Source organism: Ruditapes philippinarum, unplaced genomic scaffold, assembly GCF_026571515.1.
Source record: "Ruditapes philippinarum isolate M1 unplaced genomic scaffold, ASM2657151v2 ctg4793_1_1_1_1, whole genome shotgun sequence".
NCBI classification, from domain to species: domain Eukaryota; kingdom Metazoa; phylum Mollusca; class Bivalvia; order Venerida; family Veneridae; genus Ruditapes; species Ruditapes philippinarum.
The window spans coordinates 1-66450 of NW_026862321.1; the positions used below are offsets into that span (position 1 = coordinate 1).

General features: G+C 32.1%; 1 protein-coding gene across 1 annotated transcript; it reads right to left on the reverse strand.

Moving 5' to 3' along the window:
- Positions 1-12461: 12461 nt before the first annotated feature.
- On the reverse strand, positions 12462-37604 carry LOC132718644 (uncharacterized). The gene is made up of 6 exons (XM_060702361.1): positions 37408-37604; positions 24385-24959; positions 23511-23669; positions 22863-23039; positions 21343-21412; positions 12462-12619 (listed from the first exon to the last, which is right to left on the reverse strand). The coding sequence occupies exons 2-6, from the start codon at positions 24952-24954 to the stop codon at positions 12477-12479; spliced, it is 1119 nt and encodes a 372-aa protein (XP_060558344.1). The 5' UTR covers positions 24955-24959; positions 37408-37604; the 3' UTR covers positions 12462-12476.
- Between the last annotated feature and the right edge of the window lie 28846 nt (positions 37605-66450).

Here is a 66450-nt window from a genome sequence, read left to right on the forward strand (position 1 = left end):
TGGGTGAAAAAAAAATCATGTAAAATTTTAAATGAAAATTGAATTTTCCTGTTTATTATATATTTTTTTCCTCATTTTGCCTATGAGTAGGGAAAAGTTTTTCCCCTTTTTTTTTTTTTTTATTAAACTTAATTTTTGAATAAAGTTGTCCCCCATGACACCCGTTTAAAAGTACGGAAAATCCATGAAAAAAAAATTTTTTAAGTGGGAAAAAATGGAAAAAAAAAAATACGGGGGTTTTTTTTTTCATCAATATTTTTTCCAAAATTTTCATTCATAATTTTATAATAATAATAAAAATAATAAATTTCCCCCATTTTTTATAGCCCCCCTTTTCATTAAAAAAGTTTTAAAGGGGCTTAAAATAATTTATATATGTCAAAACAATATTAGAAAATTAAAAATATTTTGCCAAATTAAAATAATTAAAAAATAAAATTTTTGGAAAATTTTTTTTTACATATTTTAATTTCAATATAAAATTAAAGATCCTTAAAACCCCTTTACCCAAAATTTTTGTCATACATTAAAATTGTCTTCAATAATAAAAAAGTGTAAAAAATAATGTCCCCTTTTTAAAATAAAACTATAAATAAATTTAAAAGCTACTTTTTAAAAGCATATTGTTTATTTTCATTGTTTTTTGTATATTTACAACAAAAAAAATATTTAACGATTGATAAAAAAAAGAATACCCGCCGGGCAACCAGACTAAAAGAAAAATTGAACCCCAAAGAAAACCGGAAAGCATGAGTAAAATGCCAAAACCAAAAGGGCCAGGGACCCCAGGGAGTCAGGGGTTAACCCCCCCACAGGGATGGCCCGACCCCCAGGATGACATCACTTTCTATCACCCAAGGGGGAAAGGGCCCCGGCCCCCCCACCCTAAAACTAAATTAAAATTTTTGAAAACTGACCCTCTGCATTTACGATCCCTAATTTTTATAAAACAATGTAAAAAATTTTTATGAATAAAAACAATTTAGTTTTTTTTGTTTTTTTTTTTTTTAAAAAAAAAAATATTTTTGCCCTTAAAAAAAAGCCCAGAAAAGGGGTTTATAATAATAATAAAATCTTGCCCAAAAACATCGTTTTAAAAAATAGAAATACCCAAATTTATTTTTAAAAAAAGTTTTTTAAAAAAAAAAATTTTAATAAAATAATATTCAAATAACAGATACTTCCCTATTCAAAGTTTATAAAATTCATTTATAACAGGCACTTTATTATTTTTCCCTAACTAAAAATTTAAGTAGTGTGTTTTAAAAATGTTTTTTTTAAAAATTTCTACTGGGTTTCAGTTTTTTAGATGACTTGGGAGTTGAATTTCCCTAGCTTAGGGGCTTTATGCCCGAAAAAATCCTTTCCCCCAAATTTCAAATTTAGTTTTTTGGGTTTCCAAATAATGCAAGGGGATTTTGAAGAAACGCAGATTTCGGGGGAAATGGAATAAAAATTTAATCATTTTTCCCGCCCTATTTTATAAGATTGTTTTTTTCCCGTGACTTTAAATATTTTAAAAAGATCTTTTAATTACTCTATATTTCGATTTTACAGCCAATGAAGATTTTTTCTCCTGGGGGTAATAGATCTTTCCCAGAAAACGTTTAATCACCCCGGGCCCAAGTATTTTGGGAAAAAGGGGTTGAAGTTTTTTCATGGTTTTTTGAGTTTTACCAATAGAAGAGCATTGAATAATCCAGTCTTGATGTCACAGGAAGGGTTTAAAGAGTGTTTTTTTAAACTTTTTCGTTGATAATTTTTTGAATACGTCCTATTTACCCTTTTTTGGGGATACGAAAATCGCACACGGGGCCCAAAAAATGATGTTCCCAAATTTTAAAACCCCTTTAATCAAGGAAAGCACCCAAATTTCCCTTTCACTTGTGACTGTTTGATTTCACCTTTTCCCCATTGACAGTTAAAATTTTTTTAAATGATTTGTATTGCCCACCCGACAAAAAACTATAAAGTTTGTTTTTTTCTGAATTCCCGTTTGGAAATTTTCGTTTTATTTCCCGAAGTTTTTTCTTTTAAAACAGTTTTGGGGGACAGAATCAAGTTTCAAAGTTTAGTTTTTTGGGGTTGTCCAACGGTTTGAAAAAAAATTAATTTGAGAACGTCAGATAGAATTTACATTTCAGAAACCCTTTTTTTCGACAAATTTCGCCCCACAGGTTTTTTTGAAAAATAGGGAAAATTTTGGGTCCCCAAAAAACAACCCCGAGGGACACTGGGATGTTTATATGCCAGGGGCAGATATTCTCCCTCAATAAAAAAACAGTCTGAAAAGCGAACCCCTGAAAATAAAAAATTTCACCCAAGCCCAACACTTTTCCCGTAAAAAAACCCAAAACCATTCGGTCGATTAAGAAGAAGGGTTTTGGGCAAAACGTGGGCAAAAGGCCCGCAGATAAATCGAGCATTACTAATATTGTACCTTTTGCCTTTTTTCAAGAAATTGGGGAATGTATTTTGGCCCTTTGGAAAAAGTGCAGTTTCTTTTGGAAAGGGAAATTTTTCCCGTATGCCCCGATTATTTGGTTTTATGTAGGGTTGTTAAATGTGAGAAAAAATATCAAAAATGACATCCCGCCCCCAGATTTTAGAATTTTGATCATAATGTTTATTACAATTGGGCTAAAAATTTTTTAAATTTTTTGGATCCAAATTGTTTTTTTTAAAAAAGTGGGCTGATTAAACGAAGTTTTTATTGCGTGGGGTACGTGGCGGTTTTTAAAATTTATAAGTTTAACTGTGGGGTTAGATATGGTGAAAATTTAAGGTTTTCATTCTTTTTTGGGAAACCCCAATCCGGGATCGGATCTAGTTCCCCATGATTTATAATGAAATTTTAAATTGAGGTTAAGGAAATTGCTCTTTTGTAATAAAAATTCAAAATTTATGAATTTTTCTTTAGGGTTTTTTTATTTGAGTTGGGAAATTTGATTCATTTTTTTATTTAAAAAAATTTATTTTTTAAAAAGTTTTGTCAGAAACTGATTTTTTAATTTTGTTTTTAAAAAAAATCACTAAAAATTTTAGCCCAGTTTTTAGCAGAAGTGTGTGTGGGAGCTTAACTTCAGGTTTTTTTTCCGAGGAAATGATTTGTTTTCTTTGAAAATTTTTTTTGATCATTACCCCAACCCATTTTTTTGGTTTTCCCTTTTTAATAAAAATTTTGCGAGATCTTTCAAAATTTCATCATTTACAACTAAACACTGGGCTTTTTAATTCATTTATCCCACGTTAATTTTGGGTTCCCGCCCCTTTTTTTTCAAGTTTTTCGTTTAAAAGGTTTTTCCCTCATGTTTTTTCTTTATTTTAACCCCCGGGGATTGGGGCTGAGAACAATTTTTTTTTTTTCTCAATGGGGTTTGTCAAAAAAGATAAAGGAAAAATTTTGATATTTCTTTTTATTTCCTTTTTGCCATGCTGTCTGGTTTAGGACCAAAAAATTTAGATAATTTTAATATCTCTTTTTCAATCTTCCCAAAGTTTAATCACGAGATTTTTTGTATGTGCACTGTTTTAAAACCAATAGGGGGGGTTTCCCAAACATTAACCCTTTTATTAGGGTAGCAAAATGGTCACGTGTTACTTTTTTCCGTTTGAAGTTTTAAAACCCGGGTCAGTTTTTTTTAATATAAATACCACATTTTTCCCTTTTTTTTGGGTTTTTGACTACATTTAAAAAAGTTTTTCCCCTACATGGTCGGTTCAAATTTACTAAAATTTTTAAACCAAAGTGTTTAGGATGGGTAAGAAAAATTTTTGCGCATCACGATTAAAAGTTTATCAATGTGAAAGTTTTTTATCTCCTAGAAACACTGTGGTTTTTGTCATTTCAGCATATTTTTGACAGAAAATCAGGAAAACTATTTTTCAAGAATTTTTTAAGTAAATTTTGGCCTTCGTTTTGGATGGGGGGAGGGCTATTTTAAAAAAAAAACCCCCCAAAGGGGGGTTTTAAAAATCACCAACACTAAAGATTTCAGTAAAGAAAATTTGAATTGTTTTTAAAGTCTCCCCTCTCTTTTCTTTACGGTTTAATTTTTATTTTTTTTGAGGTCCTTTTGAAAATGGGAAAACCACCACCTTTTCTCTTTAATCCCCAGGAAAAATGAGAGATTTTATTAAACCCTTAGGGCCCAAATTCACTAAGACACACTTTGTCTACTTTACTCCAAGCCAGGTTTTCCCGTTTTTAAAAACATGTCCCAAGGGCATTTGGAAAAAAATAAAGCATAGATGGGCCCAACGTTTTGTTTTAAACCCATCTGCAGTTTAAACAAAAAATATTTAAAATATAGTTTTTAACCACTGATGTAGTGTTAGAAAAGGTTTAAATTGAATCAAATTTTCCTTTAAAAACTTTCTCCCCGGTTTTAAGTTCAACCCCCTTAAATTTCTGTTTTTATTCAACGTTAAAGGGTTTTAATTTGATTAAGTTTTTTTTCAGATTATTTTAAAGGGAATTTCCTTTTATTTGATCCCCCTTCTCTTCTTTTTAAAAAAATTTTTTCCACCCCTTTTGGGAAATTTTTAAAATTGAAAAAGGGTTTTAACCTTTTAAAATTTTAATTGGGGAAACATTAAATTAAACCATGTTGTCTAATAATAAAATTTTAAAGCTTTGAAAATAAACATTTTCCCTTTTTCATTCGAAACCAAAAGAATTGGTGGGGGGGGGGTGTGGGATAAGCAAAGAAGAAAAATTTTCTGATTGATTGATTGAGTGTTTGGGTTGATTGATTTTTTTTAGACCGGGCGGTCAATGATAAACCACGAAAAATGCCAAACAAATTTATTTCCCGTAGGGTCTTTTTCCTGAAACAGGGCTCTAATACACTATAGATTTCAAAAGGGGGTTTGGGAACCAGTCCCCAGGGTTTAATTGAAGAAAATTCTTTTTCTTTTACATTTCCCAGTGTAAGGGACTGATAAATGCGAAATTACCTGGGTTTTACCAGTTTTAACCCCTTAGGGTTTGGTTTTAAACAACACTGGAAAGGGTTTTGAAAAAATTTTTCCCAAAATTTTTTTTCCTTTTGGGAAAAACAAAAACCCGGGAAATTTTAGGCAGTGGGGGCAGGGGTTCAGTTTTGGTTTTTAAAACCCAAAAATGAAAACTTTTTTCGCGCCAAAATTTTTTTTTAAGTTTTAAAAAATTGATGAAAAAAACCAAGAACAATATATTTTTTGAAAAACCCTTTTTAAAATTTTTTTACCACAAAAAAATTTAAAAAAAATTGTTATTCAAAGGAAGGGAAATAAGGGGGGGGGGGGGGGTTTTTTTTTTTCCGGGAAACAGGGAATAATTTTCCGGGTTTTTTTCCCCCTTTAAAATTTTAATTTTGCCCCCAATTTTAATTTGCGCCCTATTATTTCATTTTAATTAAAAACCTAATAAAGGGGAAATATTGTATGGACTATTGTATTTTATCCTGATCAAAATAAGTGGATTTATTTCATCCAAAAACTTTCGATTTTAAGACACAAATGCAAAATATTGGAGCCCGTGGTATGACAAAAATAACCTGATAGGAATTTTTATCAGGCAAAACCCACTTTATAACATGTGATTACCTCTTTTGTCAGTGATTTTATCTTGAACTTTAATGATATATAACTGCATAACTTGCTATATAATAAAGGAGAACTACTTTTGAGAACATACAGGGTTTGTTCTACCATATTTGGCAAACCTTTGGTCATTTCTTTTAAAAAAAAAGACTTCAAAAATAAATAAAGAAAAAAAACTTTGACAAAAGTTATCCTCTCTCACTGACCACTCTTATACCAGGCAATCACTTAACAGGATGTGATAATATACAAATATGGACTTTTTAGCTGTTGAATATTATGTGATATGTACTGGAAAAATTAATATTGACCGAGGCGATAGCCGAGGTCAATATTAATTTTTCAGTACATATCACATCATATTCAACAGCTAAAAAGTATATATCTGTTTTATTATATGATCTATAAATAGCTTTTATATTGCTTATCACATCTGCCATTGCATACGACGGAAATCATTGTTTTTCAGCTTGTCTACTGTTCCATAATTTGGCCCTTTCCATTGCATGCTAATCCCTGTTTTTCTCTAAAATGAAAAGGGTAACTAAAATAGACGAAATTTGACTCTTATGTACACCCATCATAATAATAACAACAAACTTTTTGGCGTGACATCACGTCAAAGTCTCGCGTCTTTTAGGGATTTCAGAAATCTATTTTTAGAAGAACAACCGGTGAATATACTCTGAAAATCTATTTTTAGAAAAAAAACAGTGAATATACTCTGATATTGACCTGTTATTTTTTTACAAAAAGTTGCTTGTTATCCAATCAGGGAAAGGCATTTCAAAGCTATTTATAGATTATATAATAACGACTTATATCCTTTCAATACATTATTTATATACTCTATATAAATTATTAACTACATGTTGGATCGAATATTCAAATAAATCTTATATGTAATGTATTCATATTTGACAGGTCAATAAACTCAGACTATAAAAGTATTTCGACCACGTGATTTGATATGTAAAACACAGAGTGTAATCTTTGATAAAGTATATATAATATAAATATTTGACATTCAAAAAAAGTCTGTTTCGGTACAATTTTGATTGAAAATGACTGACAACCATGTTAAAATCAAATTATATTAACATACTGGACCCTATGTCAACAGGTTGGCATTTTGTACATTCGATTTCTTAAAACATAAGCTTAATAATGCATTGTTAAATTTTATATCTATGAATTTACTAAATTGTGGTAGACTTATACTTGATATATTGGGAGAAAAAAGAACTAAGTCATCAACTCCCAGCATTGAATTGCTATTTACATGGTTAGTTAATTGCTAGGTTAGACTGATTTACCATATATACATACTATTAAAGAATGATAAATGATGTGTTTTAAAGTAGGCAAATATTCAATTACCAATTTTTATGGCCAAACACGATCACATATTTTCGGCCCTTTCCATAAGGACCTCGGACACAATTGAATATTATGTCAGAGGGACATTAAACTGGCTTATTGAATATTTGTCTACTTTAAAACACATCATCTATCGAGTCACCGTACCTGTGCTCGACCAGTCCATTGCTCGACCAATACTTCTTAATTGAAAAAAACCCTCGGAGTTTGTGTGTGCTATTTATAGCTGACATTTAACATCTACACCACGTACAAGTTAGAACTTGACAATTTTGCAGACGATAATAAACAGTACAAAAATACATGTCTATAATAAAAGTTGCAGTAAAAAACTATTAAAAGGACTGAAATAATGATAATTTAGGGCAAATTGGGAGAATGCTTTGTTAAATGTCCTTTGCTCTTATGTTTTTTTATTGAGTTTCATGGGAAAGACCCCCACAAATAATCAAAACCCGGCTTCCCATACAAGGCAATGGCTATGAACATGTAAACAGATATGGCAGCTGTCCGGTTACAAATAGGGAACACACCACTAAAAGGGCAGACCAACTGTATATTACATCAAGTGTCACACTTTACTATGTTTGCAGTGATAGAATATGAGAATAAGTAATCTCAAACTCCCCAGTAAAAAAGCAAAAAGGAAAAAAAAACCTCTTTAAATCACTCAATTTGTCAATGTCTAACATTTCCTTCCTATCATAGTTATCTCATATTTACATCCATACTCACTAAAACATAAATGTTCCAAAATAGATTTGAAATAAAATTGTTAAACACAAAAAGTCATATCTGTTTTTTCAAAAATAAAAGTTCTGATAAAAATAAAACAACCTGGTCGAGCACTGGTTACGTTGCTTGAAAAATATAGTGGTTTTAGGCCCTATGTACAACTCCTTGGTAAATGGTATCCTAATCTGTATCATTAAAACGCTTTTGTTTATAATGAGTTTTGAAGGCTAAGCTTTGTAACAAAAATAAGTTTCCGAGCAATCTTTTTGTTTTGAAAGAGTTTTTATGTGATTTTGTGAAATACTGGTTGAGCACTGGTCCGGTGACTCTAACATATTTCATGTTTATCCTTCATTATCTGATATTTGACAGTTTTCATGCATAATATTAAATGTAAAAATATGAAATGTTAAATAACTTTTTTCACGGCTAATTATTAAACTCAAGCCACCTGCATGTTTGAACTCAAGCTCACTAGACTTTGGTTTTTCAGCGTATAACTCAGCTTTCAAATATAAATGAGTGGAAAATATCTAATCAAAACCGTTAATAACAGTGAACTATAATTATACATGTATAACATCATATAATATATATAAGTCACCAATAATTTGAAATAAAATAAAACAATAAATTGTCGTCTGCTATCACTTCCGTGACAAGATAACATATTGTAAAGACATTTTTTAAAACATTCGAAATATAGAATAAATACATTTCCAATAAATCAAAATCTTACCATTCTATCACTACTTCTAAAGAATTTGCATCAAAAGCAAAAACAAACAAAAACGAAAAGTGTTTTACAAAAATGTTCCATCTCTGGTGAATATACCCGGACAACTGAAACAAACATTATATATCTATAAATAGAAATTTATTACTTTTTGACAAGCATAGCCAACCAGGGGAGGAGCCAGGATTAAAGGTAAGACAGTGCATATTATCACGGGGGAGGAACGGTTACACGAAGGGTGGAGTAATTACAATAACAGTTGTCACGGAGTTTATGGAACTTTTCATATGTGATCTTCTTCGTTGCCATACCTTATTACCTAATTATAATGGAAAGTTGCAAATGTAATGCCCAGGCTTATAGATTACACGATTTTCTAAATGTCACGGCCGGAGTTCTTGCGATAACTCTGAAAATGTCCTAGAGTTCTTATGATAACTTTTGTTACTGCCAGTATGTTTCAAGATTGTGCAATGTTACGGCACGTTTTAGTTATTTTATTTGTCAATAAGTGTGTAAATCATAATGAAGCGTAAAGTACGTAGAACGCTTATCATTTGCACAAGCATTTGGTTATATAATGTTGGTTTTGGTTGAACTTCAGTTCAAGAGATAGGTTTTCTTATCTCCGTTTCTTTTTTTTCAATTTATAGAATTTTTTGCTAACACATGTTTTGTAGACTATAAAAAAGGCTAAATATAGAAGATTAACTTACAAGATAAAAATATGCTTTGAATTCAATACTGGCAGTTTAAGAGAACATTAAGTTACAATATGTTATTGATCTGTCGAAACAAATTGCATGTAAATGGTTTGCAGCAAAATATGAAGTAGTACCTGCCTATATACCTACCCACCTGCATGCCTACCTACCTGACTTCCTACCTGTATGACTACCTACCTGCATGCCTACCTACCTGACTGCATATCTGCCTGCCTACCTGACTGCACACCTGCCTACCCACATACCTACCTGCCTGCCTACCTACCTGACTGCCAATCTGCTTGCCTGCCTGCCTACCTATCTAACTACTTGTTTACCTGACTGACTGCCTACCTACCTGCCTGTCCACCTACCTACCTGCCTGCCTGCCTACCTAACCGCCTGTCTGCCTGTCTGCCTTCCTACCTACCTACCTACCTACGTGCCTTCCTACCTACTTACCTACCTGACTGCCTATACCTACTTTCCACCTAAGCCCCCGTACCGGTAACAAATATGCTCCTTCAGCATAATCTTTATATATTATATACTTAATTCAAACAAACCGAGAAGGAAGTGACGTTATGTCAGTGAGCGACGCCCGTCATGTCATTGTATGTTGTCGTCTGCATCATTCGTTTATTCGTTATTCACTTAATCTTTATATACTTAATTAAAACAAACCAAAAAGGAAGTGACGTTATGTCAGTGAGCGACGCCCGTCATGACGTTGTATGTCGTCTTCCGCGTTATTCGTTAGTGTTAACTCCATTAGGTCGATATGCTTTTTTAACATATTTTTCACAGATTTTCGATTGTTTTGTTTTAATTGCCCGGTCCCGTACAGTGACTGTTTTCGTGCACTGCAGATATTACATGAGAGTAATTGATAAAAAGCAAGAGTTATATATCACTTTAAGGTGAAAACTGCCTCAAATAAGAAAACAAAAGAAAAAGGCCGTGTGACCGGCGTGACTGTCTTAAAAACGACTCATTATACAGTTACCTTAGTAACGTAAAACCGGCGCGCGACAAAAAATTGGGTAAGTTCATTTATGTGATGCATCACAGTATCCTTTAAGCACTACACATAAACGTCAAAATTCAGGGAAACTGTGTTTACGTATTCCTGACGTCACTAGAAAATATGACGTCATTTGCCCTATTGTTACTTTTCCGTGTGGTCGTCAGAGAGTTGACGTTAAATTGGCATTAGGGTCTAGTATTTTTGTAATCTTTTTTTTAAACCAATAAAACTATTAAATGGCGCCGTAACTCTTTATAAGTAGTGTTCATAATTTAGTTTGTTACACAACTGGTACTCTACTTTCCTATGATTATATTTTTCAACACATCAAAATACAGCTGAAGGGATGGATGTTCAAAACACTTCATGATCTTCAAAATGCAGTGGTCTGAATCATTTGTACAATTCCAAGTGATCTTTACAGGGTTTAACGCGCGCCATTGCAGCTGTGATTGTACCATAATTATAGAGGATACTGAATGAGTGTAAGTTCAATACTGAATTTATTGCACGAGTTAAATAAAATTATATTATGCGAGCCTCTGGCGAAAATAAAGACCGTTTAAAGTGAAATAAGTCATTTTTCATTGACGCGCCTATATTATATAAAGCGAACATTTAGCGCGTCTTTATGTTTGTATAACGCTAATGACGTCACGTCAATATATATACACGGCCGTGCAATACCATATTTACGGAGTCGCAAAATCGGCACGGGTGTGTGATAAAATCTTTTAATACACTTGTTACTATATATAGTAACAAAATTGCCTATGATTTCAACTGATTATGAGTGTCACGTGACCTATTATAAGTTTGCGGCCCGGGGCCGAGAACTAGTTATCAGCCCGCAGAACATGTGCACGTGCACAAACTGAAACAATGACGTCACTTTTAACGTCATCAAACAGTTAACTGTAAAAGTGAAAGTAGGCTGTCAGCACGAATCGCTTTATTTTTATTATGAGACCTTAAGCGTATTAAGTACAAACACATTTTTGTTAGAATATCTACCTACTATTGAAATTTGAAGAAATAATACGACAAATTCATTCCGAAAAAAAAAGAAAATAAAACTTGCTTCTTGGTTCTACTGCTTTGAACACACAAACAGAAAACATCTCTGTACTGTACAGAACAGTAGAAGAGTAGACAAGAATTTCAACGAAAGAACTTCAAAGTCTATTTGTTTTTAGTATGTTTTTGTTATTTTTTTGTTGTTGTTTTTAAATGCTACTATTAGATCTACCAAGTGTATTAAAGACTTTAATACACGTCAGCGTAGGGCCGGAAGGTGATAATCGGCCCTGAATGAATAATGGCCCTCGGGCTAAAGCCCTCGGGTCCATTATTCATTTTGCGGGCCGATTATCACCTTCCGGCCCTCTCCTGCCGTGTATTAACCTCTTATTATTGCTTGTAAAGTGGCATTTCCTTTTTATGTCATAATTTGTTTTACTGTCAGAAGAGGAAAGATTGATGCAAAGTATCTACATGTGCACAAATATATTGGACAACCCTCGTATATTTTAGACAGTTTATATTTTATAACCCAATAATTTTTATATAATAATAATTATTATTATTATTATTATTATTATTATTTATTATTATTATTATCATTATTATTATTATTATTATTATTATTATTATTATTATTATTATTATTATTATTATTATTATTATTATTATTATTATTACATTTCTATCAGTTTTTAATCAATTGCCATCTAATAGTCGATATTTTAAAAAATATAACTAATTCACCTCTACTTGACAACAAAAAGTTACTTTTACACATTATGGATCTCCGTAAGAAAAAAATATTTTATATTGATGTATACATCTTTTAAACCCCAACTATTTCTCGTTTAACAATTTTTTAGCATGACATATTTTCATTTATTGGAAGCTCATTTTATTCTAGCAGAGATGCTGCTGAATTTTCCTGTAATTTATTGATACAAGACATTAGTAAACTTGTATATCAAGTTACATTCTATTAAAATAATTTCATGTCTTCAGTTATAATGTTTCGGCAGGACCTTTGAAGAAATCGTATGTACATTAAAAAACAAAAACCACCGCCTAGCGGGAATCACACTCGAAATTTTCTTACTCATCGGAGGACAAAGTAAGGAATACTCCAACAAAACATTAACAACAACATATTGTTACGGACTGGAACGGGAACGGAAAACAGAGAACATGCATGGTCTTTATAGACAAATTTAGGTATTTATCGGAAATCACATTTTTTAATGAAGGTTTCTCAAAAAGTGGGTGGTCTTAAATCGGCGCTTGTTTCTTACAAAGGTTTGAATGTATGACAATTATGGAAAGCTACATGCCTAGCGTATTTAAGTAAAATCTTACTTGTTTTCATCCAGTGATAACGTGTCCAATCAAAAAACCTCTGAAAAATGTTTCCCTTCTTCTGCCTTGTTTCATCTGAAGGATAATTGAAACATTAACAATTTAATCAAATCTGTTATAATAATTATGATACATACTTTCCATGATGATAACAGTAACCATAAAAGTGTGATGTATGGTAACAGTTATCATTTAAGTGTCCTGTATGATAACAGTTACCATTAATTTGTCCTGTATGACAACAGTTACCAATAAGGTATTCCGTTTTGTCTCGTTACCGCCCAATGGGCGGGGTCCCCTCGTTACAGATATTCCTATTTTAACCGCAACATATGACATATATTATTAATATATTATTCATCTGTTGACCTGTACTTATTTCGAAAATTGACAATTTAGCAATTCAACACATTGATTAGTTGGCGCACTGCATTACCAGTTTATATAACGTGCGAAACTACTAATGTCTGATGTAAAATAAATAAATAATAAATACATTTGTAAATAACTAAATAAAGACAATTTATGGAACTTGTGTACACGTAAAATGAAACGTCACTCTCACATTAGACAAACAGTACTTGTCAAATATTGTTCATGTACATAAGACCTGATATATAAACGACTCAATCATCATCTATAATTGTATAATTTCATATTTGGATATTGAAGGAAATATATACACCAGTATTGTCCTGCACTTTATTTACTTTCGTAAAGATCATTGGATAAACACAGGTATCTAACGAATATATTGCTTCACACGTCGGCGCAGTGTGGTGTGTTGGTAGATCTGAAGGTCTCTGGTTTTTTTCCATGATATGAAGTTTCTTTTCCCCCTTTTTTTAAGGCAGGTGTGTGTGTGGGGGGGTGATGGCTTTACTTGCAAAAATTAATTTGAAAGCGTTTTAGTACAAGTGGTTAAAAGATTCCTTTTAAGTTTTTTTTATTCACAATTATATTTGTTTCATTTCATCATATCATTTTTACTCAAAATTAAAGCGCGTTACAGTTATTTGGTCAATTATGCCGATTGCCATCTAAATATCTTGCTAAACAGATATTTGTTAATAGATTGATTAGATATGTGAGTATGGATAGACAGAAACATGGATTTATTCCAGACATATATAGATTACTGCAGAAGTATGATCTGTTGTACGTCATTTATACTTTTATTGATACCGGTGTGTTTCCATCTAAATTAAAATGGAAGAAGATTTTACAGATGAAGGTAATCAATGAATCAACAAAAGAGTTATTCTTAGAAACGTTAACGCCACAAGTGCCAGCATTAACATTTCTACTTCACCCTTACAAGATTTCCCCTCTGTGGGTTATTATTCGACAAAATCCGGGTCTAAAATGGGTTGCTGAAATACTTGCCAAGGCAGTTGGACACGGGATGTGTTATTCATATGTGCGTCGTTGTAGCATTTGCAATCTGCTTACAAATGACATTACAGAACACCTTATGTGTTTTTGTCACAGGAAAGAGACTGAAAGACGTGCCTTCTGGAACGCTATTATATCAAATTTAGGTTTTGACCAATACAGCACATTTATTTGCCATAACTACAGATATCAATGTGAAATGTTTTTGCATATCGCATGTAAAATTATTGATAATGTACTTGTCAACTTTCATATTGCTATCGCGCTTGCAAAACTTTTATCTTCACGTTAAAAAAAAATAAAAAGAAGCAGGCAATATAATCGCTTTATAGTATATGTAGTATTTTGCTCAGACATAAACTGTATAGTTATTTTTTATTTACCTGCATCGTTTTTTTTTCTATGTTTTTTACTTGTTTAAATAATTAAGATCATTGATTTGTTGAGGAATAATGCTTATGACATCCGTCTATTGATAGTCATTTATAAAGCATGTACACAAAGACGGTACCTTCACTTTCTCTTAAATTTTCGTTTTTCGATTAAGATTCAGTTATTGGTACGGAACTAAGTAACTTTGTTTATTTTTGTCACTGAGGATGAATATAGCAATGTTCATTTTTAAAACGAATGATATAAATCATAGTCTTAACTTTCGCTTTCGTTTAAGACAACAATTTACACCCATAAGTCATACGTTTACAATTGTAAAAGAATTTCATATTATTGTATCCTTTATATTACAATGTTATGCATTTGTATATAATTCTCTTCTGTTGTATGTACATATATATACTTTGTAAATATGTTACGCTCCCAATTTTGGGGGAAAATAAAATATAATATAGATAAATCGTCGCCCCGTTATTGCGCGGAGTGAGATGCAAAAAAAAAAAAAAAAAAAAAAAAAAAAAAAAAAAAAAGCGCGCAGCGAAAACAAGCTCATAAGCAGGGCGCGAAACGAGGGAGTGCGCTTATTAGCTAATTAGTTTAATAAATGACACGCGTCGCCCCACGCCCCTGCTAATTAGCGCGTTTTTGCGCCGCGCCCTGGCCATTATAACTTATTTATTTTCGGCTTATCGCTTGGCAGGGTCACGGGGCGAAATCACGAATGGCACAAATCAGCCACCATAAATATGACAGGTGGCACTAAATTGTAACCCTTATTATCGTAAATCAATAGCATGAAATGTCACATGTGCACACATAGATGAATATGATCATGATGATGATGTCGCTGCTGCTCCAGCTGATTATGATTATGATGGATGATAATGGTGATGATGATGATGATGACGATGTATATGATGACGTTGATGATGACCAGGTAAAGGGAAAGCATGACAGGGCCTTCACTGACCAGAATTTGGTGTAGCCAAATACACTTCAGTTCTTTTTTTGTTATTTAGCATCCTGTACAACCAGAGAAAATTTTGTAAGCAACTTGTAAACATTGTTGCCAATAAACAATATATAGCAGATGACAGATTGAGCCCCGTATGGTTATGAAAATGATGTTGAGTTTCAGAACAGTTTTCGTACATTAGCATTTATCAGGAGTGCAATCACCGAAAGCTACTAACACGCTGGCGTGATATCATAAAACTAACATTAAGCGTTAAAATTGTGACATTTAACTGTCCTGAATTTTGTGTGACATTAAGCGTTGAATGTTCAATATTCACCGTCAGGGCAATTGTGACATTGTTAGCCGTCCTTGCGACATTTAGCAGCAATGCGACATTAAACTTTGACAGAGCATATTTCAAATTCTGAAACATAAATTTTAATGGTCATAATATTTTTGTAGTACCGGACAGTAAAGTTTACTTGTGCGTAAAGTGTAATAATAAAACTGATTGGGGTATTTAGCGTTAATTTTGCGACATTAAGGTAAGATCCCCCTTATGCATTACCTCCGCCTTGAAAAGTATTCAAACAGGCCAGAATTACTGTCAAATGCATTGAAACTAAGGGGCATGGGTTCAAACCCCAGAATGAGCAACATTTATTTCTTTCAATTTTTTTCTTTTAACATTATTCATGAATCTCTCAGATCCCTTTTGGAAAGAAAAATCGTTTGATTTTTATTTTATGATTATTGTTGGTATTTTTTAGCTAAATAATGCCAAATTTAATAGCAAATACGATACCTGACATTTTCAAAGTCTAATAAAGTAAAAGGAAAATACTTGTTAAAAGTATTTCATATTTTGCAAGGTCAACCAAAATACATTTAAGAAAACTTAGGCTAACTTTGAAAACTGCCTGTGATTGTTGTAAATTATAGGTATATTTAGAATAAAAAGTGAGTGGGGCATGGTAACATTTTTATGTAAAAACAATCATTTCACTTGCGTGAATTGTAACCTGGATATCATTATTTGTTTTTTCACAGTGGTCAATAGGGAAACGTTTTTCATAATGATGATATATTGAAGATTGTTTAGAGTTTCCTCATTTCTAAAAAGGAGCCCTTCTAAAAGCAAAGTTTTATAACTCATAAACTACAGGTAAACTTTGTTATTATGTTTCATAGTGGTATCCTTTGAGGCATATAACTGTCTTATTTTGTTATTTTATAGGTCCTTATAGTGCCCATCAGCGGTGTCTTACCTTTACAGTCCAGACTATTTGTGTGAAAGTGCGACACCTTCGGCCAGGGTTATTGCGACATTTAGCGTTTATTGCGTCATTTAGCGTCAACCTTGCAACGTTTAAATTCAAAGGCGACGCTACCTTTTAACGGTGCTTCAACATCATCCAATCTTAAAGGTACACGCAACTCGATAACGTTTACAACAACTGTTTGAAAATAAAGAACTAAAATGATACACCGTATATCTTAAAAATAAAACTTTATGAATTGTTAGCTTTTGTGTTTCATCAAAGATATGTTTGTTGGAATAAAATATAAGGAGATGCTCAGCGCAACGACTCTGAAATAGTAATACTTGGTCAAAGGACAATTCTTGAAGAAAAATTGAAAAATATCATTATGAACTTCCAACCCAACAATTTAAATGTTTTCCGTTACAATAATAGAGATAAAAATGAAAATAGAAATACATCAACAACGCGCTTTATTTTTCTCAGTGATGGATAAAGAGGATATTTAATTGTTTTGCATGTATAAAATTGATATTTTTCTATCTTATATGCCGCGTAACGTCGCGCATTCTCCTATATGACTTCTGTAATGATATCTGTTTAACTCTGATACATTAACCTTGACCTTTATATGTTAGCACAATATTATTCAATGAATGCCTGAATGGGCAGCTCATATATATAACAGGCGATTCCCGCCATTTACCAGTTCTTAGATTAAACTAGATTAATTCACATCTATGTTCTTCTTATTAATTTACTTCAGAACTCCGTATAATTACAAGCTGTATGTATACGTACACAAAATAGAAAATATTACAACGTCATCACGTCATAACTACACGTCATCAATTTTGAAATAAAGTTCTGTTAATTTTTTTCTAATTTTGTAACACTTTTAACATGATATAAGATGAAATCGACTTTCTTTTCCTAAAGAAGGAAAATTTGCGTATGACTGCATTTCTTATTGCCTGTTATTCCATTTAGTTATCCACATTCAGATAATTATAGTCCAGCTACAGCGAAAATTATATTTTATAAATTTCCCTTGTGCTTTATTAGAATATAATCATCTGGTATATTACAGTAAAACACTGGAAAGCATGACATAAAGTAATAAAGAAAAACAACATAGAATAGGGGATGTAACTGCAAACATGTTTATCAGATTAATTGAAAGTGTGTCTATAATCTTATAGCTTCCTACACAAAACAAAAAATGCAAAAAGCATCTTAAATATCTTAATGAGATACTTGGACGAAGTAAACCTGGTTAACTTGCATTTGTTCGTTCTTAGTTTTCCATGAAAAACATATAGAAATATGGGGCCATTTTATTGGTCCGAGGCTTTTGTATGGGGTATGAAGGAAATTGAATAAAAATCATATAACATAGTTTAAAACATATTCCAAATAAAAATTACTGCAGTTTACATTGTTTGCAACTAATTACAAGTCTTCATACTGGTTTTTGCCAGGAACGACATGAAGGGAATTGATTGTTGCACATTTGGTTAAAGCGAGAAAATTGGTTGCAAACTTGACAAAATGGCTACCGAGTACTCAATATTTACAACACTCGCATGTATTTCTTTTGTAAGTGGGTTTGTATGTGGTTTTGAAAAAAAAAAATATGCCTTTTCCTTAAAGCAATGTTCCTAATACAATCGGTTTAAGGTTTCAGCTTCCTAGCTTCTTATTTGACAAAGTTATTAAAGAAATAAACTAGTCATGTACATATTTACGATTTACAGGTGACAATTCTGGTCGGTTTTCTACTCGTTTTCCACATCTTCAAGGTTAAAAATTCACCAAACAAGAGAAAATCTGTTTCTGGATTGGGTAAACAGACACTTTTGCAAATAATGATAATGACACACGCTGCCTCTGTTCAATCCCATCACAACCACTTTAGTGAAAATAAATCATTTGACTCCTACTGATTTTTGGCTAAATTGTAGAGTTATTTATAAACTGAAAGTACAATTTAACAGTTTTATATATTTAACTTAAGATAAAACACACAAAAACATAATTCATATTTTCATTGGTAACATTGTGTCCATTTTCTAAAGTTGGTTGAATTCAGTGGTGATTTTGTGATTTCTTACTGTAGTAAGATTTTTATTTTAATTCTGATGAAATAGCTGATACATTTTTCTTCAACATTATAATGGATTGCCAGCTATCAAAATAATTATGTATTGCAAAATTAAGAAATATCAGTACGTATTGCAAATTAGGCAAGTAAAAAAAGCTTGTTTTTAAAAATTCGACCATGGTCGAACATCCGAAAACTTGAAAAATAATCATTGAATATTTAGAGCGAAAGCTAAAAGATCAAATTCACCAATCTAAGAGCAAGTAATGGAAGTCATATGTTTCATATATAAATGCAAAAATCCCTATAAGGACAGTATGAAATGCAGTTAGACAGAGTAGCGGTAAATAAAATAATCCCACTGTTCAATTTAAATATAATAACGATCAATATGCTAAGAAACAAAAGGTAATTCAGGAAACAATGGCAGAAACATTAACACACAAAAACAAATTTTTCTTCAAAAAAATATTCAAATTAGTTTCTACAGAGTTAAGTTTCTAAAGTTATAGGAAAAGTTCAGAACAAGTAGATTTGACTTCAGCAAATGACAAAATTCACAATTTTGTCTTTTCTATCGAAGATTTAGTTGATTCTATCAAGAAAACAGCAAGCCCAGATGAAATTTACTATCGATTTCTTAAACATCATCCATATCAATCTCTGGAATTACTTCTTAAGATATTTAACAACATTAACTGGTGGATATCCTAATAAATGTAGTTCTAAAGTAGCTGCGGTTATCCCAATTCCTAAACCTGAAAGGGATAGCACTGACCCTACAACTTACCTTCAAATGTCACTTACAAGCTACTTACGCAGAACATATGATAGACTGGTAAAAATTTCCCTGGTTTGGTATTTAGAAGTTAAAGGAACAACATAAAACAACTACGACAATTAGTAATTTCCATGTTCACCTCGAATCTTTCGTAAGAGAAGCTTTACTTGACTTCAATTTTATTCAATCTTAAAAAAAAAAGTTTTGATACAGCATAGAAATATGGTATTCCTAAAGATCAAATGTATGCAGGATTAAATAGTAGACTTCCAATCTTAATTTCTAGCTTTCTTGCCAACATAAACTTTAAAGTAAGACTTGGTTCATCTTCTAAAAAGCTTTCTGTCCAATATGCAGCTAGTGTATCATCAAACAGTAATAGTAAAAGTCCTGCAACACAGACGCAGCTCTTTTAAAACTGGTTACTTAGTAATATATCTTGTCATACAGAAGTACATTGTCCCCATTATTAAGCATGCGAAGAAGGAGTACAATATCTTTGACAGTTTTCTATTATTATCCATTTTTACAAATATGTTAAGTAAACAAGGGACCTAACTCTAAATAATTCTTTCAGGTAAATGCCTTAACTCTCGCTCATTATAATTAAGTTTTTCAACATTCCTATCGATACCTTTAGAGCTTTCAAATCATTCTACTTATATGCAAAGAATTGACAAAAAGGCACAACTTCAAATATAGCAGTCAGATTGATGGCCTTTGTATTATACCTAAGACTCGTCATGATAAGCAAGTATTCCAATATTTATGTTGGGTAGTGAGCAACATTAAAGTTTTGGCACGAAGATGCAAGGGTTAGAGTTAACCCTAACCTGGCAGTAATCATAACATACAAGTTTAAAACAACTGACATAGCAAGACCTCTAGTTTTTCTGTATGTTTAACAAACATATATGTGATTAATATTGTTCATCAACTGAAGCTAATTTAACAATAAGTATGTTCTATGTAACATGTATGATACAAAATAAACAAGAGGACCCTGTCTTGTATCTTTGGCTGCCTTCCATAAGCTAACTAGATAAGATACTCACATGAAATAATACAAAGTCTCTGTTGGGATTTAAGCTCAAAAGGATGACGCCATCAGAGGCAAGTCAGTTAAAGTCAGCAACAACTGTCCCAGAGTAACATTGTTGAAAATAAATACACAAAACCAAAGCCATTAATAAACATATGTTCGAATGTTTATGCCCCATTATTATCCAGTGTCATATGCACTTTGATAATAAAATTAGAAATTAACAAGAGTCAGACTTATTGGTAAATTAGATTCAGCTTGTAAAAAATATAAATAACATAATTTTTATTATGCTTATAATTCAAACAGATAAAACAGAAATCTTGCTGGAAATTGTTTGCTTATGCTTGTCAGTAATGATTGCTGCCTTGTTGTCTTGGCATCTCCGTGCAAAACGTGTAGCCCATAACCCAAGATTAATCATGATATTGCTTTTGGTCCACCCGTGGTCAAGGTCACTATTTATTACGAAAAAAAAGAGTAAAATAGTTTCGGACATTAACTAGAAGTAGGAATGAAATATTGAGACCAAACTTGGTATATAGCAAGCTTATAATCAAGACCTCAATTGGGATTGCTTTTGAAACCCCTTTGTAAATGTCACTGTTGCTAAAACAAATAGGACGGACCCATACACAGGCGATTGAAATAGGAAAATGGTTTATTTCCTTTGTTATTATTTTTGTTTAAAAGAGTGACAAAGGCTTTTTACTCTATTGTTATATAACGAACTATAATTTTTTCTCATTTTTTCTGTTTAGAGTTTGATGACACCTCGCCTGTTTTCGCTATTGCGGAAGCACACACGGACGGAGACCATTTCTAATATCCGCTTTGCCTTTGGCGAGGAGATATAAGCTTACCTGATTTAGCTTTTTCATATTCTAGTTCTCTTTGTTTAGAAGAATCTTTTTCCTTGAGTCTTTGTTTCTCCTACAACAAAAAATAATGATACAAATATTGTATTTTATTCGGTAACTTTCATAAATGTGTTTTATATAAAAAAATATAGGTTTTTTTATTCTGTCTAACACACAATGTCCATATTTATCTCAAAAACGTCAAATGTAGTACTGTGACAATTTAGTTTCTTTCATAGAAAATCAACTTTATTGCTAGGGACAAATAATTTATTCATGAAGAAAAGTTTCAGACGTTTCTGGTGCAATTGCACATAATTTTATAAAAGATTATTTAAACTTTCTTAAAGATTTGATCTGACAGCTTAAATGTTTGAAATAGGATCATTTTGCAAGGTTGTTTACAATTTATCGTATGGTTTATGCCGAAATGTTATTGATATGAACTGTAAATTACAGATCTAAGAGAAACCAAAACTTTCCATCAAGTTTATTTTGTCATAAGTATTGTTTTGTCCAAGTATGATAATTTTGACCCACGAGCTAAAATTTGAACAATCTTGGAAGAGGTCTATTACACAATGTTTCATGCAAAATATCTAACATCTAGCCTTTGTCAATTCATAGAAGATGATTTTTATGGTTTATGATAAAATGATATTATATACCAAAACCTCCAAGCCTTGACTCTTCACACAAGAAGATTTTTAACTTTTTTTGTTATAATTATGTACATTGTAAAAGTCAAATACCCTCGGGACGATGCCAATATTGACCCCAGGACTATAATTTGAAAAATCTTGGTCACAATGTTTCATGCTAAATATCAAATATCTAGCCTTTGTAAAATCAGAGAACCTATGATCCCTGGGGAGGGGCCAATTTTGACACTAGAGGCAAAATTTTAAAAACTTTGTAGAGGACCATAGATGATATCATGTACCAAATATCATGGCAATAAGCCCAGCATCTTTTAGTTTTCGTTCTATATGTTCATAATGAAAATCATTCTCCCCCAGGGCGGGGCCATTTTTACCCCAGGGTTATTATTTGAGCAACATTCGCCGATTTTGACATTGGACTGGTGGTTTTCAACAAGGAGATTTTTTAAATTCACTTTATAATCTGTAACACATGCACACACGCACACACGAACACACACGCACGTACGCACACCGGCCAACAAGCTGACTCCTATATAAGCCCTTAAACTAAATTCATGGGGGTATAATGCTGATAAATGACCACCTAGTGAGCATTATTTTTAGGCCAAAATACAACATCAGTTTATAAGCCGATGGTTCAAGAAATTATTGATGATGCATAGGAGAGAGATGGCCATCACATCGCAAGTTGTGCTTAGGTAAGACAAAAATGTGGATAACAACAGACAAAGGGCATCGCGAAATCAAAAAAAAGTTTGCTTACCTTATTGTATGCAAGCTTATTAAACATGGCTGTATGTACATGTACTGGTATATCAATCGGAAACAAATTTATAAGTAATAAAAACAAAGTTGCACCTCTTTTTCTTGGGTCATCTGTAACTCAAGGTCAGATAATTTTTTTCTAAGCTCGTCATATTCCTCTTTAGTTGCAGAATTTTCTGTTGATTTCAAAACTTTTGTCATTTCGTCTTTGATTTGCATCAGAACTTCTTCAAAGCCGTCAGTAGTAATTATGAAATCCTTCTTTTTCAGCTGATGAAAAATAACAATTGAGGTATAATTGCAGCTCTTTGATTCATGCAATTTACCCTTCGATAAAACATAATTTTTAAATATAAGGTCAGACTTTATTTCTGAATTACCACAATTGTTCTTTTTATATCTCGTTATTTTGTGAGGACTTTAAAATCCGCTTATATAACATGATGTGTAGTATAGATATCTAATAGTCAGACTATACTTCTTACTTCACTTTTTATCTTAATCATAACTCACAGTGAAGGATACGTTGTTTTTGAGTATATTAACTTTTTATGGGCATGTATATTTTATTTCATTAATTAAATTTATTTAAAGCATTCGTTATTTAAATTTGACTATAATGAAATCATTTTTAACACTTTGTCAACTACCAAAAGTATGTCTTGATTTAAAGATTTCTAAGCATAACAAAACTTTTTCAGAATTTCAAACTAATAAATGTAATTCATTATTTAGGCTTACATCTTGTAGTTTCCTGACAGCTCGTTGAGCAGCCTGATGGTGTATAAGTTCCTTTCCATCTTGAAGAACTGATAGCATATCATCAATATAGGAATTTGCTTCCATTTCCTCTAATTCCATACTACTTGAGTGAAAAACGCAATTTCTATACTGTCGTACCTATTGAATGGAAAACAAAACTAAGTCAAACATACATACTTATACTGTGTTCAGCAATGAAACCAAACAAGACTCTTCAGTTAAGCATTAAAACTGTTAAGCGAGATACGCAATTGCATCTTCTCGGTCCTTTCCGTTTAACTTCGGATAAGATCCTCGAGCACAAAAGTAAGAATGGACAGAACGGATACGGTGAACAGAATTTATCCAGAAGTTAAACCCGCCTGGTGCACAAAGTGACATGCTGATCAACATTTCTGTAAAGTTTGGTGACTCTAACTCAAACACTATAACAGCTATTTGTGACACAAAATGGTAAGGACCCCCACCTCAAGAATGACGGCATACGAATATAACCGTACCAAACACTTGCAATGGTCCAGCAAACAAAGTGAAGTTTAATGTTGGCTTAAACAATTTACATCGAATCACAATAAAATGTGTTGCATAACAAGTTTTTAATCATTTTTATTGTGGCAGATTGTTTATCTCGCCATTTGGCCTCATAGCAATATGGACATAACACCAACTTATTGCAGTAATGAGTTAAGTCCATTTTAAATTCAATACAAGAGTATATAGCTTTACTGTAAGGTTTAGTATATATTCAGCATCAAAATGAAAGTTTTTATTGTCATCTGAGTGCAGTATCGGTTTAATTCGTATAATAATTTCACAAATTGTAATTAAACACAGAGTAAACAAAAAGATTAACCTTTGCGAAAAGATTGTTTGGTCCTGTTACATTGCATCCAATATGATTATGAAAATATTTGTTATTTATGATAACATGTAGTAACCCCGAGCAGTCAACGTCGACTGCTGATGTCTTGTCCTTGTACCCAGGAGCATTTATAAAACATTTACATATGCTCCAAGGATCATTTGTCCAATCACGGGCATCGCTGTTTCTCCAAAAAGGTGCCGGTGGTATTGATGCATGATTCTGTACAATGCTATCATAGATTGCGCCACATACGTTGTTTGGGCAGGGTTTCTTATTATTTGGAAAGCAACAGTTACATTTATCTTGCTTGTATGGACACACTCCTTTTGAGACTCGGACATGGTCTGGCTGGAGAGTTGTTATCTGACAGATGCCACATGGTACATTTGGTTTAGGAGTCTTTGTTCCTATAATTTGGTTGATAATATCTTTGTGCTGCTGTTTTCCTATGTCATCACAAAATGGTGCTAGTCCTTCTTTTAGATAACCTAAGCCTAGGCCCGCCTTGACCCATTGTCGGTATTTGTTGTTCTTTAATTGTATCTCGTGCGCCATCATGATATCTAGAATGAAAATTTTTAGCTACAAGGAAAATCAATTTAAACTACGACTGAAAATAAACAGTTCTATGCCCAAAGTTTATCTGAGTTAATGGACCGTGACCTTTGACTAACAATGAAGACATGGTCACTATCACAAGCTGGTCATATTGGCCCTAGATCCCTCCCTGAGATTAATAGTTAGAAATGGGCATCATTTCTAAATACAGAATTAAATAACTAGATCACAATGAGACATGTCTGACAGTGCTTCAGACAAGATGCGTACCTTTCCAAAATAAATATAGATCATAAACAGCTTTTCAATTATTTGAATAAAACATTCATTTTATTATCACTTTCATTGCATGCTTACGCAAACCCAACGGGAAATTTTTGGTTTAAACCTTGCGAATTTGCACCAAAATCAATTAGATAATTTCTATATCTCCGCAGGTGCTGTCTGTTTGGTAATACATTTCAACGGTGTCTGGTAAAAAGTTGATACAGAGGTATTATCATAATTAACCCTGACAGTTTATTGAACGAAAATTTTACACAGAGCGGATGTCTAAAATTAAGTTCATCTATTCGCCACAAAACAAACTTTAAGTTATGTTGCAAAAATGATCAACAACGGGAATAACTCTATCTATTTGACTTGATTGGTATGGATTTGATGAACGATAAAGTTCCCTTGGTTAGAAGAATTTTTAGACTTGGTACGAATTCAATAACAAGAGCACCGCAAAGGCGGGCTCGAATGTAAATTTGTTTTAGAAGTGAAAATAATCTTCCAATTAAAATAGAGACACAATTAAAATATTAAAAATCTGAAAAAAATGTTTTATCCTTATTATCCTAACGATACTGTAAAACATCCATGTGGAGAGATTTTTTACCCGTAGTGCATTAAACTTAAATAGAGGTCAACTAGATATGACATATACCAAAAAAATGGCATAGTAATTATCTACACTTTTTCTTGCTATTAAGGTCAACACATTAACGACATAATATTGCAATGAAAAATATAAACTGTTTTGACGATTAATCATCATAATAACTGCCAGTTTTGTAATAAGTGGTCTTTTGTCCAAGAATAAACGAATATCATAAATAAATATCAATGTTATAGCAATGTTGGTAAATTTAAATATTCTGACGACCTTACAGGTCAATTAATGGTCAAGGTCATACCAGAATCAGTCAACATATCGGTTTTGTCCAAGTTTTACTCAAATCTGTAAATATCTAATAAAGAAATGACAACTTTGATAAATTTTACCGTGAATGTCATGGTCAATTTAAGGTTTTAGGTAATTTTAAAACAATTCATCAAGTAAAATGGGTTCTTTTGTCGAAGTATTAACCAAATCTGTCAATAAATATCAAAGTTATGACAATTAACGTAAATTTCAATAATTTAACATGGACAGTTAATCTAAATAGAAAAATCAAGGTATTAACAGAAGAATTTAACATGTTGTTTTGACATGTGTTCTTTTGTCAAAGTAAAAAACAATCAAATTTGTAACTAAAGATTAAAATCATTGCCAATGTACCAAATTTCAATATTGTGACTTTGCAAGGTCACTTTAAGGTCAAGACCACATCAGAATAATACAACATGCATATTTTGTCCTAAGGTTTGTTTTTTTCAAGAATAAATACAATTTGTAAATAAATAACAATGTTATTACAATTTAACAATATTTTTGACCTTTACTAACTGTGTCAAACTCAAGTGAAGGTCAAGTTTAATTTAGTCTTCTTTAATTTTGGTTCCATACATTGTGTCCAACTACGAAGACAATCCATTTATTGCTTACAAAGTTATACTCAATTATAGCAAATGAATAGCCTTTGAAATAACAATTATATGACGTCAATGACCTCTATAAGTCAATGTCAAGTTTTAAGATAATGTCCTAACGGTAGATGTGCTCAAGTATAAACACATTCCATTCAAAAATAAATAAAGATATAACCAATTAAATTCAAGTAAAGTTCAATGATTTTAATAATAATCTTCAAGGTCAATGTCATTGATGAGTAAAGGTCATAATAAATTGGTTATGTCGAACGATTTCCTTGTGTTTTTTTACCTTAGTGTGAAGACAATCCATTCATAAATAACAAAATTTACATCCAATAAACAAGCAAAATTAAATGATTATACACTCAAGGCCGTGGTCATTGATTCGCGAAGGTCATAATCAATTTTGTCTACATTAAGGTCTTGTCTGAAGAATTATTGTGTCCAGCTTTGAAAACATATACAGCTTAAGTCAAGCAAATTATTTGATTTTGAATGTTTGTCATTTATGACTGATTGTCAAGTGCAGTCTTGTCAACTTAAAGATCTCGTATGAAAGGTTGTTGTTTCATAATCGAATAGAAGGTAATCCATTGAAAAATAAAACACAAGCTATGATCAATGTTTATGTTTCAGGGTGTCAACCGCAACATCAAAGGCATAATAACATTAGCATTCTCTCTCTTTTTTCTTTAAAACAAGTCGAGATAAAAATGACTTTTTGATACAAATTAATTAAAGATTATTTTTTCCAGCTGCAAAGTTTTTTTATTCGATAAATTCGTGTAAATTCAATGAACTTGTTGAATAAAACAAATCAAGCCTGCAAAACTGTCGCATAATAATTATTATGCCCCGCCCCCTTCGAAGAATAAGGGTATATTGTTTTGCTTATGTCGGTTGGTCAGTCTGTCCGTTGTTTCCGATGTTTATTTTAAATACTATTTATCACAAAGATTTCATATTTCACATACTGATTGGTCAAAAACTAGTAGATGGCTCCTATTGATTTTGGGGTCACTAGGTCAAGGTCATAGGGGCTTGAAATGTCAGAATGGTTTTCTAATTTAATATAACCGTATAATCTTATCTAAAGTGCAATTCATTGAACTTAGATTTGTTTCATGTTGCTTTTTCTACCGGATTCCAACAAGTATTTTTACAAATCTTGCAGCTGGGAGTAAAATCACTTCATTTTTTATCTTATTACTTACATATGCATTACATGGTACACGGATATAAATGTAAAAATCTCCGGTAATACCATGAGCTTATCTCCTATATGAGTATCTATAATACCCACATCTCTGTCAAAAGCTTCTGTGACGGGCGTATATTGCGACAATGATGCCATTGTTTCAAAATAAAATTATCTGTTTTTATATCAGTTGCTGATTCTCACTATGTGCTATAATGTATTGTATATTTCATACAGAAAACTTGTGTCAGGTACCATTCCGAGTTGCATACTCTTATCAGTCAGTCATGCGCGACCGAAATATATGACCATTTTTTTTTTGGCAGCAACACCTTAATTTTCTTCATGATGCATATACAATGTAATTGTCTCATTGGCCTCCCGTGCATCAAAATGGTATCATCACAATTATCGACTTTCGTACATATTAAGTATCATTCAGTGGATCACTGTATGCAAAATTAAAAAGTCACTTTTTGAAAATAATAACAGTTAAGGACATAAATGCTGACATGCCCGGGGTACGCACTCTCGGTGCATGCAAGGGTGTATGGTCCCTCATTAAGCCTAGATTGCATACAAACTTGTATCGAAACTTATCGTATCGTGAGGTAAGTGTATCATTACAACATAGTCGATGCGAAACTGGTTTCGTATACAGAAAAAAATATTCGAACCAATTTAATTAAAAGAATTGGCAATAAAACCAAGTTTCAACGTGCTTGCTTTTGCTCCTTCTTAACATCAATAATAGTCCGTACAAAGATGTCAACTTATATCTTTAGCGTCCGGTTTAATGATAAGTAGTTTCACTTTAATCCACTTAATAACAATTGTGTAGTTTTGTATTAACAGGAAAACTTAACTCATTGTTCAGTGTTTGTTCCAAACCGCATTCCAGACTGTGTTAAGTTTCCTTTACAATCGAACTAAAAATAAATTCTGTATAAACCAACATACCACTTTGTTTACATTTGCTACTTGTGTCAAAAATTATTCCACATTTAGGACTATGATTTTCAAGTAGATATTTTAACATGCACTAAACGCATGTTTTAAAACAAAGATACTTAATGTGCCTTTAAATGTGGTGTTTTATTACCAACGTCTTATATTGTAATTTCAAGAACGGATGAGTTAATATTAAGAACAATTCTGAAGGTTTCAATTTTTAAGCGGTATGTTGTTTGAATTACATGGTTCAAGCATTTAAGAACACATTAATATAATCTGGGAATTAACAAATTAATTTTAGCTTTGTAAACACCTTTGTTTCATTTACTTAACAAGAACTACTACTTAATTTTGTGGTTGGGTATTATATATGAACCAAAATTTAATCATAGCACCAATTTGAAGGAGATTTTTATTTTATTTTACATAGCCTCCATAATTTAAAGCATATGACATAATGGGTATACTCCTCAAATGGCAGTCAGGGGAGGTAATAATTGCTATGTGAAAAGCCATTCGCATCTTCTCGGCACTTTCCTTCAAATTTCATGCAAGGACCTCGAACACAATAGTAAGAATATATAGAACGGATAATGTACTTTGGTCTAACCTACGCTAAGAAACTAAACATGTAAACAAATATATGTAGTAAAAGTCGTAGTTATGTAATACTAATAGTTGCTTCTCTAATTTATTCCAGTACATCGGATACAAATCAAACAAAATTTAGGTCATTTCAAGAACTGATATTAAAGTAAACAAAACATTGTTTATATACTTATCGTTATGGTTGTAGAAATTACAAAATGTCTACCTGTTGACATTAATTCTGATTTGGTAATACTCGTACATTAGTGGGCATTTTCAAATTTATTATGATTGTCAGACATATTTTCATTCATAGTTGTACGAAAATAGACTTAATTTTCCTTTTAAGGTCAAATATATAAACAAATATTACAATATCTGTTTTTGTGTACATCTAAAAAAACGTGGTAGAAATGCTTTCAATCCGTATTAATTTAGAGGTTGTTATGAATCCTCGAGGGTTTAAAAAGTGGTTTCCTCGTGCGACCCATATTTGAATAAGAATTATTTTAAGTTTTATAGTACAATGTATGTGACATTATTGTTTTGAAATGCTTACACATTTAGCTAACATTAGAAAAATGTCAAAGGAAAGTAGAATATAATATAAATAATGCAAAAACCTCAAAGCGAGCTCTTTGACAGAATGTTTTATATATACAACATCAGTTGCACAATTTTTACTACACATCGCAAACGTCCGGGCAAAATATTCACTCACACTATTTATTCTATTTGTCTTATTAGTTGCGTTAAGAATTCTTGTTTTGCTTGAATGTATTGTAAATTGTTCCACATACTAAAATCAGTCAATTTTTAGGTGTCTTACGAATAAGAAATTAAAAAAAAAAAAAAAAAAAAAACAAAAAAAAAAAAAACAACAACAATGCATTTGGAGTCCCATTTCGGTGTATTAACTATTTTCGCCAATCTTGATAAATGTATTTATGGTAAAAAGATAGGTTCTCCGAATGTCAGTTTTAAATGAGAACCGTAATGAGACAGGAAACCAGAAAACTCTTCCCCGGCATGCTTGTACCCTGCTTGTGCCTGTTTGTAAAGCTAGCGTACATTTTCTTAAATATGATCTTGTCCTGTAAATATTTATAGTCACACTTAAAATAAAATGTTAAGCAGCCAAATGCGCTCATTCCTTTTTATATTCCAGAAAGAATTGCGGGCATGTTATGTTATACCCACTGTCTGTCTGTCTGTCCATCAGTCCGTCCGTTAGCAATTTGGTTTCCGGTGCATAATTTAAGTTCCATTTGGCCCACACTATTCTAACTTCATCGGATGATTGTCCATATTAGATAGAAGATCCCTATTGATTTTGGGGTCACAAGGTCAAAGGTCAAGGTCACTATTACCTTTAAACTGAAAACAGTTTCCGGAGCATAACTTACATTCCATTTGACCCACAATATTCAAACTACATATAATGATTGTCCATATTAGATAGAAGACCCCTATTGATTTTAAGGTCACAAAGTTAAAGGTCAATGTCACTATTACCTTAAAACTGAAAACATTTTCCGCTCCATTACTTAAATAGTAATCAACCGAAAGCTGTTAAACTTTACAGGATGAACAGCCAAGTCAAAAACATGACTCCTATTGATTGTAGGGTCATAAGGTCAGAGGTCAGGATCACAATGATCTTTTCACTAAAAATTGTGTTTTGTTTTAGCATAACACAGGTTCCATTTGGTTTACAGTGTTCAAACTTCTTAGAATGATTGCCTTTATTTAATAATAGATCCATATCTATATTAGGGTAACAAGGTCAAAGGTCAATATCAAATGACCTAAATATTGTTAACAGTTTTACAACTGTCAAACTTCATAGGATGATCACTTATATTGAGTATATTAATTATATGCCCTAAAATATTTGCTTATATAATGTTATACCCCTGGCGTCTTCGTGTCGATCCATCGTAGCATTTTTACTTACAAAATAAGAACTTGATCTCGGTGCTTTGGGTGCAAGTTTATATATATGAAGGTTCTTCAGCCAAAAAGGAGGATTGCTTTTTGAAAGAGGTAATACTTTATCTAATTCCCATGTCTTACAAATGCTTCGTCCTTAATAAAAAAAACAACACTTTCGTGCATCCGCCTAGCGGTGGTCTTGTGTTCAGAATTTGCTTACAGTATATTTGTCTGTCAAATATTTTGCACAATCGGCAAAGTTCGTGCTTTTTATATTTCTTCATATTATATATATTTTTTGCAGTTATTTATTTTATTGGAACGTATAGTGAAAGGGGAAACAAACACTTTTATGTTTTAAGCCTAACTTTAACGCTCTAAAATGCAGACAAGCCGGATGTAACACTTTAATAAAATTTATCATGATCTTACTCATCAATGACTCTGACCGTGAAGTTCAAATACTTAAATAAAAATCACGCAAGCACACAATGATTAGTGACGTGATATATATTTACATCCGTGTACAATGTATTGCACATGTAAGTTATAAAGTCAAATATGATGTGATTTCACTCCCAGCTGCAAGATTTGTATAAATACTTGAAGGGATCCGGTAGAAAAAGCAACATGAACATAAGTTCAATGCATTGTACTTCCAGATAAGATTATACGGTTATATTAAATTGGGGACTCACATTTTAATTTAAGTGGCATATCTTATATGCCTTTAGCACAGAACCACAAGCATATCTATTTGGTTATGTATTCCTTAGTAAAGCACGTCATTTTAAAGGACTTTCAGCTACTTTGGCATATATTTTGAAAGTCTTGATTTTTAGAATACAAGCAAATATTCATTTATGTGAAGTTTGGTCACAATCTAACATGCGGTTAAGGAGATATTATTTTAAAAAGACAATGTAGATTTTATGAAGACTATGCGGACAACTGGCCATGCTTCATACATGTCATAACATGGCAAGCAAAAGGAAATTAATATTAATGAATGTCCTCCTCAAAAATAACAAAGCTTAAATATTTGATGTTTAACATTACCTAGTTTTCATAAAGATATAGACTGACACATATGAGAGTATTGTGTAGAACTACATGGCTTAAAACTTTACAGTTCTGAGCTATTATAATGTTGTGGACTGCTACAAATGCATTTAATAAAATGATTGTCATCAGTGTTTAACACCGTTTTTTTACATAGATAAGCCTCTGATGGCACATTTGAATATCCTTTTCTCAAAACTAGAGTTTGAATGTATATAATGTACAGTCGACTCTCGTTTTTTTTTTTTTTTGAAGTCTTCGGGACTAAAATTGTCGTGATAACGAAATGTAATAATAACTTCTCGTAATACTGACTTTTGGTACTCAGCAAAAGTTATCTGGACTAAAATGGTTATTCCTCGGTGTTAGTTTAGTTAGGTAGACGTTTTGTATAATAACCAAAAGCTTTTATTCTCTACGCCCTGTGCGTGTTCTATCTTAAGTCTTGAAATTGACCTCGGATATTGAGTTTCGTGTATGGACCTTGGTTTTTTGATGATTAAAATGATTATCAATTGAGCTACTTTTCTAATACTATAATTTAGCTTCAGTTCTCAAATCTGGTTCATTTGTACACACAGTTTATCATGTTAAAAGGATTTTACTATGTCTGTCGGTACGGACCTTAATATATAGCTCGTGGGTATCTGTTTACAGCGGCAGAAAGACTGTGCTAAAGTTTCCTCTAAACATCAAAGACCTTTGACGATACCCGGTGCTTGGTTCATTATCTTGCATAATTATAGACATGTTTTCTATTTTCCGAAAAGAAATTATGAAAACTTCATATTTTTGTTAGTACCTTTTCTTATAAAAGCGCATGAACTTACATCGTTATCTATAACGGAACAATGACATCATTCTAAAACGCAATTAATTCATAAAATCCGCGGTGGAATAAGGTCAGTTCGGGCACACAAATTGTCTTACACGGGATGTTAGAGAGGATGTTTCAGCAACAGAATAGAATATATTCTTGACTTAAATGGAAAAACAAAATATATGATGTATGTTATTGTAACTAATTATAATACGTCACAGGATAAGATTGCAATGAAAAGCATTTGGTCCAATTCCTAAGAAGAACGTTCAGTTATACACAACGTACTTTTACGGTAAAAAAGAGTTGACATTTGTGCGTTTTTATTTATCTCGTGTGCACGAGATACTTTGTCATGGCAACGAGGTAATTAGTCGTGCGCATGAAATAATTAGGAAGTGCGCACGAAATACTATATCGTGGCCACGAGTAAATAAGTCATGGGAACGAGGTAATAAGTGGTGCGCACTAGATACTATGCCGTGGCCACGAATTACTTAGTCATGCGAACAAGATACTATGTTGTAGCCACGAGTTACTAAGCCGTGGGAACGAAATAATCGAGTGGCGCACGATATACTATGTCGTGGCCACGAGTTACCAAGTCGTATGCTCGAGATACTATGTCGTGGGCACGAGTAACAAAGTCGTGGAACGAGATAGTTAAGTTGCGCGCACGAGATATTATGTCGTGGCCACGATTTGCTAAGTCTTGCGCACGAGATAATTAAGTCGTGGGCACGAGGCAATATGTAGAAACGATATAATAAATCAAACAGATTACACAATATCTTTGCATTTTCTTAGTTACCTACAAATGTGCAATAATACAATGCTGACCCTATTTCCTTTGCCTGTCACAGTGTCATATATAAAAAGTTAATTGATTTGACAATTAATGTTTCACCTAGTGTCATTGTGACACTGATTTTTTTTACCCAATGCCCTCATAAATAAGGGTCATTTATTAATAGGTGAAAGTGATACATACAAGGTAATCAAACCCAATGGATTATATACCCAAGTTATTCTCCGACGAAAATTTTTCATGAAGTGTCATGGGTTACTTTGACCTTTGCCTATGACCTCAATCTCAATGTAAGCAAATCTCTGGCCATTGGCAATGTTCCTACTAAATGTAATAAACAAGGGCTTTTTTCCTTCAAGTTATCGTTTTATAAGCAAAGGTTTAACCAGGCCATCAGTATGATTATAATGACATCCCTATCAGAGGATTGTCCTACAAAGGGACTAAAATAGTAAAAAATTAAAAATATCATTTATGGGCCGTTGGATAGGGATTTCCAGATAAGAAACCTTAAAAGATGTCCAACAAAAAAAGAATGTTTTATAGTTTTAAAGAAATTTAAAGTTTCATTTTTTATCTTAAACCCGGAAGTTTTAAGTTCATATTAAATTTGATTATTTTTTGTTTTTTTAAACATCTTGTGCCCCCATGATTTAATATTTGTTCGATTTACATTGTAAATTTGTGCCCACGATTTAAATTTTCTCTGCACATGGGCTAAGAAGCCCCCTGGCCACATTTGTCCCCTAGTCGCAAAACATAAAATTTTTGCGGCTTTTACAAAATAAATTTGTGCGCAAAGGGCTAGTAAACTTATGCGCACCAAAACCCTTTTTTCTCGTTCCCCAAATTATAACTTGTGGAACGGCAAAAAGTACCCCGTGGGGCACGATTTTAGTTACTCCCGGCCCCCGAATAGTTATTTGTGCGCAAACCCCCTTATAAACGGGCATAAGAATCGTGCCCCGCCACCCAATCATCTCGTTAGTGTCAAGTATCTTAAGTGTCAACCTTCGACCCAAAAGTGCATTACGCAGGTATATATGCATTTTTAAACATCAACCCAACGATCGCACGTTGGGTATTAAAAATAAGATCAATATAAATGAAGTTTAATATTTTGAATTAAAATATCATGTAGTTTATATCATTTGTAAACTAAAAATAAAGAGGGAAGTAGGCGAAATGTATTAAGTCGGTTCAAAAAGGCAGATATAGATTATTTAGATTTGTTATATCATAAGGTTGCAATTTGCAATTTATAAAATTATGTTTTATTTTCAATTATTTCTCTTATAGCATAGTTAATTTAAGGTATATAAATTCTTGGTGTGTATTATGTGTTATAATACATTAGATAGCATATTATTTAAGCCTTATCCATGAACTAGCGTTGTGTGCCGATACTTGTAACACACTTTTCCATATAATTGAAAACCAGTTCCTTATATAATAATGAGACCTATTAAAATCTGAATTTACCTTATTTCATGTTATCTTATTAAAGAAGGTAACGTTTTTCAAATAATTAATTATAGTTATTTCAATGACTCAAACAGATTTCAGGCTGTGTCAATCTGCCACAACTGGGGGAAAATGAAACATGAAGATTGATTCCAAGTTAGATGCAAAATTAAAAGAATACATCATACTCAACAAGATCTTAATTGTATATTTAGATGAAATGCACGTCCGGTTATGGCCGAGATTATTTTCAAACATGTATTAATTATATTTAAAAAATACGAAAGTTATCTCGTCTCATTCAAAATGGCAACGGTTTTGGTGGTACATGAAACTGATACGTTTTGCAAAACCTGAAATAACCCAAAATAACCTGCAAGTTTTCATTGATTCCGAGTATAAACTTCTCTTGTTGTAAATTAATATTACATTAAATTTTACTCCTATCATTTATTTCTTTTAGTCTCAGGACGGGATCCAAAATGACCACAAATTAAAAGTTAGTCGTTGCAGACATATCAAAGTATATACAATAAAGTATAAAAAATCATTTAAAGCAGCAGTTACTTTCATAAAATAACTTGATTTGATCCTAACACACGCGAAACTCAATCCAAAATTTACTGTAATGCATTAACTGATGGTGATCATGGTCAATATCATGTAGAGGATATAAATTGTTTTACAAAATTTTGCGAGTATATATGGGGGTCAGGGCTATTGATGGGGTAGAGCCTCAGGAATAATTTTATTCAGGACAAAAACAATATCACGTAATACAATCACAAATTATCGTTGACAATGCTGGTGTTATTCGTTACTTAGAAACTGTGTTTATTATAAAATGTTAGATTATTTTGAGATTATCCCTTTATATAACTTGTCCTCGATCCTCAATCCCCGTTCCTCATTTTTAGCCGCAAATGTAATATGCTCGTAGGCATAACACTTGATTTAATGATGTGTAAAAAACTGTTATTATCAGGTTATTGTATGAAATAGGGTGTGAAAGTAAAATTTAGAGTTATTGGAGTTCATTGTTGCTTTCATTATATTTATTTTGCGAAGAAATAATTTATTTTTTGATAGGTGAACTATGTACATAATATATAATAATTAATATTGAGATCAGACCCGTAAGAATTTAATATTTAATTTTTCCAGAAAATGTTTTGCTCTCATCTGATTAAACATTATAACATATATTGTATTTGTAGGTTAAAATACATATTGTTTGTTCATACAAAATGACTAAAATAGACCATGGTCAAAAACTATGTAATCAATGATAAGATTACCCACGAATAAGACCATCCCGCAATTACGACAATTGTGGGTCCAGTCCCGATGGTGGTCTTAATTTTACATGTATATTGATATTCAAAGTAGTTCAATTAATAAAGCATTAACCAATTAGAAATCAAACCATTCCTTTTTACTTTATGCTACATCAGAATGTAATGACTCTTGGTAAATTTGCACAGTGATGTATATGGATATCGACTGTCATCTTGAACTTCAATGTCGCAGATCAAAAATCAGTCAGTACTCGATGTTCAAGGAGAACTTAGATTATATGGAACCCAAACTGCGTTGATATATAGCATATTAACGCACTTTGGGGTCAATTTCTCGATTTTGCCCCCAAAGTGCGTTTGACCCCAAAGTGCACTGTGAAGTTTACCGCACTTTTGGGTCCGACCCCAAAGTGCGTTTGACCCCCAAAGTGCGGTGTTACAGTGCATACAAATGACATGGATATTAAATAAACGACACATCAATATAACCTAGTGGCTAAGTTTATGGTATTTGTACAAAACTTACCTCTATCGTCATTCTAAACGACACATTATCTGTTTACGCATAAAGTGTTCCTTTGTTGAGTGGATGAATAATTTCACATATTGAAAACAAAACAACATTTATATAATGCCAGAATGAATATAATAGCTAGCACAAAAATGTCATGTTAAAGCCAATAAACTCCCCGTTTGTATAAAAAAATAACTGCCTTAAGTAAACTGGTTATGTAATTTTAACCACTTTTCAGTGAAGACGCTTTAAATAGTTTATGTAAGTCAAAGCGGATTGGTTAATTTCGCGCAGGACATTATTTACTTTTATTAGATCTGCATTTTCAACGAATGAAATAAATTACAAACAAGAGCCATAGCAAATCGGGGGCAACACTCGACATTTTTTCTTATAATGTAAAAGACATCGGAGGAAAATTATTTAAATATAGACTACTCCAAACGAAAACGAGCAAATAAAATTATATAAATTTCATATTTGGCCTTAACCGTCAAAGTCATTCAAAGCAAAGCAAAGAATGAATGCAGTCCTAAGTTGAAAAGAATAATAAAATTGATCACATACCCATGCCGCTTTTACGACATCGTAAAAATGCTATTGCATGGCCGTGCTTATATTTTGACAGGAGGTCGTTTGCGTTATACAAACATAGTTTGTATCGTAGTTTGGGAACCTTTCTGTTGAAAATGTATCAGAGTTAAATCGTATACATATACATGCACAGTGCGTTAACTGGAGTGCAGGTATTAGTTACCCGCACTCCAGAGCACGCCCATTGATTGGCTTATTTTTTGCAGGGGTTAACGTATTGGGACCGCAGAGAAAGGAAAAGCGATATAATTATCATATTCAGATGCTCGTTTATTGGTTACTTTTGTTCTAGGGCAACAGGGAATGTTTCTTTATGTTTGACTATGATACAAAAGAGAAAGAACATCAAAACACTCGACATTCTGATTGATACACGGGGGCTACGCCCCCTCGTACAAATTAGATAGATTCGTGTTTTGATGCTCTTTCTATTACGTAAATGTTAGCGTTACACTCGTATCGAGAAATCGTTACCTTTTAAAAATCCTATCTCGCGAAATACAAAATCCACATAAAGATACTCTTTTAATAAACCGATTTAATAACAGCAAAGAAATTCTAGAATTTGATGTAGTCTGGGACTTAAGATAACGGGACAAGCAACTCGCGCTTTCATATCAGTGCCAATGTTGGTGTCCAATTGAAATCGATCGATCGATAAACGCCGTGTTATCTTAAGTCCCAGATGTATTAAATAAATCGTTTTGTTTCAAATTTTTTTTAAAATTATTATACAATGGAAGGAAACATTTATTTTTGTTTTTAGGCAACACAAGAATAAATGTATCATTATTGAACAGACAACAAAATATCCAAGCTTTCTAAGGGAAATACTAGATAATATAGTTACATAATTATATAAAAGTTTGATATTTTATCTTCAACAGATACAAATATAGAATCCAACCGTAATTGCATGTGTGATCCATAATGATGTAACTGGCATAATATCCATACTTGGATTACTTGTCTCACAAAGTGAACGAGTGGAATAATTTTCCAGACCAAGATCTCATTATGACACTATTTCAATGATTCACACGATGCCATATGAAAGTAAAATATGTACATGGTACATATATATATCTTTATTTTTATCAAGCGTATTATTTACTTTTTTCTCAAGAAATATAAAGTTGTTATCATGAATCTCTTTCATCGAGCAAATTAAGTAACGACAAGATATACAATATGGAATATGGAATACATATGACCATTGACAACAAATCATGCTAAAGATATTTTTAAGAAATATATATTTATGCAAAGTTAATTTTATAGTTTAAATGAAATAACAGCAAATTAGATTCGGCCATTTTTTAATCTGTTCTGATGAAAACCAAACTAAGCAATTACTGGAAACTCGCTATAACTATGTTCGTTATAAATGAAGTTTTCCGTAGGACTAAAATTATCTTCTCATGTTTTAGATGATTGTACTATAAACTAGGCTACATTTTGAAATACAGCGGCAAACATTAAGCCGATCGACAGGGAAGTATATAATTGAAATATCTGTTTCGATCGCATGACTTTTGTCATAAATAAAACAACAAAAATAGTTCAAGGAAGAAATTACGTAAATAACATCATAATCACCATTAAAGTTAAGTTAGAAGTTTCACAATTTAAGTGATTTATAATCATTGGAGTGTTTTCATTTATATGCTATGTATACTAGTATATAGCGACTAAAGTTCCTTAACCTGCACGCCTACAGATGAGCCAACATGTTTCAAGAAAATCAAACTTGAGAAAACTATATTAAACTTTTAAGGAACTTATATTCAAGTAATAATAAACATTTTATATGCTTAACTGACTGATTTTGCAGTATCACCTTACACCATATTTCTAGTGCGTGACTAACGTAGTAAGAGCTATTATTGCATCTTTATATCCTTTTGGTTATTTTCATGGATTGTAGGTGCAGATTTCCATGTGCAAATTATTTCTTTGTTTACTTCACAAATTTGACTTAAAAATTCAGTTTTGAAATTTCCTTTGACAATTAGGTATGCTGCTTTAAAGGAAGAATCTAGAACCTTATTTTCCTGTGATAAGTACAATATTCGGGTTTATGTAAATTGCAGCCAAATTGATTAAAAACCTCCTTAGCGCAATAATTATATAGCCGCATGTATTGAACGATGAATTTTGACACATTTTTTTACAATCTGTATACAATAATTTATCGAAAGCCATTGTGAAAAAAATCGGCAGCAATGGACTTAAGAAAGTATTTTCGGAATAATTGCACAGACAAAACAACAATCTGGTTCGGACCGATGATAGATGGCTTGGACATGTACATGTATATGGACAGTTTGTACTTTCAAAGGCCCATCTATGAACAAACTCAATCAAACCGAGTGTTGAACATTTATTTTTGCCGTCTTGCACGTTCTTTAGGGTTTTTATCACAGCCTACATTTAAACTGGATAAACTATTTCAAGAATCTGCAGTAGTATGGGCAAATTTCCAAACTTATATTAAATAAAATTCTTCATAGTTAAATATTGAAATGCTTGTAACAAATTCTAGCGATTTCATTGGTTCAAAAGTGTTGAATTTTCTAAAATTTGTATCAGTTTTAAATATATCATATCATGATGATATGAACACAAATAGTAAATAAAATCTTGATTGGTACTAAATTAAATCTTGATTGGTACTAAATAAAATCTTGATTGGTACTAAATTAAATCTTGATCAATACTAAAATTTTTAATTATATCTTGGTTGGTACCAAAGTGAATCTTCATTGGTACTTAATTAAATTTTTATCGGTACTATATGAAATCTTGATTAGTTATAAATTAAATCTTGATTGGTACTAAATTAAAGAAAATAGTAAAACGTGCAACACCAGTCTTTCAGAAATAGAACTAAGATCAGGAAAGCACGTAAAGGCAAAAGATAAGAATCAATTAACCAACTATTTATTTTTCAATCCTCTCGTTTGTTAATTTGGAAAAGAATCTTTGAGCAGTGACACATTTATTTCTGAGCATGACACTTTTAAATCACATAAATGGTTTAAGGGACACATTGTGCTGATTGTTACATCCACAATTCTTGTCACATGCTTTCATCATCATAAGATGAATAATTTTGATATTTACGTATCACACGAATTAAGAAATTTAAACGGAAAAATCAAAGCCATGACAGAAGCAAAATAATGACGAAAAGAATACGGTTTGTTACAAGATGAAGTTGATATCAAATATTGTTTAAGAAAAAAATGTGATTGTTAAAGTTTAACCCGCATGGATCTCAAAATTGAGCATCGGCAAAAATGGATGTGAAGGTTCGCTGATCCAGATGTGCATATTTACACTATATGTGAACATTAGGACAGGTCAACCACAGGATTTATTTTCGACTTTTAAAACATTTAATTATCGTGTAAAATTTCTTTTGAAGAAAATCAAAATGTAATTATACCGATCTAACTTTTCTCTTTATTTACCTATTTTATTTCAGTCTTTGTATTCTTTCTTTTTCGGTTATGGTTTGTCATTGTAGAAAATGACATTAACTAAACAGACTCAAAATACACGCTTTATACGGATCCTTACAATCCAAAAGATGCTGAACATTCAAACAATCCCTTAAAAACATATATTACTATTGTGACATTACATTATGCCATGTTTATCATACCATTACATGTTTTGAGAGTAATTTTTAAGTACATGTATATCTTAATATTACAATTTTTTTCCTTTGTAATTTTTAATACATCATAAATTACATTTTTGTGATGTAATTAAGAGTACATCATAACATTTCATTTTTGCGTTGTAATTTGAATTACATCATAACACATTGAATTGTTTTGATCATATCAAAACATTACATTTTTGTGATGTACATTTAATATATCATAACATTACTTTTTTGCGTTGTAATTTTTATTACATTATAACATTACATTTGTGTGATCGATGTCATTTTAAGAATACCATAATATTACATTTTTGCAATGTTATTTTAAATATATCATTGGTTTTGTATTTCGATATATTACACAGGTTTTTTGTTTGATATTTCTTTGCCATTTAGTATATATATTTAGTATATTATGATATTACATTCTTGTGTTTTATTTTTACTTACATTATAACATTACATTTGTGTGATCGATGTCATTGGAAGTATATTATAATATTACATTTTTGCGTTTTAATTTTAATTACATTATAACATTACTTTTGTGTGATCGATGTCATTTTAAGAATACCATAATATTACATTTTTGCAATGTAATTTTAAATATATCATTGGTTTTGTATTTCGATATATTACACATGTTTATTGTTTGATATTTCTTTGCCATTTACCAAGTACGTGCACATTTCCTAATTCTCGTTAACATATGGTTAAAACCACTTAAGTTTTAGTTGTTATTTACCTACATTATAATCAAAAGCATCTTTCTATAACTTGAAAAAAATCAAATGTACTAAAATCGCTTTTCAACTGAACAAATAAAATTACATCTGCAAATTACCAGTGATTCAAATTCAAATAAAACAACACAAGACACATTTAAACAATAAACAAGTACGAACAATATCAAGACTCTTTTTATTTGAAAATTTCCTTTATTCTGAGAATGGCAGTTTGTTCAACAATTTTAAAGCCGATTACACGTGACGTTTTTTTTCTTACTTGAAATGTCCGGTGTATAATGAACACGAAGATGACATGTGTGTTTTTTTATTTATCTAGTTCGCACGAGAATAATCCGATTGATTAATTATCTCGTGCGCACAACTTAGTAACTCGTGATCACGACATAGATAGAATATCCTGCGCACCACTTAATAATCTCGTTCCCACGACTTAGTAACTCGTGGCATAATAATTTGTTCGCACAACTCAGTAACTCGTGGCTACAACATAGAATCTCGTAAGCACCACTGAATTATCTCGTTCCCTCGACTTAGTAACTCGTGGCCACGACATAGTATCTGGTGTGCACCGCTTAATTATCTCGTGCGAACGACTTAGTAACCCGTGGCCACGAGCAGAGTATTTCGTTTACACGAGATAAATAAAAACGCACAAATGTCACCTTTGTTACACCATACTTTAGTTACAAAACGGGATTGGAAATATATAATATACCTAATTCATAGCATTAGTCTCATGTGATAAATTTCAGATAATTCGCTAACTTTTTAAAAAAATGCGTCCTAGTTTACGTGATACCTTCCTTATAATATTTATAAGACGCAGTTAATACTTTCAGATATATCATCCTGGACATACAATAGCAAAAGAGGAATACTTAGAAAATATCTTAATACAGGAAAGAAATACAAGTGTGAAACGTGACTTTACACACATATATTATTGTTTAAATAAGCAAACCCGAGTTTCAGATTCATGGTGAAGAAATAAGGCGTCGGTTTAAAAAAAACGGAAAAAGAGAAGATATGTCGACTGATAATCATCCTTAAACCCTCACAACGCCAAATATCTTAGACGAAATTGTCCAATCTGAATTCTTGAGAAACCCATTTATTATTTTAGGGAGATTTACAGAATAGATACAGATGTGTCGGCTGATCTTGGCCTGCAGGGATCGCACGGGCAGTATTAGTTGTCGCCAGCGGGTTAAATGTTAAATTATTGATGAGACTTAGCTTTTAACCTACTGAATTTCATTAATAGAAATTTGGAACTGTCCGTTATCAATTTTAGGGGATATCAATATGAGCCATAAGTGAGACAGCATGACTTGTTACATCACATTCACTTCCAGCACCATTTAGGATGAATATAATTTGAAAAGCGCTATTGTAAAAGTGTTTGGCCATTTGAGTTATCTTAACCTCTACCTATCTATCTTAAATAGACTCCTGAACATCAGTCGCATTTGTTCGGCTCTTTCCGTCAATCTTCGGACAAGGAGTATCTCTACATACGGCGGATACGATTCTTGGTAATTTGAATACCGGGGTATAAGTAGAATCTATCAATGTGTTGGATAGAGGATAGGGAAATCCAAACCTGAAGACACAGACTTTCGGCAAAATTGCCTTTCCGATAACTGTCAAACTATTATAAAATTAATTTCCCCTTGACCATCATAATCACAATTAAAGTAATAAAAGGGCACTGGGTTGTAATTTTGTTCATGGTCATAAAGAGGAGATTATTTAATGAATATTTGATCAATCAATTTTGACGAGACAAATGTGCCGCACGCCTGTGTCGCAGGACTATCTTATTCTTATCACTAAAATGGATAGTATACAATAATGGTCTATTCAAAAAGTGTTTATTTTTAAATAGGAGCTAGATCTAGTTGATAAAACGGAGAGTATCTGATAATTTGATTTGAAATATCCGATTCCCAATTCTAGAGTTAGTTCCGTTGTAATCTATAAGACACGCTGATACATATATCTACCTACCTACAGGTTGAACAGATCGACCAACCAAACTACCAACGACCGACCAAACTGACTGGACGACTAACCCCATTTATAAGAGGAAGCCATGTTAAGATGGCAGATACACTTTAAAATAAAGTTATTAATCCATGCTGCCATTAAGTAAACAATTGTCGTATATTTTCTTAAATTATCAGAGTATTAATTACTTCAAACTTGATAATATATGTTCAACCTTCAATTCTTTATATATGTTTATTTGTATTGTTTTGCTTAGATAATGATCAAAGACTGACAACGTCAGTGAGTTTTGGAATGTTTGTGAAGTTAATACGTGCATTATTTCAGGCACTAATAAAGTAAAGGTAATGTAATATGGCAACATCCCAGCTCTGCTACATATACGTGCATTATTTCAGGCACTAACAAAGTAAAATTAATATGTCGTTTTCAAGCTTTGCTTCGTATACGTGCATTATTGCAGGCACTTATAAATTAAATGTAATATGGCGACTTTCCAGCTTTGCAACATATACGTGCATTTTTTCGGGAACTTATAAAGTAAAGGTTTTATGTCGACATTCCAGCTATGCTACATATACGTGCATTATTTAAGTTACTAATAATACAGGCACTAATAAAGTAAAGGTAATATGGTGATTTTAAAGCTTTTCTACATATACGTGTATTATTTCAGGCATTAATTAAGTAAAGGTAATAGGTCGACTTTAATTTCCAGCTCTGCTACATATACGTGCATTATTTCAGGCACTTAAAAAGTAAAGGAATATTGCGACTTTCCAGCTTTGCTTCATATACGTGCATTATTTCAGGCACAATCAGGCACCTAAATAGAACTACCAACGTTCCCTAAACTTACTAGATAAGATTCCTTACATGAAAGAATCCAATCCCTCTGGCGGGACTCAAACCCACAGCAGTGAATGGCAAATGTTTTGACGTCGTCATCTTTATAACTACCTCCTAAATACTGTAATATTTGTCAAAAAGTAGCAAAATGTAAAGAAAGTGTTTTTTTATTATCGTACAAAATTACTGGTAATAGTTTTTAATATGCATATAAAGAAAAAGATATTTAAACTAAAACCAATGTGTAAAAGAGCACACACATTTTAACAGCTGGCATTTTTGCGGCTTAATGGGTCTTTAAAGACCAAAAGTAAAACTGATCTGAGTGTTCTGTGTCGAGATTCACATACACAGAAATGTCATTGTAATATTACAAAATACTGGATATATATTAATAAGAGAGTCAGAAATGAAACAGGATAGCGTTTTAGAAACACTTTTAACCTGGACAAAGCCACTTTAGGGAACTTTAGGGAAAATTTCAGAATAAAAAGTGACTAAGAAGCTGATGTGCCATGTGATTCAAATGTCGCCAGCAAGTTAAATGTAACAAAAGTACATAGACAAAAAACTACAAGAAACAACCAGATACAAATTATTCAAATCGTGTCCATGACAATTCTTACCTAACGATCTTCATACGTATGTAAAAGCTGTCAACAAGGAACATTGTCTGTCACCAAGGAACATTGTCTGTTATCAAGGAACATTGTAAAGATTTATAGTATCCCATTTACGATAATGATTACACCTGTCGACAAATCAATGTTTTCATAATTATGTTATTAGAGCCGTGCTATGACATTTCCAACATAGTGGTCGAATTTGACAATTTACCTTTTTCAAATTGCAATCTTTTCTTGATCATTCAAGACAAATATAATATTTTTGACAATTAACAACATAGCTTACATATTTATTAATAATCATTTTACACAAACTTTGATCAAGAGTGCCGTATCAAATTACAGCTTTCGGATACAATACATGTACAATCATAACACAACCTGTCCATAATAACCCACTGTGTACTACAACTACAAAATGATTAATAAAAAAAACACGAAGGGCGCGATTTATTGACGGAAAAGATTATTTCATTTGAATATGATTGCATTGCGAAATTGTCCAGTTCGCTATTCATTGTACATTCTTTTTTATAGTAATTAAGTGGATTGTAAGAGCCATTTGCAATGTGTAAATGACTTCCTATGTTCACTTCCTATTATTTACGTTTAAATGCATTTTCCAAATTGTTATGACAATAAGTATGGATCGTGAGGCATGCTGCTTTAACGATATCATAACACTATGTTTAACGATGGTATTTCAAGGAAATTATGATATTGCTTTTTCTGATGTAATTTTAAGAATAACTTTGATTGCTTTCTCTTGATATACAAAGGTTTGACGGGATTATTCACCACATAACGGCAATTTTACTATTACAGAAAATAGCCCATTTAGTCAGAAACACTCATTTAATACTCATGATTTATATTATGTATTATTAGCATATTTCAGCTAGTTAAGATCTCCTAAATTTATATAAAGCAGGACGGGATTTTAACAACTACAAGTGTCTGACGCGCACATCCACTTCACAAAACAATCGTTTAATGATTCTCTTAAATTATATATTTAACAATGATATCAACGTGCTGCGATACCTTTTTTATTCTATTTACATTATATTGTTTATTTCAATTTTTATATACTAGTCGCGACAATTGATAAAGGGAAAAACTTAAAAAACATCTTGAATCTGGTTTAATTGAATTGTTAAACTGTTTTCAGTAAGTTAGCCCTGTTACAAGGTCAATATCAAAAGTCGTTTGAATAGATAAAATTTGTTTTGTCTACTCAGAATTGTCCTTATAGCACTACTTATAATGTATTAAGTGATCTCGTGCGCACGACTTAGTAACTTGTGCTCCCGACTTAATTATCTCTTGCGCCTACATAGTAACTCGTGCTCACGACAAAGTAACTCATGCGCACGACTTAATTATCTCTTGCTCACGACATAGTAGTTCGTGCGCATGACATATTATCTCGTTTGCACGACTTAATAACTCGTGCGCACGACATTGAATCTCGTGCGCGAGATCAATTAAAACACGCACATACACACAATTTTGCTAGTCCGTTAACTTCGGAACAACTCGCCGAGTAATCATAGTTAGAGTTTATCCGGAGACTGTCGGAAATAGCCGGACACTGTCGGAAATTGCCAATATGTTGCTATTGTTTGCAGGTGAAATTCTTTAAATCAGAAGTTCTTACTTTCTCGCCATTTGAACAATATAACAGATCTTCCACGGCTGCACAAAAAAACTCTCCATGCTTCTTTAAAAGAAGCAAACTTCACTTGTTTTTTTTTATATACAGATAGCACAAAAAAAGAAATCTGTGACTCACAATATCAATAAATATAGTAAAGGTCTTTACTATGTTTGTTCTTATGAAATTTAAGAAACACAATTAAAGCTCATGAAATGATATCATTTTATATTCATCAAAACTTGTTTTACTTTTGGTATCTTATTACATTTACCAGAATAACTAATTGCCCCAAAAGATGAACTTTGCTTCCTTTGCTCTTTTGAAATAGCTACTAATATAGTGAGTTAGTATTTTGTATGGAAGTCAAAATACTACAATGTACTTTGTTTACATTTTGCTACCTTTACAACACACAACACATCATTGCTCATTCCTTGCTAATTTCTGCAGCCTTTTCACATCTTAGATCCTATATCTTCATTATCAAAATATCAACAAACACATATCTGACTTTTCTAAAGAATTAAGACATTATTAATTTCTGAAGCATAATGTGCCTTTAAAGGACACTTTAAACATTCAACATATTAACATTTATATATACATGTATTAACATATACGAAACAAGTAAGATGTCCGGATGTATTTATAAGCATGTATTACTATAATCAGTATTATTAAATTCAATCAAAGTGTTTCAATCACTCATTTCCTTTTTTCTACATATTTTGTTTCCTTCACTAGATAGAAATGAGCAATTTTACGTTAATTAGATACCAGTTATGTTTAAAGGGAGGATACATGATCATTATACTTGTAATAATTCATTTTAATTAGTTCCCTTACTATTTAACTGTGTGATTTTCTCAAAGCTTATAATGATTTTGAAAACTTTGATCGGAAGATCATACAAATTATGAATAATAAGTATGTTACTTTGGTAATTTTGCTCCCTGTTCTATTATTCTAAATGCTTGCCGAGACTCGGTACAATCTGAACTCGGTCTTAAGACCAAACACTAAGACAAGTGTTGTGCTTTGTTGCATGGTCTCTTTAGATCAAGTAGTTCAGAGTTACTGCCCCTTTATGACAGATAAAAGGTTATACTCTTATAATATATCTAACATATCAAGCATAATATGGTTGTGTAATTTCCTTTCTTATTTTAAAGATCTTAACACATGTATAGACCCTTATAAAGTAAGAATTATGAGAATGAAATATAAAAGAAATCTTGAAATGAAATCATAATCATGTTACTATCAATTGTAAAACGTTTTTAAAAGAATTGTGTTTTATTATATTTTTCTTATGTCAAAAACTTTAGATTTAGTTTGTTTCAAAGTGTTTGACAACAAGGAAAATTTACAATTTATTGCGAAAATATGAAATAAATTCTTAATGAATGCGTCTTTTTTACATCATAATGTATGGTAGTAAACAGTCCATATTTTTGGATAGTAAGTTAAAATCAAAACCAAGCATGGAACATGCCTTTTATTTCACTAAAATTAAGTGCATACAATTTAATTTTAATTATTCCAAACAATTCAGAACAAATTGTGCATTTACCTGTATTAAGTAGTTCATGCATTAAAAGAATGAAAACTATTTTGCTTCCGCCATTACACTATAAGTTTAGCCCAACGAGATGTTAATCCAACAAACGGATAAATCAGCAGATTCCGGGATTGATTTATACTGGGTCCTTTTCAAAACAAAAATAATTAAAAAGGTTTGCCTTCCCGATCTGTATGCGATGTTTAGTCAAACATAGTCACGTTTACGATTGATAAATTCAATCTTGAGAACATCTTGTTAACAAGATTCTGAACAAAATATATGGAAATCAAAGTACAATATAAAATTTATACCTCAGATATAAAGAAGAATATGTGTATCTTTTTATTTTAAAGATTGAAACATTTGGTAAGTCCAGTATATGATGACTTTACCAAATACACACTTGAATTAAAGGACTCATCTAAAACGTATTTCAACAAATAAACATTGATGTCTCAAACAAATAAAATAAATAAATAAAAATCACTAAAATATCCATGATCGAGCTGACAGTTTGTTCTGAAAAAGGTTCAAAATAATACCTTTTGTTGCCTTTATCTTCAGCTTTAAATCTGTATAAATGTTCTTCTGTAACAATAAAGATTTATCATCAAGATTTAAACTACATAAATATTATAACATGTATAAAGATATCATTTCTTAGACTGCTTAAAACTCAATTGGGAAATGTATGACACTCTTAAGCATGTGGCAACCAAATGTTTTAGGAATGTTAACATAATTATGTTACTGATTTTTTTAGGAGATCTATAAATATCTATTTTGAGTGCATTGCTGAAGAATTATGCACGGTTTAAGTTCAAATGCGTTAGGCATATATGCCTGAATGATTTATTACAAAACATTTGAACGATAACCCATGGATAATTATACTAATATATACATAGCTCTTAAAGTCAGGAGTTTCATACTAATACGTGTACATGCATGTACAAATCAAAATCCCATTTGGCGATAATATATTTTTGACTTCATATTTACAAGGAGGGTTATTCGCATATAATACAGAAACAGTAAAGAAACCTCAAAATATCTTCCGGGTTCCTCCTGGTATACCTCAAATACACTATGCATTCGAGAAACAATATTGATTATACTCATGCTTTAATTTACTAAATACCCGCCGTTTTATTTCTTAAATTTCGCTCCGCGCCCCCGCCGTTTTATTTCTTACATTTCGCTCCGCGCCCCCGTGGGACGACGTTTTATTTATTAAACTTCTACCCGCGCCCTCGCTAATTCGCCTGTATTCGCTCCACGCCCCCATCATTTTTACTTGTTAATTTTCGACTTTTCGCTTGGAGGAGTCGCGGGGCGAAACGCAAATGGCACAAATTAGCCACCATAGCTTTCATTAATGCATACAAAAGTTTAATAACATAACCTTCAGAAGACATCTAACTTGTGAAGGGAGAAAACTGGTATAAAAATATGACACTGGGAAAAGCAAGACTTGTCTCCCTTCCAATAAACTGCATTAATGAAATATTTTATATATATTATTATACTATAATACAAGAGAAAAAAGATATATTTTCATGCTCATTAATCTTGAAATATGAACCGATCCTCAGACCAGGCGTTGTTTCTCTCTTAATATTAGTTGTCTCCTCATTGATGATTCAGAAATTTCATGAAATTAGAAGTCGGTACTTACGTAGAAATTGGAAATTACAGGAAAGCGTGTTAAAGCATATTTAACTATTGTAAAACCGTACTATGAAACTATGATATATCTCCATTAATCATCGATTAAACATGAACAAGTAAAGTCAGTAAAACATAAATAATAAAAAAACAACAGAAAGACTTAAATAAAAGTTAAAATTATACGGACCACACCCATTTATACTGATAGAAGTAAAGACCCGGATGCTGGATACAAGGATTAAAGAATATGACAAAAATGGAGTAATGATTCAAGAAACTAAAATAAAAATAACAAATATGTTTCTATTTATACATTATTATGAAATGGCTGCTATTTATCGAGCAAAAAAAAAAAAAAAAAAAAATAAGAAGGGAAAAAATGATAACACACCAATTTTTACAGCTAGATTTATAAGGCCTTGATTAGCTCAGCTTTAGGATGCAACCCTTTTTCTACAATCCATGCCTGTATTTTGAAAATTATTTATTGGTATTGTTGTATTAATATACCGTGAAGCTGTTTGAAATAAACTATATTTATTATAAACTAAATTAATATAAAACCTTTAATAAATACACTTTCTTAAAAAAATACACTATATATCAATATATTTAAGTGTGCGTTCAATGATAAGAACTGAACGCCTTATTGTTTGAACATATCTTAAAGATATACTATGCTCATCTTTTAGTAAAAGAATTTAATCACAGAATTTTTTTGAAATCTATAAAATTCTCACTGAATGTGTTTAATTTAAATAAATGAATCAATAAACTATGTATGAGAAGCGTCATTCAGAATATCGGGTCAAGTAAAGTTGGTCTTTTCTTTAAAAAACTGCCAGTTTTTTTAATGACACTATATATTTATATTGTTACCACCAATAGATTTTAGAGTTGTAAACATAAAATATCTATATTGTATGAAGTCGAAACCTGTTAATTTTATGTTTACAAAGAGACTGTGTAGCAATTATCAATATTTTTGAATATCAAATTTGAGCATAGTATATCTTTGTGTTTAACAAACAAACAAACAAACAAATGAAAACCTTAGAAACAAACTTATTAACTTCATTGCACTGGGCGGATACATACATCTGGAGCGTGGTGAAAACCATTACTTGCGCATTATCATTCGGACATTTTGACTTCTTTGTGACAGATATAGGTTATAGGTTCAATACTGAAATTATTGATCAAGTTGAATGAATTAATATATTATACGAGCCTCTAACACTTGACTGAAAAATCATTCATACTGAAGTCAAACTGACTTATCATCCATACCGACGCAGGACTGACTAATAATTCATGCAGACGCAGGACTGACTAATAATTCAAGAACTCATATAACTGACTTTTCATTCATACTGACGCTGGACTAAATAATCATTCATACAAACGATGGACTGAATAATCATTCATACCGACGCATAACTGGCTAATTATTTATACCGACAGAGGACGGTATAAATATCCATACTGACGCAAGACTGTATATTCGTTCGTACTGAAGCAGGACGGTCTAATTATTTCATTCTAACACTAGACTGACTAATTATTCAAAACCGACGCAGGACTGAACAAATCGTTGATATTGGCGGTTGATTCACTTATCATTCATACTAACGCCAGACTGACAAATCATTCATACTGACGCATGACCTGAATAAATCATTCATAATAACAATGGACATAATAAATCATTCATATTAACGATGGACAGAAACATGTATTCATACCGAGGCTATTGACTGACTAATACATTTTATACTGACGCCTGACTGAAATTTTAATCAATTCATATTAACGATGAAACAGAATATTTATTCATACCGAGGACTAGACTGGGACTAATCATTCATAACTAACGATATAAACTGAAATAATCGTTTATACTTTGGCGCTGGACTGACAAAAATAATTCATACTGACAAAGGAACGGAATAATAATCTATACTTGAAGCTAAAGACTGACTAATCGTTCGTACTGTCTGAAGCAAGAGACTTGACAACTGTACAGAATAATCATTCATACTGACACTGGACGGAATAATCATTCATACTGACACTGTACAGAATAATCATTCATACTGACACTTGAATGAATAATCATTCATACTGACACTGGACGGAATAATCATTCATACTGACACTTGACTGAATAATCATTCATACTGACGCATAACTGAAAAATCATGGATACTGGTGCTTGACAGACTAATCTTTCATACTAACGTAGGACTGACTAATAATACTGGCTTATCATACTGACGTTGTACTTTTCAATCATTCATACTGACACAGAACTGATTCATACTGGTGCTGGTTCTATACTGTTATTGTACTAACTATTTTTACACTGGACGATATACTGACGCTTGTCTAATATAAAATTTATACAATTCTCTGTTCTGACGCTGAACTGACCAATCCTTCATACTGTGTTGTTGCAGTTAACCGTAACTGTGTTGCAGCGGTTAACAATAATTGTGTGGCAGCGGTTCACCATAACTGTGTTGCATAATTCAAACGCAACTGTGTTACAACGGTTAACAACATCTGTGTCGCATGGGTAAACTGTAGCTGTTTTGTATGTGTTAGCCGTAACTCTGTCGCAAGGATTCACAGTACTTGTGTCAAATAAAGAAATAGTACAGGTTTATCCTGTTTTTTTTACCTTAATTGAGCATCAACCAGCGAATTTTTCGAATACATGTGCACGAGACACACATTAACTGTGTCGACTTTGTGAAGTCATTTGAGAGATAAGATGAGGCATTGCTAAATCATTGAATGGATTAGTATTTTCCTGGAAATTCAGCGTGGCACTATTATGTTCGCACTTTTGTTTTCCTTTTTTATATACTTCGATTTAAAAAATGATCAAGGGATGAATGGTTTTTGTTAAAGCTGCATGCCTCAAGAGGAGCTTAAATATTGATAATCAAACATGACTGTGATAAATTTTTTTCATATTTAAAAAAAGGGTAAAAATATTCCACATTCAATTAACACTTTATATGTTATGTGCGATTAATGACCTCTTTTTGTTAATTTACGTGTATTGTAAGTGTCGTTCTAAGCGCAATTTGCACAGTAAAAATTACATTTTTGATCAATTCACAATATTTTACTTTCAAAATACATTTTCAAAATTTTACTAAAAGTTTGCATGAATTTGGAGACATTCTGCTTTAATTGTATCTTTAAACAGAACATTGTTGTAATACAGGTGTGTATGCCAAACTTAACGTGCGTGAATTCGGTCAATTGTACCACTTATCAGAAATTATTAGTAGGTATGTGTAGACAGATATATAAATAATCGTATCAAGATTTTGATTATATACAAGCAGTTTAAGTTCATGGTCATACCCCCCAAGTTCGCCTCATTTTTTTTCACAAGTTTTAGTCACCCTTCTTAAAGCGTCTTTTCGTTGAAGAACTTCTGGCCACTTTTAGACTAGTAATCTAAGTAAGCGCTAGCCGCGCATGGTAAAATTCCATAAGGTGCAAGAACAATGGATTCGCAATTGTTTTTACATGTAGTTTTACTGTATCACGCCCGTTTAACTCACAACGAGTGAAAAATGTCCGTCGGTAAAAATGTTGTGAGCAACTTTCCGTTCCTCGTTCCAGCACCAATCTTTGACGTGTGACAACGATAAACAAGGTGGAGTTTTTCTATTTAATTTTTTTGAGATTACAGACATTTATGTAAAAATATCGAAATGCAAGTTACTAGCAATTGTTTTCCGAGTTATGCACCATGTAAAGTGGATATTGCCTGTTGGTTTGGACAATTTGATTTGGAAAGTACCGTGCGACGCAGTCATCACTCTGAGTAGCTGAAAACTGGAGACCAACTTCTCTTTAGACCTAATTTAACATTGAAAACGTCGATTCTGGTGACGTTTTGTGCATTCTAACCGAAAACAGATGCCCACAAGTCTTTAGCGTAAATTATTATCTGAAAGTCTTCATAGAAACGAAGATATACACTTTTTTGCTTTAATCCTCGTTGTGAGCATCATAACCTCGTTGTGAGCAAATCAATCGCAGTGCGTGTATGGTTTTAATATGTAATTTTTAGATGGTGAAAATATAATAGCAATTAAAACGTTTTTGCACAGCAGCATTTCTTTGCAAGACGTTTGTGCATACCCAAAAGGAGGCATATTAGTTTTGAACTGTCCGTCTGTCAGTCCATCAATCTGTCCGAAAACTTTAACATTGGCCACAACTTCCTTATTAGTAAAACGGGATTTTGATCATATTTGAACACAACATCCCTTAGTACCTTCCTACGGACCTGTATTTTTTTACCTTGACCCCTGAATGACCTTTTACCTTGAAGGTCAAATTGTCCAAAAACATTTAAGAATTGGCCATAATGTCCTGGCATAATGTTTAGGCACAACACATTTTTTGACAGGGCCTTTCAACTATCCTATAATTCTTTTGACCTTGACCCCTGAATGACCCTGACCTTGAAGGCAAATTGTCCAAAAAATTAAAAATTGGTCATAACTTCCTTATTAGTATACAGATTCATACTCATATTTGAAACATCACCACTTTAGGCAAGACCTTCAAACTGATCTGTACTTTTTTACCCTGTTACCGTGAATGACCTTCTAGAACATCCAAAAACTTTAACATTGGTCATAACTTCTTTATAAGTAAGTGGAATTAATTCATATTTGGACACAATGCCCCTTTTGACAAGACCTTCCAGCTGACCTATATTTATTTCTCCTTGTCCTTGAATTACCTTCACCCTTGAAGATCTAATTGTCCAAAAACAAATAATCTATCTGGTCTATAAATTAAAAGACAAAGCACCACTTCAGGGGCATTGTCAACTTACCGTGATAGTCTTGTTTTACATAACTTGGTCAGTCTTCAGCTCAGGATAAACACATGTATGTGTGTTTCACACAGATTGTGAAATTGTTGAAAAATATTCATAAACATCCCGTGATGTTCACTCGTGCCACACTAGAGTAAATACGCAAATAAAATACATGATTTACCTCAAATGATTAGTTCTTTCTTGTTAATCTGATGACTTGTGAATATGAAGAATAATTTTCAAAAAAGAAAAAGAAAACTATTGCAAAGAAAAACTATTGTACAAAAACGTTTTGATTGCTTTTTGGTAGATTGAAAATTGTATTCTTGCCATTTGAATTACATATTAAAACCAGACAAGCACTGCGCTTGTCTTGCTCACAACGAGGTTATGGTGCTCACAACGAGGATTAAAGCAAAAAAAAGAGTATATCTTCGTTTCTACGAAGACTTTCAGATAATAATTTACGCTGAAGACTTGTGGGCATATGTTTTCGGTTAGAATGCACAAAAACGTCACCAGAATCGACGTTTTTCAATTTTAAATTAGGTCCAAAGAGAAGTTGTCTCCAGTTTTCCAGCTACTCCGAGTGGACTGCGTCGCACGGTATTTCCATCAAATTGTCCACCAACAGGCAATATCTTTACATGTGCATACTCGGAAAACACATCGCTAGCTAACTGCATTCCGATATTTTTACATAAATGTCTGTAATCTTCAAAAAATTATGAAAAACTCACCTTGTTTATCGTGTCACTCGTCTATAGATTGGTGCTGACAACGAGGAACGGAAGTTGCTCACAACATTTTTACCGATGGACATTTTTCACTCGTTGTGAGTTAAACGGGCGTGTGTATACCCTCTGCGCTTGAATGAATCCACGCTGGTTTTGGAAACGTACTTCGCCGCAAGCCATATCGATATTGAGGAAATAGTACATAATGAATCCTTCCGCAGCCATAAAGTAGTTCTTGTTTCCGTTTCACAGTATTTCGATGCAATGTCTCTGTCGGAAATGAAAAAAAAAATGTTTTGACGGCGTTGTGCATCTGCGAGAAATTGAAAGTTTAACTTTTGATTATTTTAATGATACTTGATTTCATTTATTCTGGAAAACTTAACATTTCTACGGAGAACACGGATTTACTGCACGAGTTGACTCTGTTTCAAATCAAAGTTCTGTATAAAAACGCGAAGCATTTCTGATTGTTCATTTTGCCAATGAAAACTGTAATAGTCCGTTGAGAGTGTCGGAAACGCATGAGTGTCAAAACTGGCCAAGAAATCTTGATATGTGATCCTTGAAAACTTTACAGATGTATGTCAAACTGAAGACATTAAAGGGAGACACAGGCAAAATTATCATTTCTTCGTTTTGAATGTTTCATTCATTATTCTGTAAATACATGTGTCCTCAAAATGAATACACTAGGCAGCCACAGGAACAACACTTTACTTCGTATAAAAAATAAAATGGTAGTTTCCCAACTCGACCCACCTGGATTTCACAATAGTTGTCACAGTGAACTCTGTAAATTAAACTTTAAAGAACATGTCAAATTAATGACTTAGGCTTATTTTAATCATACAATATCCGTAAGATCTGTTATTGTAACTTCAAGGGTTTGTTCAAGTCACATGACTTGTTTTAAAACTACTCGATGGTTCTGTCGGCGTCTAAGTTTCTTTTAACATATACGGATATATTTGAGCCGCGTCATGACAAAACCAACATAGTGCGTTTGCAACCAGCATGGATCAAGACCAGCCTGCGCATCCGTGCAGTCTGATCAGGATCCATGCTGTTCTCTATCAGTTTCTCTACTTGTCATAGGGCTTGTAAGCGAACAGCATGGCTCCTGATCAGACTGCGCGGATGCGCAGGTTGGTCTGGATCCATGCTGGTCGCAAACGCACTATGTTGGTTTTGTGGTGACGCGGCTCATTTATGCTCCAAACCCAAATTATATAAAATTTAAACAGAAACTCATATTGGGACTAAAATATGTCATTTTCGCGTGGTTTGAGATATGATCATTTTTTATATGTTGTCATTCATTTGCCATCAAATCGCTAAATGCGTTGTTCATGGAGAAAATGTTTGAAATAATAAACGACGACACAAGTTACAAATATAGAAATTGTCGGCGATTCTGTTTCCCGGGAGTATCGATTTAGAATAAATTATAAAAAGAGCAGATAACTCTTACAAACATACTGGCACATTCAATAGATACAACGCAAGAACGATAAGTATATCACAAATATATGACGTGTTTTAAACTATACATAATACACGTAGATGTTCAATTCCTCTTTCTTTAATTACAGTTTACAGCTGCATGCCTACTGGCCGCTTATTTGCATGCATGTTTCGAACAATTTTTTGTTTTGTATTTGGTTTTAAAAGATTTCATGTCCCGTTTGCATTTTTGTTGACATGATAGTAATTTAAATGTTAAACCATTTTAAAAATTTACACGAAAATTATAATAAAATGAATCTGGAGGCATGCTGTTTTGTATAATTATGTAAATCTCCGAGAAAGTAAACGAAGACATGGAAAAATCGTGCACTTTTTCACAGAAAAATGTTCTATTACTTTCAGGGGTCTAATACCGATTCGTCATAAAAAGTTTCTTAGATATGACAAAGAACAAGTAGATAAAAAAACACACAGTTTTAGATACTAATTCATGTTTCGCCTTATTAACTTAATCAGTTGATAAATTACAAAGGAAATGTTTTAAATGTCACACAGATGTCTACGTTAATAGACGCCACATTCGATGAGTAAAAGAAACGTTAAAGTAATATATTAATAAATAAAACGTCTATTACTGTTTTATACAATAAACTCGTGCATGTGTATATATAGACGTTATTATCATATACAAAAGAATTACATGAAATAACTGGGTCAAAAGTTACATACATTTTCAAAGGGAAACTATTCTAGTCAATATATTCAACAAGTATGAAAATAACAGTTCCTTATGTCAAAGTTTAAAATTTTAATCAAATTTTGAAATCGGATTTGTTTAAAATTGAACATCAGTGATTTAAATTACAAATTGTTGTCAGACATATTTTCAAGCATAAGAGTACCGGAACAGACATTAGCTGTCAAATATATACATTTGTTTTACATTATCTCTGTTTCTGTTTACATCTGAAACCGCGTGGTAGAACTACTTTCAATCCGTATTGTTTCCGAGGATATTATAGATAATAGTCGAGGCAGTTCCGAATGACCATAGCTTCTACAAAACAACAGGTAATTTGGTGTATTCTTCAGTTTTGAACGGATTTTACGTGCTTGAAAAGTATTGATATTCATTCGAAGTCTTTACATTGCGAATAAAAATTTTACATAATGTTTTCAAAAATGGCTAACTCAATTGATAGAATACGAGATAGTTCGTTAATAGTCAATGGCCGCATTTTGCCAGCAGTGATTGTAAAGGTGAGAATTCATATCTAAATATGATTATTACAAGGATAAAGACTTTATTAAAAGACATATTGTCACCAAATACAACAGATGAAATACAAATAGGCGACCGATTTAACGTGTCATATTGTTGCCCTGCTTTCGCCATGAAAATCCGAAAAAAGCGAAAACTCGGAGAGACGACAAAGTCAACTTTTTCGTCCATCCTTTTTCGTATTTTGGAGGCAAAGAAGCGATAACACAACACTGTGTAAATCAGCCAGCGTAACTATCAGTATCCTATCAGTAGCAGACGATAGGTCAGTGTCGTAGTTCTCTTGCATGTTTATTCAGTAAAATTACCCCTTTTTACTGGCAAAGTCATCTCTAGAATTACAGGGATTATCTCAATGGTGCCAGCTATGGGGAATGTTTGCAAACTGATGACAGAGCTATAGAAACCAGGTCATCTAGGGATTCAGTTATAAATATTTGTATTAATGTTCTCAAGAGCTTTCTTTCTGGGAAAATCAGTTCAAGGAAACACCTGTGAAGTATCACTTTACTCACAATGGATCAGATTTTGTTACATTTTAGACGCAAGTATTGTGACATGTTTTCTTTTGCTTAACCTATCTCTATAGGTACTTTCATAATTCAGCCATTTCTACTTTTATATCATATACTTAATTGTGCTGCGAGCTTGTTTGTTCGGATTCTGATACCTAAGTACTTTTATTAATTGACAAGTGTTTAATGTAAACCCAATCTCTAAGTGCTTTCATAATTTCTTACATCTAAATACATTTATTAATCGACCATATTACGAAACCTATCAATAAATAATTTCTTAATTCAGTTAGTTTGTCTGGATTTATTTAATGTGCTGCGAGCTTGTTTGTTTGTTTCTGATATTCATGCACCTTTCATATGTCCTTTCATAATGAGACCAACCTGATTGTTAGATTCATATAATTATCTATTTATACTTTTATGAAGCGGCCAGTTTTTGTTGTGACATTTATTTCGAGCTACTTTTATATTACGGTCGACTTTTTTTCTAAACAATAACCATGAGGTATGTGCACGTGCTAGTTGTTGGGGTTCATACATTGTACTTCCATAATAAATCCACCTTTACAGTATTGTTGCACCGTTTTGTATCTGCACATTGCACATTGCGACCACCCTTACATCTTGTGAGCCCAAATACAAGTTCTACTTTCATTATGAGGCCGACCTGATTGATACATATATCTATGTACTTCTATCAAGCTGCCTTTTTTATTTTTGAATTTATTTAAAGTAATCTTAGTTATTGGTCAGCTCTTTCTTTTAGCTCTTCTTCCTTAACTAAGCTTCATATAATTTATCCATGTGGTTCTACTTCATACACTATACCTTCACAATAACTCAACTTTAACAGTATTGGCATTTTACATCTGCAATGAACGACCACTCTTACATCTTGAGAACTCAAATACAAGTTCAATACTATGTTATATTTACCTTCTGGACTAACTATTACTAGGAGTACCACATGATAATCATTGCCCAAGACGGAGTCTAACACTGGATAGCTAGATACAGCTGTTGAAAGACTTTTATACCCGAAGGTTACCTAACAATGTTACAGAAACAAATCACAACTAAACAACCAATTAAGTTTCACACTTTTATTTTCTTAAATATGGGCTATTATATTATATAAATAGTTTACATTAATACAAGAATTAAAATAATATGTCGTAAACATATTATAAATTGCTAAACTCAGTTCTGACAGTTTGTTCACATATAGCAACAATATGTACTTTTGCAAAGTTATTTCTCTTCACTAAATAATGCATACATATTGCAGTTACATCATAATACTAATATTTTCAAATAATTCAAATAAGATAGTCAAATATATTTATAGTATTTTCAATAGTCACTAACTACAAAAAAGTAAGGTATAAATTGTAAGAATACCTAGAAAATATCATTTTATCAACTTCTGTAAATCTTTCAACGTTATCCAGCTTTTATAATAAAATCATTATATCATGAACTTTTTTTTCAAATAGTTTTTATCATTACAAACTAGACACACCCTGTCCTAATGCCCTGTTTACCGCTTTGCCAAAAGAATATAATGAAGTTTTATTTTAATACATCATATACACTTAAGCTTGTGTTCTAGACAATAACAAATAATAAACTATTTACAAATGGTTATGAAATAATTACTGCATAAACCTGAATAAAATATATGTTCCCAAGACGTATCTTGTAGATACCTTCATCTGCATATATTTTGTGGTAAAAAGTAATATATAAAATACAATGTATTACAATTGGCAATGAATTAAATTTATGAAATATAGTGCATTGCAACTTTAACCAATGGCAGCGAACAAAAATTAAGCATTACAAATTACAAGGTCTATCATCACAAAAATATGTACAAGTATAAAAGAGTATGGTTTTATACACTATATTTCCTAATTGAGGTTTATATATCTATGTAGGTTTAAGGTCTTTACTTCTACCATTTTGTAAATTAAGCACCAGACAAGCTTCTGACGAAACGTCACGAAAGTAAATATGAAAAAGTACAAGGCAATTACTCTAAACATATGCATATCAAAGTAGTGTGTCTGAAGTACTTATCATTTTTGCGTTCTATTCATCTATGCAATTTATGTAACTTTTCCCGTTATGTTCCGCACCACCATTATATTTACTAAGTGCAAAGAATAGTTACTCCAACATTATGCAATACAGAGATAGTATCTTCAACACAGCACTCATTATATCATGAAGTTAAATCTGATGCATTTTAAGTTATGCTTTAGACAAAAAATAAATAAAAAAGTACACTAAACAGTCAATCTAAAATTTAAAAGAGTTACGGTTCTTGGTCACTGCACATTATCTTTATCAGGTTTATGTGATAGTCGAAAAGAAAAGTAAACACGGTTAGTAAGTCGAACGGACAGACAAGATGATTCCAGTATACAGACACATTAAAACTTCACTGATGTAATTGTATTTTTTGTGAATAGGGATGTTCGGAATACAAAATGTTTATCTTTGTTAATTATACAAATTGGTATAATGACATATATATACAAAAAGAGCGATCAGTGATCACATGTGTCGCCTCATGATAGCTAATTTCATGTTGGGACAAATTTTGTGACAGACGGACAGACAGACGGATAGTGCACAACTAGACATGGTACTGATCATTCCTGTAAAGTTTTGATAAAATTGCACCAGTAGTTTATGAGGAGTATTCCGGACAAGCTTTTGTGTATCTGGCAACACACAGAAAAACACCTTTTTATCAAAGGGCCATAACTCGGCCAAAAAACATTCAACCGAAAAACCCGTGCAATATGCGCAAGGACTTGAGCTACAGATCAATCCTGTAAAGTTTCACTGAAATTGCATTAGTGGTATAAGAGAAGTAGTCCGGACAAACTTTAAAAATAAAAATTATTAAAGGGCCATAACTCTAACAAAAATCATTGAACCGAAAAATGCTGACAATATGCACAACTAGACTTGGTACTAATCATTCCTGTAAAGTTTGGATGAAATTGTACCAGTAGTTTATGAGGAGTAGACCGGACAAGTTTTGTGACGGACGGACAGACGAACAGACAGACAGACGGCGGAGAAGTGATCCCTATATGTCGCCACTACTCCGTAGAGGCGACACAAAAAGGAAAACCAGTTAAAGTAACAAAACGTACATTGCTGAACTGAAAGCCAACACTTTTGAGCAAATTGAATAGATAAAGAGACTATACCAAAACAAAATGTCTTAGGTTTAAGCCTTTACCTTAAGAGGACAATATCCTAAAAGATGTTCCCTTTAAGCCGATACAAATGAAAATATAAATAAATACCGACTGCAATGCATGATTTGAACAAAATGCTACAAACAAAATATGAAGGTTTTTAAGCCTTGCTCTTCTGTGATCGTAACTTTTTCAAAATAACAATTTTATAATTCTTTGCTTAGGCAGACAGAGCACATAATGAATGCACTTTATTGAAAAACTATGCATATATATTAACCAAAAGTAAGCGATAAGTGCTTCAGCTGTTTTACGTCTTACATACATGTATCAGTTACTTACATTATAAATAAGTGTTATTCTTGTTTCAAAACAAAACAAGACAAAAAATATGAAAATAGTCATTTTGCAACTTTATGTTATTAATAATACCATTCCAAACAACAGCATATCAAATAGTGTATTAATTAAAAAATATATATAAACTAATAAAAAGACAAATCACATAAACGAAGGCACAAGATTGTAATTTACAGTACTATACTGCAACAGTAACAGTCTATATAACCAGGCTGAATCAAATCATTACGTCACATGGTTATGCTACATGATGACGTCACATAGTGAGCGGCAATGAAAAATACATGAAGACGGGGAAAAGTTAAAAAATCTGAAAACATGATTGAACATAGTTGACGGGATGGAGAAGTTTTATCCAGTTCGCCGAGAAAGTAAATCTTGGCTCGTAAGCTCACCAAGATAAACTTTCTCGATCACCGGATAAACTTTCTCCATTCCAACTCTCTATAAAGCCATATAATGAAACGATATAACACATTTGTTATAAAACTATGACGTGACGTCATTTTGGTTTATATATACAAGAAAGCATAAAAGCGGAATAATGTTAACTAACGTTACCATGTGAAACGTTCTTATTTTGGATATGTGATAAATATGATAATATATTATTTACTTATAAATGAAATATTGAGATATTGTGATGAAATAAAAATGCAAACTTTCATTTTTCTATATTGTCAATGTATTAACTTCACTGCAGTTAGCTACTCGATGAAAATATATCCTGTTTTTTTAATAGAAACAAAACTTGACTATTCTTTATATATTTGTGTTCATTCAATACTAAATTTTTTGAACTCGTTGAATGAATCAATACTAAATTTACTGACCTCGTTGACTAAAAAAATATTGTGCTCGGCAGAGGCTAACATAATATGATTGTGCCAAATTTCAATACTCTCTATGTATTGAATAACATGCACGATGAAATGACTTCACATTTTACGTCATAGTAACAAGTGAAAATTACATCATTTGATAAAGCAATATTGCTTAAATTTCATCAAGTCATCTTTATAATTAAAAACAACAACAACACAAAAAATTAATTAAAGTAGAGTCTAGAATGCCTTATTGCAAACATTGTAAACGTTTCCTTATTGTGTTATCTGAATGTATGTAGTCTAAAAACTAAGCTGATTTACTGTATATACATATCGAAACTAATGTAACTTTCTGTTCCCTGAATGTATGCAGATAAACATAATAATCTGAAAAAATAAGACAATTACAGTTACTCAATAACTCTCTATATACATCTATATATCAACTAATAATTTAAAAAAATAAGACAAAATTACAGGTACTCAATATATATATATATATATATATATACACTTAACAAATCTTATAAGTGTGCATGCATAAATGGTCTCATAGGTGTATCAATATTTGCCCGATCATGCTGAAATTTTCAATAAATACAGAAAAGAGACAGGCTATTATTTTTATTTGTTTTCTTTTTTCATTCAAGATAAATTTTAAGATGTATTTCTAAAAAATGTGAGTGCGTGTCGAAAGTCGATGTTGCAAAATGATGTTCTTAAACCGTGTGTGCCACTCTGACTGTGCATTACAGCCTTGGAGCGTCGTCGCATCAATGTAACATACCGTTGGAGATAATTTTGGGGTCGGCGAGGAATGTTATAAACGCTGCCAGTTACTCTGTTATGAAGATAAGCCTTCTTAAGCCTTGTTATTACATTGCGGTGACCACCATGCGTTGCGCAACCTCCAAATGATATAAACATGTAATAAGTAAAAAACAAATATGCAATTACGTTCGTTTTTGGAAGGAACTGAATTTAAATGATTTTCAGCTTTTACAATGCAATGGAGTTTAAATAATTATATAAACAAATTATTTTTTACCAGTCTCTGATTGGTGTTCTCCAGCGTAGACCAATCCTAGGGCTATGCCACGCTGTTGAATAGATAATGTACCCATATGTTATGTTTTTCTGATATGTGGATCTCTGTTGTATTCGAGAATATCATGTGCAATTTTCTTTCACGCATTCACACAATTTTTTTCGTGCATTGTGTGAATTTTGTATGTTCACGGTTGAACGCGCCGCATAATTAAATTTGACAAGTTTGAGCACGGGAAAAGTGTGGAAATGCAGCCAATATTCAGAACCCAAAATTTTGTAAAGAAATATTGATGAACAAAAAAGTTATAAGGACATAAAAGGTGCACACTTATAAGATTTGTTAAGTGTATATCTATATGTCAACTTGAATCAACTTAAAGGCACATTATGCCTCAGAAATCTGTATTTCTTTAACTCTTTAGAAATGTAATATATGTGTTTAATAATTATGTCTAAAGCATGGATTTATTGCATTTTAGATGTTTAAACTGAAAAATGATACCTAACATGCGGTTATATGTTTTCCGGGTAGAAAATGTAAATAAAGTAGTATTTTGACTTCCATACGAATAACTTATTCATTATAATTTTACCAATTGTAAACAGATTAAAGATGCAATCAAAAATTCATGTATAAAACAAATGAATATGTGTTCCGAAACTGTTTAAGATGCCTTATAAATAAACAGGTTTTTAAAAAATAAAAATGATAGCATTTCTGAAGCCTAATGGGCCTTTGAACAAAACCATCAAAAATGACTAGAAAATGGATTTGCAAAAATAAATGGGATTATGTACAAATTTTGTATCTTAAAGGCACATACAGCCTCAGAAATAGAAATTATATATATTTTGTATTCTTTAGACAGATCAAACATGCGTTCAATAACATTTAATACTGGATTTAAAGTAGCGCTCTAGTCTATGTTAGATGTTAAACGATGATAAACAACATAAGAAACAGAAGTTAAATGTACAGTTATGTGTTGTAAGTAAGCAAAATATAAGCACTATAGTTTTTTTAACGTCCATATAAAATACTAGTACTTAATTAATGTAATTAAACTAATTGTGTAAGAACCAAAACATCGTTAACCTATTTATGACCAAACTTGACGGCAAAAATGAAAAGTTTTTGAGAAATTAGCTCTTTGTAGCTTAATGGGCCTTTAATATATACAGACCAACCTTCTACTGATAAACACATCTAAGCAGAATAAATGATGATTTGTATTTTCTTGAGTGCAAGGATCTCATAAAGAGATTGTGAAGGGTTATATACCAAATGTACTAAGTTATAAAGATTTTTGACAGGTTATATGCCCTAAAA

Bases quoted from the DNA above. Each gene is read 5' to 3' on its own strand.
- LOC132718644 (XM_060702361.1), bottom strand. From the start codon at position 24,954: ATGATGGCGCACGAGATACAATTAAAGAACAACAAATACCGACAATGG. The intron at 23,040-23,510 runs GTAAGCCTAAAT...ATTTTTCATCAG, and splicing joins CTGTCAGGAAACTACAAGAT to CTGAAAAAGAAGGATTTCAT. The intron at 12,620-21,342 runs GTAAGCTTATAT...ATTATCCTTCAG, and splicing joins ATATGAAAAAGCTAAATCAG to ATGAAACAAGGCAGAAGAAG.